Genomic DNA, 72,089 nt, shown 5'->3' with positions numbered 1-72,089 from the left:
CTCTCCATTGCTCTATTCTTGGGACCATCTCTCCATTCCTTTCTTCTTGTTCACATTTCTCCATTGCTTTCTTCTTGGACACATCTCTCTATTGCCCTCTTCTTGTGTACATCTCTCCATTGCTTTATTCTTGGGCACATCTCTCCATTACTCTCTTCTTGGACACATATCTCCATTACCCTCTTCTTGGGCACATTTCTCCATTTTGTATACATCTCTCAATTGCTTTCTTCTTGGGGACATCTCTCCATTGCTCTCTTCTTGGGCACATCTCTCCATTCCTGTCTTCTTGGACACATCTCTCCATTGCTATCTTCATGGTCACATCTCCCTAATGTTTCCTTCTTTGGCATTTCTCCCTATTGTTATCTTCTTGGGCACATTATTGCTCTCTTTTTGGGCACATCTCCCCATTGCTCTCTTCCTGGCCACATCAGTCCATTTCATTTTTCTTGGGCACATCTCTCCATTGCTCTCACTGACAGAGTTGGATAACAGCACCACCAGTTAGCTTAAAGTGGTGGACGGAACTCTGGCCATGCTGCAATGGATTCACACTTTGGTCCGTGGAGAACTAGTCTCCTCCCAAGGTCCGGGGCCCCTTGGCCAGGCTCTTCCCGAAGTCCCATGGGGGAACCACATCAAGTCCCTGGGTCCAGAGCTTGGCAGAGGCGAGAGGCGGCGAGGAGCAATGAAGCAGCAGCAATGGAACCAGCATTTTTGACAATCAGCTGTGTCTAATAAAATATATTCTCAAAACTTGAGAGGTTATTTCCCGAGTGTAGGGGTCCAAAATAAGAAAAGCGAGATAGCAGATAGGCTTAGAATTTAGTGCAGAAAAATAAGACATTAAAATGGAGCTGATCTGCCATTTTGTGTTTTTGTGGATACCGAGATCTGAAAGGAAAAACTCCGTATCCGCGGTTACAAGCGGCGTGGATTCGGCGTCCCCAGAATGCCAGGGAGACATTCCGGGCAGGCTCGCGGTCCCCCGGAGCCCAGAAAAGGTTAATTTCATGCAATTTGATAGTTCAGGCAAGAAGAGACACAAAGTATCAAGCTAGAAAGTTAAAAAGTTGCAATTTCAAGTATCTTTATTAGGGGAATAGTTACAATGTTAGGGCTTGGGGGAAAGTGATAGAAAGGCATAGAGGCTGAGTGCAGTCCCTGTTTGAGCTGTCTGTTGGGGCACATTTCATCAGTTTGCCTCAATGGTGGCCGCTAGGAACTGCGGAACTCTCGGCTGCGGGTCAAACCAACTTGGAGGTGGGGGCCTCCGCTGCCCTCAATAACAACAATAATAAATAATAATTATTATGTAGCTTCTTTGTAATGCAGGAACTTGTTGCCATGTTTCCCATATTATATGTGATTTGAGCTGATTGGTCCAGAGGCACCGGGGGCGGGAGGGCCTCCTCCCTGCTGTTCGCCCATCGCCCAATCATGATGGGGAACAACAGGGAAACCGGGGCGGGGAGTTTGAACTCTGCAACTTTGAATTTGCTATAAACATGACTGTATTGGTGTACTCCCCTCATGCTTAGCTTGGCGAATGATTGCAGCTCTGCATCCGTTTCAGCTGAATCGCATTAAACTCGATGGCTTTTCTTCAACTGATGAGACTTTTCATTGGGAAATCAGAGAAAAATATGGGATGCTTCTCTGTCTCACCAGGGAAAAAGAACTCTTTAATGAGTCTAATTGGTCTCTGCCTCCTGGCAAAGACCTCCAAATTTTTATCTCTACAACCATCATGCAAAATGGTTTCGAGGAAGCTTGGCTCTCCCGCAGGCATTTTTATCAGTCCTTGGTTACATTTTTCTGGGGCAAAGACCAAAGGGGAGTGGGGCAAAAGATATTTCATAGCAAGATACATACATTCAAACATAAGCATTTCATGGCAACAAAACCCCATCTTTGTCCCACATCCCAAGTATATTTAATAAAAGGATTAATTTTCATGAAGAAGCCTGAAGTCCAATGTTTTAAAAGGTCTTTGAGGAAAGTTCATGAGGGAGATAGTATGTACTGAAGTCCAGTGAGACTATGGGAATCTCCTAGTTCCACATAGTCTGGAGTCTATGAGTTGACATATTTCTTCTCAAGTGGCAGTCTGGTTCCACACCTTGTTGTGTAGTCTGGTGCCCTTGCCCTTTGCAGAACTATAAGCCACTATCCCTTATTTTGGGGGGGGGGGTGCTCGACATAATTAGCATGCCAAGGATGCAAGCTGAGGACATGGTCCGGGGACTGAGGCATGCATGAAAGGACAGCGGGCGGCAGGAGAAAGGAGTTCCAATTGCATTACATGCAGCCCCTCAAGCGTTCAAGAACGTACCTGTATACAGAAAAGGAATTTTAGATGGCCAGCTTTGCATTTGAGCTTCCTTTATTGGGAGCAGGCTCCAGGGTTGGCGGCAAGGGGGTGCGATTCCCACCCCCCCTTGTTGTGGCGTGGGGCATGGGCCCTGGATCTGGTTTGCTATCCCCAATAGCAGTTGGGGGGACACCCGGTGGTCCCAGGGGTGCCGAGTTGCGTTCGCCCGGTATTGTGCTGGCGGCACCCTGGTGTGTGTGGGATAGGGCAGTATTGGGCTGCCCGATCATGATCCAGGACCCATGCTTGGCTGCCAACCCTTGTTCCTGTTATCAATAAATGAGTTATGGCCATTGTTCATCCCACACCTTGTGTGAGCGTACTTCTTGGGTTGGCTGTGGGAGGTGTATCGCACTTGCACACGCAAAAGGCATGGCTTGACTTACTGGGCCAAAGAAGTTGTGGTGCAGGGTGTCCCCCACCTCCATTCTTGCCTGGGGGGGGGGCTTCTTCCTCCCAGAAGCGCCCTCTGATGGCGGGAAGGATTCCCGCCGGCGGGTCAAAGGGCCAATGGCCAACTCTTGACTCCCTTGACTTCCTTATGGGACCAACTCTCCTCCGTCTAGGGCTTGATGGGATCCATAGCCTTCTCAGATGCTTGATGGGAGTTGCAATCCTTCACCTGGGGCAGGTAATCGTCTTTCAGGTTCTTCATGGCACTGAGCATTTTCTCTAAGGCCCTGTCCACCCAGCTATATGAAATCCATATTGAAATGGATTCTATGGCAGTGTGGACTCATGCCTGATTTGGAGTCAGGTGTCAGTTGGTCAAGAAAGAGGAAACACTATTGTAACCTCTTGCCTCCCTTGAAGGGGCCTTCGCCAGCTCCCCCCCCCCCCCAATAAACAGTCTTGCAAAGAAGCTGATTTCTTCAACCAAAGTTTGGTGTTTACTTCCTCCAAGAAGAAAAGAATGTAACTTGCCCAAGGCAAATCAATGACTGAGAACCCTGTTTTTTACCATAATCCTTTCTTCAGACTCATCTCCCTATGTTTTCTCCGTGTTATTATGGCAAGGCAGAATCTTTCTTTGGCAAGATGGATTCAGAGACGGTTCTGAAGTCGAAAGTGTGTGACTTGTGTACAGTCTCCTGTATGATTGGGTATGATTTGAGGGCATTTATACTCCTAAAGCCAAACCCTGCCGGCATCCAGAGCCACAATCTCTCCTTGCAGGCATGAGCACCGTTTTAGGTTGATGTTGAATGAGACCTAGTTGTGTGGAGAAATTAAAAACCTTTGGGACTGAGGCCAAAGGGAAACCCTTTCTGCCATCAAACGCTTCCCAAAATCACATTTCTCCTGGTTCATCAGGCATGTTGCCTTCTCTGAGTCATGAGAAAACTTTGGAGGAGGGGAAGGCACCCAAATTGTTCTGTTTCAGGCCCTGCCTGGAAACCTATCTCATATTGAGGGGCTTTTAGGGTAGGAAAGTGGGCAAATTTCCCTTTTTTTTTTGAAGGGCTTGGAAATTATATTTGTTGGAATTTGTTGGAATTGAGGTCTGAAGGAGATTTGTTTGTTCAGAGGGTCTTTGCAAACACATGTGTTGGAAGGAGCCCAAATCTATGTCGGAAAGATGTGCAAAACTAGCATTATCAAGTGGCACATCATACATCTAGGAGGACTTTGTGCTATAGATCTGGCATGACCCATAGACGGCACATCAATGCGCTCTTCTCTCTGGGCAGGTATTCCGTGGCAAAAGCAGCCCAAGACATGGTGCTTATGTGTGATTCTATGTGCCTCCTATGGCGCAAGTGTGCTCATACATGACTCATGTCTGTGTTGCCAGAGCTGGCTGACTTGCACATAAACATTGTGCAACTTTCCCAAACATACAATGCCAAGTAGCATGCCAAGCTGGCACATTGACATCAGAATTAGCACATTGCAGGGAGACAGAAACATATACACACATGGCTCGGGGCCTTTCCAGACAGGCCCTAAACCACAGGATCTGATCCCAGGTTTTCAGTTTATCCCAGATTATCTGGCAGTGAGTACTGATATAATCCAGTTTAAAGTGAAATCTTTAAAGCAGATCAGATTCTGGGATATAGGGCTGTCTTGAAGGGCCCTCAGATCCCAAACAGAAGATGGAAACAAGGGTTTGTCAGGTGCATGATCCTCATAACACTCCATAACAAAGTCTGAAAATATTCTGTTCCTGGTTTGAAAGTGTTATTTCCTGTTTAATTGTGCAATACTTACTTTGAAAGGAATTGTTCTACTCCAGAAACTTCATTTTTGTGGCTGCCACAAACTGGGTTGAATTGGTTGAGAGTGAATGAAATATTCATTGAAAAACTTCTGCAAAGACAAGGTTTTTGCAGTTTCATAAACTTTCCTCCTGTTTTTATGATACAACCAATTAGGAAATGACATTTATGACAAAACAAAAAACGTGCTACATAGTGTAATTAAGTCACAGGTAAAGGTTTCCTCTTGACATTAAGTCTAGTCATATCTGACTCTGGGGGGTGGTGCTCAGTTCTAATCTGAAGAACCAGCGTTGTTCGTAATCACCTCCAAGGTCATGTGGCCAGCATGACTGCATGGAGTGCTGTTACCTTCCCACCAGAGCGGTACCTATCAATCTACTCATATTTGCATGTTTTCAAACTGCTAGGTTGCCAGAAGCTAGGGCTAACAGCCTGTTCCCTGGATTTGAACCGCTGACCTTGCAGTCAGCAAGTTCAGCAACCCACTGGGGGATCCATATGGTTTAATTATAGATTAGAATATTGACATCAAGAACCCCAATGGAGGGTTGGTGTTGTTGTTATTGTTATTGTTACATAGTGTAACTGTTTGGAAAGTTGCACAAGGTTGCTAGAGAGACAGCTCTTCCTCCGGTCAGTGCAGTTTTTATGGTTTCATCTTAGCCATAAGTCAAGGAGCTCCCAGTGGCGCATTGGGTTAAACCTCTGTGCCGGCAGGACCAAAGACTGACAGGTTGCAGGTTCGAATCTGGGGAAGAGGCGGATAAGCTCCCTCTATCAGCTCCAGCTCATTATGTGGGGAAATGAGAGAAGCTTCCCACAAGGATGATAAAAACATCAAATCATCCGGGAATCCCCTGGGCAATGTCCTTGCAGACGGCCAATTCTCTCACACCAGAAGCAACTTGCTTCTCAAGTTGCTCCTGACACGACAAAAAAAACAACAACCCATAAGTCAATAGGCGGCTTTTATATTATTTTGTATTATTGAGTGCTTGTTTTGTGCATGGGAGTGCAGGTTTGAATTCAGGGAGCGGGGTGAGCTCCCGCTGTTAGCCCCAGCTTCTGCCAACCTAGCAGTTCGAAAACATGCAAATGTGAGAAGATCAATAGGTACCACTTCTGCGGGAAGGTAACGGCACTCCATACAGTCATGCTGGCCACATGACCTAGGAGGTGTCTATGGACATTGTCGTCTCTTTGGCTTAAAAATGGAAATGAGCACCACCCCCCATGACTAGACTTAATGTTAGGGGAAACCTTTACCTTTACTAAGCATTCTCTGCCATAACATGCAAGCTGCAACTCCCAAGTTTCAATAGCCTTGAGCCATTACAGTTCAAGTGGGGTCAAACTGCATTCATTCCGCAGTATAGATGCACTTTTCCTGGGTCAGACCAAAGTTCATTGAGTTCTCTGTTTCCAACTGTGGATAGGCAGATATCCCTGCAGTAAACATATCCCTTGTCCAGGATTTGGACTGGGGGCTCCCCATAGCTTAGTGGAGAGGCGTGAGCTGGAAGAGAATCTGATCCGGGTTCTCAGAATACAAGAGGGGGTCGGGTTTGGTTTTGATATCGAGCTCTTTTGGGGGGTCTCCCAGCGGGAGAGATCCCTTAGGACCGCTCAAAAGGGTCCTCGAACCTCGGTGAGGCCAGCGGAAGCCAATCCAGAGAATATAAAAATATTTAAAATTAATCTCACCGGAGGCGGAAGAAGTTCAGTGACCAAGGCGTTTATTTTGCGATTCAGCTGAAAAGGATGCGATTGTAGTGATCATTCACATACAAGCATAATTTTACAGAATTTCCAAACATTTTTATAGTGTGCAGACAAAGGAAAACAGTTTCAAAATTCCCGCCCGCCCTCTGCCGGCCGGCTTCGTGCTGATTGGCTGGCCGCGGAACAGCTGGGAGGAGGCTTGGCGGCACCCCTCGCCTCTGGACCAATCAGCGGGCTCCGCCGCCTCAGGGAGGCCAATCAGTGCCTTCCTAGCGCTTCTGAAGATGGACCAATCGGCAGCTAGGAGGTGGGACGAAGCTTGACAATGGCTGAGGAAATGATGAGCTTAGGGGCATCCGCCAGCTGGAATGTGAGGCTTTTGTCCTCACTGGAGGGGTGAAAGATAAGGGAACAATGCGTTTCCTGGTCTGTGATGGGATTTGGAGGAAATATGAAAAGGCTTTTTTCGATATCGGACCTCAGGGGGGATCAACGATACCTGGGTGATTTAATCAGTCTTTTCTTTCCGAGTTTCTGTTGACCCCTTCCCCTCGTTGGTCTGCTCCGAGGGCCAGGGTTGGGGAAACAACAGTATTGTCCATGCAAGTGTAGCAATCAGGAAGGGTTTCAGGAGAACAAAGGAGTTTCTCCCCAAGACAGTAATCCTCATATCACCTCTTTATGGGGCAAGGGTCAGTGGGAAAGGCGGGAAGGGGGAACACAGTACACTCTATACGATATTTCATTACATACATTTCATAAGGCAATCCCATCCCCACCCCAAGTAAAGTTTATTAAAATATTTGATCTTTATTATTTAAGATCCCTCGATGAAGGTGCGCGGAAACGGAGGCTGCTAGCACTTCAAGGCAAGCCTTGCCGGGAAGTCAGTGTCCAAAGATGTGGCAATGAACAGTCCGAAGCATGAGGCAGAAAGTCAATAGGAGAAGGCAAAAGTCCAAGGATGATTTCCGGGTTGAAATGGTGACAGTGTCCATTGTCCGTCCTTTGGGAACTATGTCTCTCTCTCGCCAGAGACCGGGACCCACACCTGGCTGCCTTCCTGGGGTCTCCTATGGGTGACCACAGTGGGTCCCTGGTTGCTGGATCCAGGCAGGAGCGAGCAGCGCTGAGGAGAAACGGGCTGTCTTGGAAGAACCCGGCCAAATTGACAAACAGCTGATTTCTGTCAAATAAAATACTCGAAACAAAATCAATATATTCCCGGGTGTAGGAGTCCAAAATGAGAAAAGGGAGATAGCAGTTAGTCTTAGAATTAGTAGCAGAAAAATATAAAATTGGAATGGCGGCAATCCGCCATTTTATGAGTTTTTGCGGATAAGGGGGTCCGAAATGGCGGTTTCCGTATCCGCGGTTTGGGCGGACGCAGATTCGGGGTCCGGGGGGCGCCCGAAGGCGCCTCCCACGGGCTCACAGCTCTCCGGAGCCTGGAAAAAGGTTTATTTTGTGTTGCTTATGGTCTGAGTCAAGGAAAGATACAAAAGTATCAAGTGGAGAGATTAAATGTTGCAAGTTTCAAGTACCTTTATTAGGGGAATGTTACAAAGTAAGGAGAGGGGAAAGCAAAAGGAAAGTTGCAGGCATTCCTGGTTTTGAGCTGGCTGCTGGGGCACATTTCATCTGTTGGTCCCCAAACTTGACCCAGGAACTGCAGAACTCTCCGCTGCGGCTCACACCAACGTGAAGGCGGGGCTCCCCGCTGCGCTCGGGCTCAGTTTCTCGATGAGACAGGAAATAAAGATAGCCCCCATAGACAGAATGGAGACTTGCAGAACGGGAGCAGATAGGATGGCAGTTGTGTCCTTCCGATGCTAGCATTGAAGGGATATGAAATGGGACTCAAAACAAGGAATACATCCACACTGTAGAACTACTGCATTATCACCCCACTTGTAGTGCCATGAATATGGAATCATGAGAGTTGCAGTTTTACAAGGCCTTTGGCCGTCTTTGCCAGAGAGTGCTGGTGCCTCCCCAAACTACAACTCCCAGGATCCCATAGCTTTGAGCCATGGCAGTTAAATTGCATTAATTCCATAGTGTAATGCACCCAGATCTAGTAAGGATCTGGACCCGTTCTTTTAACTTCTTTGGTTACTTTTTGAGCAAACACTTCCAATTTCTGTCTTTTAAAGTGAAATTTTGCTATAGAATCTAGTATTGTGAATTAAGTTTGACAGGAAGGCATATTTACAATCATGTTGACATCACCTGATGGTAAGAAGACCTTTTTCAACAGTGGAACTCTCTGCCTCGGAGTCTGGTGAAGGCTTCTTCCTTGGGGGCTTTTAAACCGAGGCTGCATGGCCATCAGTCAGGAGGGCTTTGATCGTGCTTTTCTTGCATGGCAAGAGTTGGATTAGATAGCCCTTGGTGTCCCTTCCAACTCTATAATTGTATGACCTTTCTGCAAGGTTTGGGTGTGGAACAGATTTGAAGCATTGTAGGCACTGCCAGTTGTTTGATTCACACCCAAAACAAAAATCCTTGGCAAGACACAAGACACAAAACTACACACGTAAACAAAACCCTTTGTATCCCTTTTCAAATGGAACAGAAGTAACTGAACACAAACACAGCAAATTATGCCAGTTTTAGAAAAAACATAGATAGATCCAAGTGTGCGTGTGTATATGCACATGCACATGCGCTTGCTAACAACAAGATCTGGAATGAACCATGTTCTGAGATTTTAGGGCTAAAACCTGAGACTTAGGGGGATGACAACAACAAGAAGCTAGAATTAATGCCACTTGGCACCATTTTCGCTGCTGTGGCTAATGCTATGGCATTCTGGGAGTTGTAGTTTGGAGAGGCACCAGCACTCTTTTGTAGGGAAGACTAAAGTGTAGACGTACCTTTAGTCTTAATGTATTGACTCGAGTCTCATGTGCCATTGAATCTCATGCGCACCTCCATTTTCAAAAACTTGAAATCCAAAAAAGTATTGGCTTCTGGATGTAAAAAAGTGTTCTCTTTGTCATTTGGTCAAAAATGGCGAGCATTACACTTGATGCATTTTTAGAATCCCTTCTTAAAAAATAAGTGTTAGGACACCAAGGTTTCCAGGAATAGAAAACCTTGGGGTGCATCTCTACTGCAGAATGAATCCACTTTAACTGCCTTGGTTCAGTGCTATGGAGTAATGGGAGTTGTAATTTGACAGGCCTTGAGTTTTCTCTGCAAAGAGTTCTGATGCTTTAATGTCAGGACTTGGTTTCCTGGCCTTGGATGGTGGCGCAAAAAACCAGATTCCTGACATGGAGAACCGATAAGGATTTGCAGCTGGTGGCCTTGGGAAGGGCAGTTGGTGGTTTGGCGGGGAATATTGAGCGGGATCCTCAGTCGGCGGGAAGAGGGGATTCGAATGTGGAGGAGGGTATATAAGGGTTGACTTGTGTCTGTATGCCAATCCTGGCTTTCATTGTGTATTCGTGTCCAGTAGTAAAAGTTTCCTGATTGATTACGGATTGGCGTCCTGTGTCTTTTCTGGGAGTGGCTGCTGTGAACTTACATTAAGCCAGGATTCCTCGGTGCCATCCCACGGCTGTGGTGAGGTACCCCTATGCAACAAGAGGAAGATCCAACGGAGGGGGGAGAACCAGCCTCCCCTTTTGAGAATGCGGAAGAGGAGCTGGAGAGAGTGAATTCCTTGGCTTCATCGACTGCGTACGCCCAGCCCAACGGAGTCACACAGAGGCGAGTGAAGGGGGCAGGGGCAGCAGCGAGAGAAAGCAGCAGGCTAGACTTCCCCTCCCCGCAGAGGTTGGATTACTTGGAGGAAAAGTTGGCATCCATGGAGACCACCCTCGCGATGATGTCGAAGGTGATGGAGCGGCTGGCCCCCTTGTTAGAGGAACCACAACCCCGAGGGGAGTCGATGTGGAGCGCAGAGGAGAGGAGTGACCGGGGACCCGGGGCACGTCCTAAAACGCAGACGAGTTGGAGGACCACTGCAGAGAGTGATGAGGAGGAGGGACAACCCCGGGGACTGGTGTCCTAGAAGACGTTCCTGGTGCCCCCGGCCGGAGCCAGGCGTGGCACAGGGCGTCAGGACTTGCCCCCGGAGCAGCGAGGGCTCCAGGGAGGGCCACCGCGAGCAGAGAGCCGGGAGAGGCAGCCCCTTCACTACCAACCCAGAAGGGAGGAGCTGAGGATCGAATTCGGAGGAGAAGCCGGGAGCCCAGGTTAAGCGACACCAAGGAACGGCGCCACAGCAGGCGAGAGCAAAGGAGGAGAGTCGGAGGACGGAGAGAGGCACGATCGGGAAAGCCCCAACCGGAGGATCCAAGGAGCAGAGGGGCGGCTGTTTTGTATGCGGTCGCCTTGGCCATCGGGCCGCCGAATGTCGACAAAGGAAAGGGGGAGATTCCCATTTCCCAAAGTTCAAACCGGCCGCAGGGAAGAGAGCGGAGGAGAGCCCCCCTTCTAGGGCCCCAGTGGGAGATCTGGTGAGTCACAGCCCAGGAATGCTGGTGTTCCCGATCAGGCTAGAAGGGGAGGGGAAGTGGGCCAGCTGCAAAGCCCTCATGGATTGCGGCTGCTCAAGAAACATTATGACCCCTGAATTAGCAAACGAACTGAAATGTGAGAAAACCCCCTTGCAAAGCCCCATAGCATTCTCGCAGCTGGATGGTTCAGTGGCGGCTGGAGCCCCGGCGCGATTTGAAGTGGGAGAAGTGAGATGTAAGGTGGGGAGCTGGGAAGGCAGCATAACCTTCGTAGTATCCCCTATGGCTACTTACAATGTAATACTGGGGATGCCATGGTTAAAGGAAGCTAACCCACAGAACAATTGGAGGGAAGGCAGCATAGCCTTCCAGAGCGAAGAAGGGGGGAAATGTTGCAAGGGGGAAGAAAGCACGGCAGGCGGAGTGCAGGAAATTCCCCGAGTACAGAGACTTTGAGGATGTATTTGACGAAAAGGAAGCAGATCAGCTTCCCCCTCCTAGGAGGGTCGAGGTAAAGATTGAACTCAATGAGGATGCTAAGTTGCCCAGGAGTAGATTATACCCCATGTCGATCAAGGAGATGGAGGAACTGAGGAAATATATTGACAAAAACTTGGCCCGAGGGTTTATAAGGCCATCCGAGTCACCTTTGGGGGCCCCAGTGCTGTTTAGGCACAAAAAGGACGGCTCATTGAGGCTGTGTGTGGACTATAGGGGGCTGAACGCAGTGAGCACCACCAACAACTACCCCATGCCACTGACTAAGGACTTCCTATCGAGACTGTCAGAAGCAAGGGTGTTCACGAAAATTGACTTGATCGAGGCTTATCATAAGCTGCACATAAGGCCCGAGGACAGGTGGAAAACGGCGTTCACCTGTGCGCTCGGCCATTTTGAATTTTCCGTCTGTCCGTTTGGGCTCAAAGGCTCTGGATCAGCATTTATGCAAATGATTAATGAGGTGTTACACCCATTATTGTATCGCGGGGTGTTTTGCTATGTGGACGATGTAATTGTGTTTACCCGGGATAGACGATCTCATGTCAAATTGGTGAGAGAGGTGCTCCAGAAATTGAGGGAGGCAAAATTGTTTGCAAAGCTGCCAAAATGTGAGTTCAATAGGGAGCAGATAGAATTCCTGGGATACCGAATCTCCAAGGGCGGGATAACAATGGATCCGGCAAAGGTGGAGGACGTCAGGGGGTGGAGCCCTCCCCAAATGCGCAAACAGTTGCAATCGTTCCTCGGGTTTGCAAATTTCTACCGGGGTTCCGTAGAGGACTTTGCTCAGGTGACTCTGCCCTTAACTGAACTGCTGAAGACGAAGGGAAAGGGGGAAACGGTAAAGGTACGATCCCCGGGAGCAAAGTTAAATTGGTCAACAGAGTGCCAAAGGGCTTTTGAAGAACTGAAACGCAGGTTCACTGAGGAACCAGTCTTGATCCACCCCGATTTGACCAAGCCGTTCGTGATCCATTGTGACGCCTCAGATTGGGCTTACGGGGCGGCCCTGATGCAAAGGGATCCAGAAGGGAGGTTGAACCCATGCGGATTCATCTCAAAAATGTTCAGCGAAACTGAACAGAACTGGCCGGTATGGGAGAAGGAGGCTCTGTCAGTCTTGAGGGCTCTAGAAACATGGAGGCACTTATTAGAGGGAAGCGGCATCCCCTTTGAAGTGTGGACCGACCATAAAAACTTACAATACCTCACTTCACCCAGGCAATTGTCAGCAAAGCAAATAAGATGGGGGCAGTATTTCAGCAGATTTGATTTTAAGCTGCGTTTCCAAAAGGGAAAACAAAATGTGGTCGCAGACACGTTGTCAAGAATGCCGGAGGATGGAGGGAGGGGGCAAGGCCCAAAAGGGAGCATATTCTCAGAACGGCAGTGGGGCATGGCAGTACAAACCCGAGCACAAACGGAGCGCAGTCAAAAGCGGGTGGGGGTTGAGAGCAAGGACGGGGGATGGGAGGAGGAGCTGAGGCAAGCATGCAAGGAGGATGAGTGGCTGGAAAGAAATAAGGAAAAGGTGGAATGGAAAGACGGATTGGGATTTGTAAACAGGAAGTTATACATCCCAGACAACCTAAGGGAAAAATTGATGGTTAGATGCCATGGCAACAAGGGAGCAGGGCACTGGGGAGTAACAAAAACCCTGAAAATGTTGGCACGTCAGTGTTGGTTGCCCGGGATGAGGGGTGACACCAAACTGTATGTATCCCGATGTAATGCGTGTGCGCAAAGTAAGGCAACCACACAAAAGCCAACGGGGTTATTGCAAAAGGTGGCAGAGCCATCAAAACCTTGGAGGGTAATTGCTATGGACTTTGTGGGCGAACTCCCAATTAGCCGAGGTCAACGCTACATATGGACAGTGATGGATTTATTCTCAAAACAGGCACATTTCATAGCGCTGCCTAAATTGCCATCTGCAGAAAAATTGGCTGAGCTGTTTATCAAACATATCTACAGATTACATGGTTGCCCGGACCAGGTGATCAGCGATCGGGGGGTGCAATTTACGGCCCGATTCTGGGAAGGGTTCATGCAGTTGATGGGAGTGGAAAGGACCCTGAGTTCAGCGTTCCATCCCATGACCAATGGGGGGGTTGAGCGCACACAACAGACTTTGGGACTGTTCCTAAGGACATACACAAACCAGTGCCAGACCGATTGGGCCGATTTACTTCCGTTTGCAGAAATCGCATACAATGGGGCCTGTCACGCGTCCACAGGGAAATCCCCCTTTGAGATAGTATACGGCATGGAAGTAACCCCTTTACCAAAGCTGCCGAGTTGGGGGGAAGAGCTATGGGGAAAGGAAGGGTGGCCAGACAAGATGAAAGCGAATTGGGAGGAAGTGGCGAAATCACTCCGAGAGGCCCAACGAAGGTATAAATTGTTTGCGGACCGGAAAAGGAGGGAGGGAGAAAGATTGGAAGAAGGGGAATTAGTGTGGCTGAGCACCAAAAACCTCAAGCTAAATACCCCCTCTCGGAAACTGTCTCCTAAATACATTGGTCCTTTCAGGATTTCCAATAAGATAAATGAGGTAACATATACATTGAAACTGCCGAAGATTTTGGGGAAGGTACACCCAACGTTCCATTGTAGCCTATTGAAAAAATACAAAGGTCCGCTAGACAAAGAAGGGACATGATGGTGATGTATGTTTCCCTTCCAGGAAGAAGAGGAGGAGGAGGGGGACGTTATGTCAGGACTTGGTTTCCTGGCCTTGGATGGTGGTGCAAAAAACCAGATTCCTGACATGGAGAACCGATAAGGATTTGCAGCTGGTGGCCTTGGGAAGGGCAGTTGGTGGTTTGGCGGGGAATATTGAGCGGGATCCTCAGTCGGCGGGAAGAGGGGATTCGAATGTGGGGGAGGGTATATAAGGGTTGACTTGTGTCTGTATGCCAATCCTGGCTTTCATTGTGTATTCGTGTCCAGTAGTAAAAGTTTCCTTATTGATTACGGATTGGCGTCCTGTGTCTTTTCTGGGAGCGGCTGCTGTGAACTTACACTTTAAGTAAGGTAAAGGTTTTCCACTGACATTAAGTCTAGTTGTGTCTGAATCTTGGGGGTGGTGCTCATCTCCATTTCTAAGCTGAATAGCCGGCGTTGTTGATAGACACCTCCAAGGTCATGTGGCTGGCATGAATGCGTGAAGTGCCGTTACTTTCCTGCCAGAGTGGTACCTATTGATCTACTCACATTTGCATATTTTTGAACTGCTAAGTTGGCAGAAGCTGGGCCTAATAGCAGGAGCTCACTCCACTCTCCAGATTCGAATGTGTGACCTTTTGGTCAGCAAGTTTTGCAGCTCAGCAGTTTAACCCACTGCTTTACCAAACTACAAATCTCAGAATCGCATAGCATTGAGACATGGCCATGACTTGAGAGATAATGTCCCTCAAAGAGAAGCTTTAGGTGCAGCTCCTTAAGCAGTTTTTTGGCTCAGTACTAAAATGACCGTATGATGACAATCTAATGCACAGGTCATTTACCCCCAAAAGGTGAACGTTAGATTCGAGTCAAAAGGGTAATTGTGGGGTAGCCTTCCACAGAAACCTGAGCCATTTGGTGTTTTCTCCAACGCAGCTGTTTTCCGCAGCCTGTCCAGGGAATTCCCTCCTCTTCCTTTGGGTTCCTTTTTCTCTGATTCACGGACACGGTTTCCAGATGTTGTCCTCAGCCTTTTGCCAAATCCTTTGCCCTGAAAAAAGGAATAGAATATGTAGCCCTTGTACAGAGGGCATTGCAGTTTCATTTAAATGGCAAGAACGTCAATCTTCACTTTGTACGCCTTTGAGTGCCTCATCACACTAGAAAATGAATCCACTTTAACCCAGTTTCTGCCTCCTGCAGAATTCTGGAGTTTGTAGTTTAGGGGGGAGCCTTTAACAGCCCCACTAAACTACAAAGCTGAGAATTCTGCAGGAGGCAGAAACCGGATTTAAAGTGGATTCATTCCCTAGTGTGTTGAAGTAGTTTTGTAAGTAAGTAGTACCTTTTGTAAGTAAGTAGTAAGTCTTCAGTGGTGCAGTGAGTTAAACTGTTGTGCCAGCAGGACTGAAGATTGACAGATCAGAGGTTTGAATCTGGGGAGAGTGCAGATGAGCTTCCTTTGTCAGCTCCAGCTCCCTATGTGGGAACATGAGAGAAGCCTCCCACAAGAATGGAAAAACATCAAAACATTTGGGCGTCCCCAGATGTCCTTGCAGATGGCCAATTCACTCACACAAGAAGCGACTTACAGTTTCTCAAGTCACTCCTGACATGGAAAAAAACCTATTGAGTTAGACTGGATCCACACTGCCATATCACCCAGTTTCTGAATCCAGATTATTTGCTTTGAACTGGATTATATGAGTCAGCACTGCTGTTATCGAGCTACTTTTTGGAGGGTCTCCTCAGCCGAGGAGATCCTTGAGGACCACGTCAAAAGGGCCCAGAAACCTTGGTGAGGCCAGCGGAAGTCAATTTCAGCAATTTAAGATATTAAAAATAATAACCCTCACCAAAGCGGAAGAAGTTCAACGATCGAGGTGATTTATTAGCGATTCAGCTGCAATCGGATGCAAGTGTAGGGATAATTCCACTACAAGCATACTGCTACAGAATTTTACGGGCTTTTTATAGAGAAAAAACAAAGAAAACCATTTTGAAATTCCCGCCCGCCCCTTGCCGGCCGGCTTTGCGCTGATTGGCTAAGGCTGGAACAGCTGGGAGGAGGCTTGGCGGCCCGCCTCGCTTCTGGGCCAATCAGCGGGCCACGCCGCCTCGGGGAGGCCAATCAGCGCTCTTCTACCGCTTCCAAAGATTGACGAATCAGAAGCCAGGAGGCGGGACGACCGTGGACAAAGGGGGGAAGATGATGGGATTAGGAGCTGTCAGCCAGCTGGAATGCTAGACTTTGTCCTCAGCTGGCAAGGTGTGATCTCCATAAACAAAGGTTTTCCTGTCTTTTGATGGGTTTTGGCGAAGAAGACAAACAGGGTTGGCAACGGACCTCCAGGGGGTCGACATTACCCTTTGTAATTTCAATCTTTCTTTCCGAGGTCTCATAGATACCCTCATCTTGTTTTTGATAAATCCATGTTGACTATTAGCGATGACTGCATTTGTTTCTAAGTGTTTGCAGACCACTTCCTTAACAATCTTTTCCAGAATCTTGCCCGGTATCGACGTGAGGCTGACCGGACGGTAGTTGTTTGGGTCATCCTTTTTTCCTTTCTTGATGATTGGGACCACATTAGCCCCCCTCCAATCTGCTGGAACTTCTCCCGTTCTCCAAGAACTCTCAAAGATGGTTGCCAATGGTTCCGAAATGACTTCCACAAGTTCCTTCAATACTCTGGGGTGTAGTTGATCTGGCCCGGGGGACTTGAACTCATTAAGAGCGGCCAGGTATTGGACGATTGGGGTCGGATGTCCTCCAATCCCTCATACACTCCATCTTGCTGAGGTTGAAGACTCTCTTTTTGTGAGAAGACCGAGGCAAAGAAGGCATGAAGTAGTTCTGCCTTTTCCCTATCCCCTGTCAGCATTGCCCCATCTTCTCCTCGAAGAGGTCCCATCGCCCCCTTGTTTTTCCTTTTTCTACTGACATAAGAATAGAAGCCCTTTTTATTGTTTTTAATGTCCCTGGCAAGTCTGAGCTCGTTTTTTGCTTTAGCCTTCCGGACCTTTTCCCTACAGGTGTTGGCTATTTGTTTGAATTCTTCTTTGGTGATTTCTCCCTTTTTCCACTTCTTGTGCATGTCTCTTTTGTGTCTTAGCACAGTTAGAAGTTCTTTGGACATCCATTCTGGCTTCTTTGCACTTGTCCTATTTTTTCTCTTTGTTGGCTCGGTTTGCATTTGCGCCTTGAGTATTTCACTCTTGAGAAATTCCCATCCATCCGTAACTCCCTTGTCTTTTAGTATCTGTGTCCACGGAATGCTGCTCAGCGTTTCCTTCATTTTTTGGAAATCAGCTCTCCTAAAGTCCAAAATGCGGGTTTGACTTGTCTTAGTTTCGGCCTTCCTTTGTACCTCAAATTGCAGGAGCACATGGTCACTTGCCCCTAAGGATCCTACCACTTCAACCGCATCGATCAGGTCCTCCGCATTTGTTAGGATGAGATCAAGAGTAGCCAATCCCCTTGTTCCCTCTTCTACCTTCTGGACCATGAAATTGTCTGCAAGGCAAGCGAGGAATTTGTTGGACCTTGTACTCTTGGCCGAGTTTGTTTTCCAGCAAATATCGGGATAGTTGAAATCGCCCATGACTACTACATCTCTTCTCTGTGCCTGTTTGGTCAACTGTTGGCAGAAGACTTCATCAAGTTCTTCCTCCTGGCTTGGGGGTCTGTAGTAGACGCCTACAACAACATCTTTTTGAGTCCCAGTTCCCTTGATTCTTATCCAGATGATTTCAAGCTGGTTTCCCAGATTGCTGTCTTGAATCTCTTCTGCAGCATAAGAGTTTTTGACATATAAGGCTACTCTGCCTCGTCTCCCCTTTTCTGTGAAAGAGGTTATACCCCTCGATATCTACATTCCAGCGATAGGAGTTAACCCACCAGGTTTCAGTGATCCCTATGATATCATATTTGTGGTGTTGTGCTAAAAGTTGGAGTTCGTCTTGTTTATTTCCCATGCTCTGTGCATTAGTGTAAAGACATGTGAGCCCCTGAGATCTTCCCTTGAGCTGTTTAATTGGGATTCTTGTGCTTTTGGTACTTGGTCCTTGTGTTTGTGCAACCCTCCGTTTAGCCTTCTGGCGATTCCCAGACATTATGGGTAAAGTAGTGTTCGCAAGGCTGTTGTCCCCCTCCCCCGGTGGACCTAGTTTAAAGTGCGTCTAATGAGGTTTGCGAGTCTGTGAGCAAAAAGGTGTTTTCCTACTTGTGTGAGATGCACCCCATCCCTTGCCAGTAGGCCATCCTCCTGGAAAAGCAGGCCATGGTCGAGGAAGCCAAAGCATTCCTCCTGACACCATTTTCTAAGCCAGTCATTGACCTGTACTATTTTTCTGGATCTTGTGGGTCCGTGTCTTACAACAGAGAGGAGGGACGAAAAGACCACCTGTACATTACATTCTTTTAGCTTTGCTCCTAGAGCTCGAAAATCATTTGTGATCTTTTGAAACGTATGCCTTGCAGTATCATTGGTTCCTACATGAATCAACAAACCGTGCCAACAAAGAGAAAAAATAGGACAAGTGCAAAGAAGCCAGAATGGATGTCCAAAGAACTTCTAACTGTGCTAAGACACAAAAGAGACATGCACAAGAAGTGGAAAAAGGGAGAAATCACCAAAGAAGAATTCAAACAAATAGCCAACACCTGTAGGGAAAAGGTCCGCTAAAGCAAAAAACGAGCTCAGACTTGCCAGGGACATTAAAAACAATTAAAAGGGCTTCTATTCTTATGTCAGTAGAAAAAGGAAAAACAAGGAGGCGATAGGACCTCTTCGAGGAGAAGATGGGGCAATGCTGACAGGGGATAGGGAAAAGGCAGAACTACTTCATGCCTTCTTTGCCTCGGTCTTCTCACAAAAAGAGAGGCTTCAACCTCAGCAAGATGGAGTGGATGAGGGATTGGAGGACATCCAACCCCAAATTGGGAAAGAAGTTGTCCAGGAATACCTGGCCGCTCTTAATGAGTTCAAGTCCCCAGGGCCAGATCAACTACACCCCAGAGTATTGAAGGAACTAGCGGAAGTCATTTCGGAACCATTGGCAACCGTCTTTGAGAGTTCTTGGAGAACGGGAGAAGTTCCAGCAGATTTGGAGGAGGGCCAATGTGGTCCCAATCTTCAAGAAAGGAAAAAAGGATGACCCAAACAACTACCGTCCGGTCAGCCTCACATGGATACCGGACAAGATTCTGGAAAAGATTGTTAAGGAAGCGGTCTGCAAACACTTAGAAACAAATGCAGTCATCGCTAATAGTCAACATGGATTTATCAAAAACAAGTCATGCCAGACTAATCTGATCTCTTTCTTCGATAGAGCTACAAGCTGGGTAGATGCGGGGAATGCCGTGGATGTAGCGTACCTGGATTTCAGTAAGGCCTTCGACAAGGTCCCCCATGACCTACTGGCAAGGAAACTAGTCCAATGTGGGCTAGGCAAAACTACGGTGAGGTGGATCTGTAATTGGTTAAGTGGACGAACACAGAGAGTGCTCACTAATGCTTCCTCTTCTTCTTGGAAGGAAGTGATAAGTGGAGTGCCGCAGGGTTCCGTCCTGGGCCCGGTCCTGTTCAACATCTTTATTAATGACTTAGATGAAGGGCTAGAAGGTATGATCATCAAGTTTGCAGACAACACCAAATTGGGAGGGATAGCCAATAGTCCAGAGGACAGGAGCAGAATTCAAAACGATCTTGACAGATTAGAGAGATGGGCCAAAACTAACAAAATGAAGTTCAACAGTGACAAATGCAAGATACTCCACTTTGGCAGAAAAAATGAAATGCAAAGATACAGAACGGGTGACGCCTGGCTCGAGAGCAGTACGTGTGAAAAAGATCTTGGAGTCCTCGTGGACAACAAGTTAAACATGAGCCAACAATGTGATGTGGCGGCAAAAAAAGCCAATGGGATTTTGGCCTGCATCAATAGGAGCATAGTGTCTAGATCTAAGGAAGTAATGCTATCCCTCTATTCTGCTTTGGTTAGACCACATCTGGAATATTGTGTCCAATTCTGGGTACCACAATTCAAGAGAGATATTGACAAGCTGGAATGTGTCCAGAGGAGGGCGACTAAAATGATCAAGGGTCTGGAGAACAAGCCCTATGAGGAGCGGCTTAGGGAACTGGGCATGTTTAGCCTGAAGAAGAGAAGGCTGAGAGGGGATATGATAGCCATGTATAAATATGTGAGAGGAAGCCACAGGGAGGAGGGAGCAAGCTTGTTTTCTGCTTCCTTGGAGAATAGGACGCGGAACAATGGCTTCAAAGTACAAGAGAGGAGATTCCATCTGAACATTAGGGAGAACTTCCTGACTGTGAGAGCCGTTCAGCAGTGGAACTCTCTGCCCCAGAGTGTGGTGGAGGCTCCTTCTTTGGAAGCTTTTAAGCAGAGGCTGGATGGCCATTTGTCCGAGGTGATTTGAATGCAATATTCCTGCTTCTTGGCAGGGGGTTGGACTGGATGGCCCATGAGGTCTCTTCTAACTCTTTGATTCTATGAACATAGCAGGGGGATGACTAGATGTGGATTATCAACTTGGGTAAGATGGACACCATCAAAACTCGGATGAACCCACATTGCGCATTTAATGAGCTGTAGAGCTAAACAAGTCACCTAGGGACATAAGTTTATCTGCCCCTACGTTGCTGGTGGCTTCTAGACGGAAGTGGAAGTGGCCTCCTAGCAGTCACCAGTTGAGATGCCATTCTGGATCTGGGGATGGAACATCTGCAGTTGTATGAAGATTGACCAATGTTGTCGGGGTTGGTTGGAGAACAGCGATGGTAGGGCAAATCTATGGGCCGTCTGATGCATCTTAAGCATACACTCTAAATTAGCATCGGTGTCAGGGTTAAACAGCCCCACCATGCATGGGGAGGTCTTCTATGGCCGCCCATACTGACTGGGAGAGGCCTGAAGAGCTTAGACACTCACGACAGTGTAGCACTATTGTGGCCACAAACAATATGCCTGATGTGCCTGCAGTATGCTTTGCAAGATCTTTCTGAAAGCCTGCCAACTGTGTTGTTCCTTGTTTGTATGCATTCACAAGCCTAAGTTCCTCTGCTGGGAGGTGGTCAAGTAGGGAGGCAATTTTGTCCCAGATAAAGCAGTGATATGCTCCCATGTAGGCACTGCAGTGTGCCATTCTAGCGAAGAGGCCTGCAACAGTATAAATCTTTTGTCCCATGCTGTCCAACCTCTTTGTCAGCTGGGGTAGTCTGTGAACACTGGTGTGGACGAGGTTGGGAAACACAGAATAAGGCTTGGGGTGCTTGCCAAGCCATTTGGCTGAGGCCAGGTCCAAGCGATAAAGGTTCTCTGCCTTCCTCACATTGAAAGGAACAGAGGAAGCGGCCATACCAGAAGCTTTAATACACTGGAGCAAGTAGGGGAGAAGAGGGAGCAGTGCTGTCACTGGTGTTTGTTGTTGGTCAGGGGAGAAAACAGGAGCTACTGGTGTAGTGGCATGTAGGGTTTGGAGCTTTAACATTCATGCAAGGCGGTTTATAAGGAACAAAAAGGTTCTGAGTTCTTCGGGAAAGGTGGAGTCACCTTTGCCAGCCACATCAAGGAGAGGGGCCTAAAGCAGATCTGAAACTGAGCTGTCATCAGTACCGACAGCGACTGTCTCAGTCATTGGGGGCACTTGGGAGCCCTGTGGGAGGGGAGTCAGTACCTGCCCCGAAGGGGCTGCCTCATGGCTGGGTGTGATTGGAGGCTGTGCAGTGATTGAAGAGGAGGGCTGCGGTTGGGATGCCATTGATGGGGTCCCTGAAAAGTCATGCACAACTTGTGGGAGGTGTGTGTCCCAGCCGTGGTGGTGAGACTGAGGAATAGCCCAGGTGATTGAATGGATGATCAGGGCTATAATACCCTCTAAATGAATGTTCCTCTTCAGAGTAGTAGTAGGGGTGCAGCGATCCCAAGGCATAAAAGACTTCATGCCCCTGTCTATAACTTTCCAAGTGGCTATAGATTTACGATTGACTCCTAGAGGGGGAGCCCCAGGAGCATGAGGATGAGGAGCACCGTTTCAAACTATGTGAGACATGATGCCTCCTATGAGAGCACTGATGGTGTGCCCACCGGGACCAAGAGCAACTGTGGGATGGAGGCCTCGGGCTACTAGATCTGGGCCACATGGTCCGGTGAACAGTGGGAGGGGAAGAGGATCTGGCTCCCTCCAGGGCAAGGAGGCCCGTTTCCAAGGAGGGGATAGGTGCTAATTGTCCCCCAATGAGGAACAGATGGGGCCATAGACTGGAGCTCAGGTGGTGGAGACGCAGCCCCCACCAACTCAGGCCAAGAGGGAGCAACTGCTCCTCAGGGTCTTGCCCCTGGGAAGCTATAGTAGTGGACACAATGGAGGGGGTGAGAGCACCTCAGTCGCTAGGTATAAGTGAAGGCTTCCTTTGTTTTGCAGCCTTTTTGGCACGCATAGAGGCTGGCCTGTTTTTTTTTTTTTTTTTTTGGATTTAGCCACTTATGCAGCAGATCCCTCGCCATGTGCACCCACCTCCATTTGAGAAGGTAAGGTGGGCCCCACAGGCCGGAGGTAGCCATTACGGGACTTGCAGCAGTCAATGGCTCAGAGTCCTCCCTCTTTGCAGCCTTGGGAGGTGAGGGTAGTAGGACCTGCTCATGGAAGGTGAATTATGTTGCTTACCTGTAACTGTAGTTTCCCAAGTAGTCACCTGTGAATTCATACATTTGGTATCTCTGTGCCTGCGCAGTACAGCTTTCGGAACCTTCTAGAATATAAAATGAACATTTTAGTTCCCAGCTAGCCCCGCCTTCCTCCTTGGAGTATATATAGCCCATGGGCGGGCTAGCCGACAGTTCTCTTCTGCTGCAAAGCAGCTGGAAGGTGTGGCATGATACTCGAGGGGAAGACGGGCGGGTATGTACGAATTCACATGTGACTACTCAGAAAACTACAGTTACAAATAAGCAACTTATAATTTCCTGTCGTAGTCACTGTGAATCAAACATTTGGTAGATTAGCGAGCTACTGACCTTGAATGGTGGGAGTCATGCCACTATCGAAAAAAGAACAGCTCTGCCAAACACCGTATCCCTCCTGGAGACTGCATCCAACTTGTAGTGGGATACAAGCGTCGATGGATTCGACCAAACAGCGGCTCAACAAACTGCATCCAGTGAAACTCCTTTCAGGAAGGCAGTTGTCATTGCTACAGCTCTCGTGGAGTGACCTCTAACCTGTAACGGTAAGTCCTTGCTGGCCAGGCGATAACATAGCCGAATAGTAGAGCGTATCCAAGAGGAAAACTGCTGAGAAGACAACAGGAGACCTCTTGAGTCCCTACGATATTTTACAAATAGCTTAGGTGTTTTTCTAATGGAAGTCGTCCTATCAACATAGAAAGCAAGCGCCCTGCATACATCAAGTACATGCAGGGTCCGCTCCAGGGGCGTAGATGAATTTTGAAAGAAGGCAGGTAACACCAACTCCTGAGATATATGGAAACAGGTAGAGACTTTGGGCAGAAAGGCGACATCAGTTCGCAACACTGCTCTATCTTTATGGAACTTGAGGTAAGGAGGATCTACCCGTAGAGCACACAGTTCACTAGCACACCTAACCGATGTTATGGCTACAAGGAAGGCAGTCTTCCATGACAAATAGGAGAGGTCAATTGTAGCCAGGGGTTCACAGGGAGGTTTTGACAGAAAAGACAACATGATGCCCAAGCTCCATGCCAGGGCAACTGGAGCTCTTAGAAATGTTTTAACTAGTGGGTCATTTGACCATTAATATTTTACCTTCTTCATCCTCATATATTTTCTCTGTGTTTAGATCCTTATTTATATAGAACAATACCCCATTGGTTTTCTTAACATTGCACGCCATAAATAACTGTCCCAATTTATCTTGGACTAGTAAGTGTTTACCTTTTGATACAAAATGGGATTCTTGAATGCAAGTTATATCCATCTTATTTTTATGTATGAAGTGAAAAACCCTTTTCCTCTTTATAGTTGTTCAAGCCGTTCACATTCATAAAAATAATTTTTAACCCATGTGATTTCATCTATTAACCCTCTCCTCCTTCTCCCTCCTCAAACCACAAATTCTCCCATTGTTATATACCCCCCAAAACATTACACAGTCTCATAGAAGTCTCAATTCTTCTGCTTCTTCATCATCGTTGTCTGCCCCCTTCTGCTTGTTGGCTCTAGGACGCAGCTAAAGATTGGTGGTACTTCTGCATCCCCTTTCTTTGCGAGCCTATCTCCTCTCGATAGGTGACCTCCTCAAAATCCCTCTTATATTTACATAGAAATTGTTCTGCTTTTGGTACGTCCGAAATTATGTGTCTTTTAGATTTTAGTAGAATGACAAACCCTGGGGGAACTGCCATCTGAAGACAATTTATTTATTATTTATTTGCTTTACTTCTATACCGCCTTTCTCAGCCGAAATGGCGACTCAAGGCAGACAATGCCTTTCTTCTTCAGTTTTGTAACTAAAAAGGCAAATTATTTTCTTTTTCTTAGCAGCCTCATTGGGATCTCATTGAGAAACAGGAGTTTGTGACCTTCCACCATTATTGGAGCTTCGTATTGTTTACTTATAATGAGCTCTTTGAAGGGTTTAGAAATGAGCTGGAGGATATAGTCTGTAGGCACTTTCTTAATTCTTGCGTAGGCTGTGTTGACCCTATAGGCTGCTGACACCATTGCGTACAAATCTGTATCTTTTTCCTCCAGAAGTTTTATGATGGTCTGAATCAGATATGATTTTAAATCTCCTTTCTCAACTCCCTCCGGCAAGCTTCTAATTCTAATTGAACATTCGTTAACCTTTAGTTCCAGTAAATCCATCTGATCTTGTAATGTCTCTTGTTTCTCTCGTGTCTCTCTTATCTGATCACTGTGTGCCTCTGTCTATTTTTTTCAAGGATTTACCTTCTGTCAAGTTTTGTTACTTTATTTTCGATGGCATCTTGTCTTTCTGTAATTTTCTAGACATCTTCCTTTAGTGAATCCATGCTTCCTTGTAAATCCTTGATCATAGATCTAATTTCCAGAAGTATTTGCTCAGGGAAGCCACTAGAAGAAGTATTGGCATTTGGCTGCTTTTTTAGCTTTTCAACTCCACCCACCACTGTGGAATATGATGTCATCAGCCCTTTGGCATTCAGCCCAGACAGGCGAGGTGATTGGTCTTTTTTCTCCATTTGACTTTTTGGTGCTGAGCAGCTGCCTTATCTTTCAAGGACACACTTAGCCACAACAATGAAGAAAAGGCTGTACTGAAGTTGAGGGAGGAGGAAGTGTGAGTTTTATCCTTTAATCATGCGATAAGGCCTTGCAAATGTACTCCCCAATCCATAAGGGAAAAGTCTGTGGTAATTGTCCGAGTAGGCAGGGGCGGGTGGAAGGGGAACCCCGCACATACCCATGGCTCGTCCAATCAGCAATTGAGGGAGTGATGGACAGACGCAGGTAAGGTGAGCTGGACAGAAGGGATGTCTGTGAGAGGGTTGAAAGTTGAGACAAACCACGACTGGAGAGGTCACAGTTGCAGTCTGGCAAAGGTGGTGACAGCAGTGGTGGATGCCATGTGGCCCAACAGAACCTGTATTTGTCTGGCCATCACATGGGGAGATTGCATAGTCAGTTCGACAATTTCCCTCAGGTTGGCAAAACGGTCTGCTGGAAAGAAGGCTCTCTGGGCAACTGAGTCCAGAAGGGTGCCAATGAAGTGGATTCATTGAGCAGGGGACAGAGACGACTTGTCCAGATTGACCACGAGGCCCAGGGACTGGAGGAGAGATAAGACAACAGAAACTTGGGTTTGAAGCTGGTCCTGCAATTGCAAAACGATCAACCAGTCATCGATATAGGGATATACCATTATCCCTTTTGTATGTAAGCAGCCACCACTGACATACATTTGGTGAAGACATGGGGAGCCATGGATAAACCAAAAGGAAGGACACTAAAACAGTAGGCCTGATGACCCACCATGAAGGAAAGAAACCTGCGATGGTGATGGGCAATTGACAAGTGAAAGTAAGTGTCCTTCAGGTCAATGGTGGCAAACCATACACCCTCAGACAATAAAGGCAAAATGGAAGTAAGAGTAACCATAAGAAATTTCTTCTATCGGATATTTTTATTCTACTGCCTAAGATCAAGGATGGGGCGTAGCCTGCCTCCACGTTTTGCAACCAAGAAATACCAAGAAAAGAAACACAATGGGAACATGGAGGGGCTCAGGGGGGATATTGCCCCTTTGTCCATCAGCATTTGAACTTCATCCAACAAAGGCCCTGATGATAGGGTACATCAGATATGGCCTACTCTCGGTTGGTCAGAGAATTCGATTGCATACCCCTGGGCAATGATAGAGTACCCATCTATCCGTGGTAATCCGTCAACCTATCCCTGAACTGCTGAGGAACCGCAGGCAAAAGTGCCTGGATAGGGGGAGACAAATCAACTGCAACAGGCAGAGAGTCTCTTAATTGTTTCAAAGCAAATCTCAGAAGCGAGTGCATCAAAGACACTTCTTGGGCCCAGCCTGAGACTTGGTCTTATTAGTAAAAGGTTGATTGTCGGACCTTGGGAAGTAAGGATTCCTCCTCCTGCCCTGATACCCGGAGGAAGCATTATTTCTGTTCCTAAAAGGGCCCATGTAGGAGTTCCCAAAATTCCTACAAAAGTTATAGGCAGGTGAGTTCCATCTCTCTCGTTGCTGGGAATAAGGCTGCCACACGTAGCCAAATTTATTAGCAGCCTATCTAACATCCTGCTTCTGTTTTAACCTCCAGGGGCGTAGATGAATTTTGAAAGAAGGCAGGTAACACCAACTCCTGAGACATATGGAAACAGGTAGAGACTTTGGGCAGAAAGGCGACATCAGTTCACAACACTGCTCTATCTTTATGGAACTTGAGGGAAGGAGGATCTACCCGTAGAGCACACAGTTCACTAGCATGCCTAACCGATGTTATGGCTACAAGGAAGGCAGTCTTCCATGACAAATAGGAGAGGTCAATCGTAGCCAGGGGTTCAAAGGGAGGTTTTGACAGAAAAGACAACATGATGCCCAAGCCGTTTACAGGTTGAAGACACCCTCTTCATGAAAGGGGAGATCTTCTGCAAGGGCCTTCCCCTCCTCAGAGAGATTGGAGGCACGCAGCCACATGTGCCTCCTAATCGAGGTGGTAGTAGAAAATAAACTGCCTGAGGCCTCCGCCAAATGCTTTGTCAAGTCTTTTTGCATCTTAGATAGCGCAAGCGCCTCGGCCTGCGGGGCCCTGGGGAAACGTTGCTGGTCTATCGGTAACAAATGAATATAGGGTAGTATATTTCCCCACAGGAAACTTTGATAGCCACTCATACAGGTGGCATAGTGTGCCATGCGGGTAAAAAGCTCTGCTGAAAAATGCGCCTTTTGTCCTCATTGGCCTTTTGAGCTGCCACGTCACACTGTGGGCCCATTTTTAGATTGTGGACTCCTAGATCCCCTTCACATGAGTCTTACAATTACAGTGCTTTCCCTTCCCCATAGTATACAAACTGGGAAGGGACAAAAAGTGGCTACGCCAATCCATAGAACATATTTAGAAAGCCCTTATTCACCCTGCATTTAGAAAGGCCATAGTATGATTTGCTTTATTCAGCCAAGGACTCTTTTTCCCCAATATATAGTGTTACCTATTTCCCCATTCACCTTTTAAAACCTCATAGAGAAAATAAGAAACCTCAACCCTTTTATTCCATGCCTCTCCAGGACTTAGGAAAAGATCCACTGGAAGAAAGAACCAAAGGATGGCCCAAGTTTATCAAACTACCCCTCCTTGGCTTTGAAAGGAAAACATATGCTCTAAAAAGAGACTGTTTTATTGAGAAGCGGATGCAATCTCAACAACAAGGGTTGGGCACTCTTTCCCCACCCCCTTCAAGTGATATTTTCCCCCTGTCGAGAAGGAAAAGTTTTCATTTAAGAAAATGTCATATTGGGCTGGAGCTGCTCCACTGTCCCACCACCCATTCCCCCTGTTGCCACCAAGAAGTGTGCAATAATCCTCATTCTGTTCCAGGTCTCCCAGGACTTCTCAGATCTGAACCAAATGAAAACATCCTGTCGGTTGAAAATCAGGAAAAATCAACACGAAAGTGCCACTTCATTGGAGAAGCTATGTTTAGTTGATGGGAAGGTATTGGTTCGGACGCGGAAATCAATGTTCAACTACTGCTTTCGTTCATTGTTCACATTTCCCTCAGCACAACTCCAGCTATCCCTCAGCCTCTCTTCTCCCAGAAAAGCATGGAACAAGCAATGAGAACGACTTCCAGGTCAGTTACAAAGACGAGAACTTGGATTCGGGGTTCAAAGAAGTATTTTCGAGGGAGATGAGTCAGGCTTCCCCATCAATGACTCTGTCCTCCGAGGCTCTTCTAAACACAGAATGCCCCAACAATTGAGGTGGAGATAAAGATGGCGTCAGCAGTGTCATGTCTGCCACAGAAACCTCTCCACTTGACGGAACCTCAAAGGCCACCTCTGCCAAGGTGTCACCACCGATGAGGAAGCGGGTCATCACGCTGGTGGCAACAGCCATGTCGGGTAAGCCATCACCAGCCGCCACATCCGGGTCAATGCCTGGGTCTAGGAAGGACCCGCTTAAGTTGGAGAGGAAGGAGGCTTCGGTGATGACGGCTGCCGTTTCCGCCATCCAGTTTATGTTGCTGCTTAAAGAAGACACCGCTGCCGCTGCATGGCCCTCCCCGGAGGCTTCCCCAACAGCGCTGGCAGGATCTAAATGGGGCTGGGCCCCAGCCAAGTCATTGGAGGCGTCTGTTGTGTTGTTATTGAGGTTGTCCTGAAGGGAGGTCTGAGCCCCCACTTGCTGGTTCTGGAGCAGCATCTCCTGGATCCGGATTTGCTGGAGAATGGCTGGCAGCTCGTAATGGTGGAAAAAGTAGATCATAGAATGCTGCCAGGGAATACAAAGAGCAGAGAGAGAGAGAGAGAGAGAGAGAGAGAGAGATGGGATTAGGGCCACAATTGCTGGGGAGTGAGCTCCTGCCAATAACATGGAAGAGTGGTGAAAAATAAAAGCTTCATTTTGGGCTATAGCTGCCAAAATGGTTCAAACAATAGTCCCAAATTGGGACCATGAACCAAGGGCTGTCTGACTACCAGTTTGCTCTCGTCCCAACAGATAGCCATCCAGCCTAAAAATCTGCTGAGAAGAAGACTCCATCACACTTCTTCCACTGCCACAGTTCTGAAGTTTTCCCTGCCATTTGAATCTGTTGCCTCCTCTTAGTCCACTTGGCAGTAAATAAGCCTGACTTCAATGTGGTCTCCTCCACACTGGGTCTCCACTTGGGTCCCCAGTGTTGCCCGGGTAATTTGAAAAAGCCATTTTTTTATTTGTACAAAATGCATAAGGTAGTGGGTGAGCTACAACTCACACTGTGTCAGGTTAACCTCCTGAAATTCCATCAGTACTTAAAAGTTTGTTACATTGGGTAAGTTTGCTCTAGATGCATCATTGGTGGGGTTCAGTGTGCTCTACTGAACTACTACTCCCACTATGGTGAGTCAGTCCCCTCAAACCTCTCCAGTAGGTTGCGTGAGTCATGAGGGTTCTGTGAGCCAAGTTTGGTCCAGGTCAATCAACAGTAGAGGTCACCAATTCTCTGGTTGTGGGTGAACTACAACTCCCAGAAAAGGCCAGTTCCTCCCAAACCCCTCCAGTAATCAAATTGGGTATGCATGCCAAGTTTGGTAGATTCCTCCTTGTCTGGGTCTATAGTGCTCTCTGGATGCAGGTGAACTACAACTCCCCCAAATCAAGATGAATTTTCCCCAAAGATCTCCGGAATTTTTTGCTGATCATGGGGGTTCTGTGTGCCAATTCCGGTCCAATTCCGTTTTTGGTGGCGATATGAGTGCTCATTGATTGCAGGTGAACTATAAATCCCAGCAACTACAACTCCCAAATGTCAAGGTCTATTTTTCCCAAACTCAACCAATGTTCAGATTTGGACAGATTGAGTATTTGTGCCAAATTTGGTACAGATTGTTTTGGAGTCCATGCAGATGAACTACAACTCCCAAACTCAAGGTCAATGCCCACCAGCCCCTTTCAGTGTTTTCTGTTGGTCATGGGAGTTGTGTGTGTCAAGTTTGGCCCAATTTCATTATTTGTGGAGTTGATAATTATTATTCTTTATTCTTTATTTATTTACAGCATTTCTATCCCACCCTTCTCAACCCCCCCCCCCGGGGGGGGGGGGCGGGACAGGGACTCAAGGCTGCTAACATAGGCAATAATTCAATGCCACAATACTTACTTTACTTACTTAGGCGATCCCTCGTTGGACGAGTAGGATAGTCGTCCATGAGCAGTATTCTTGTGGATCCGTAGGTGGTTGTGGAGCCCTATTCTTGACCTGCATCTTCTTCCACAGTGAGGGCATTGGTTTCCAGGTGGAAGGCGGTCTCGGTCGGGGTTGGCTTGACGTGCCTTCCTCCTGGCACGTTTCTCTCTTTCACCCTCCATTCGTGCCTCTTCAAATTCTGCAGCACTGCTGGTCACAGCTGACTTTTGGAGCGCTCAAGGGCCAGGGCTTTCCAGTTCTCAGTGTCTATGCCAGAGATTTTAAGGTTGGCTTTGAGCCCATCTTTAAATCTCTTTTCCTGTCCACCAACATTCCGTTTTCCGTTCTTGGTTCAGAGTAGAGCAACTGCTTTGGGAGACGGTGGTCGGGAATCCGGACAATGTGGCCGGTCCAGCAGAGTTGATGGCGGAGGACCATCGCTTCGATACTGGTGGTCTTTGATTCTTCGATACAATACATAAACATTAAAAACATTTATCTAAATATTAAAATACACCATTTAAAATAGCACAATTTATAACCGTCCTAGCCATCCGCATCACATCCAATTGGCCCTATCATCTTTTCCATTGTCGCTTCATTGCCCTGTCCCGAAAGCTTGGTCCCACAGCCAAGTTTTTACCATCCTTCTAAAGGACAGGAGGGAGGGGGCCAACCTGATCTCACAAGGAAGGGAGTTCCATAGCCGGGGAGCAATCACCGAGAAGGACCTGTCTCTCGTCCCCACCAATCGCACCTGTGACAATGGCGGGATGGAAAGCAGGGCCTTCCCGGAGGATCTTAATCTCCGCGATGATACATAGAGGGAGATGCGTTTGGACAGGTAATGGACAGGGGCCATTTAGGGCTTTATAGGCCAAAGCCAGCACTTTGAATTGTGCCCGGTAGCAAACTGGCAGCCAGTGGAGCTGGCATAACATGGGAGTTGTATGCTCCCTGTATGCCGCCCCAGTTATTAACCTGGCTGCCTCTCATAGAATCATAGAATCAAAGAGTTGGAAGAGACCTCATGGGCCATCCAGTCCAACCCCCTGCCAAGAAGCAGGAATATTGCATTCAAATCACCCCTGACAAATGGCCATCCAGCCTCTGCTTACGTTAGACTATTTGAAGCTTCCAAGCAGTCTTCAAAGGCAACGCCATGTAGAGTGCGTTGCAGTAGTCTATTCTAGATGTAACAAGAGCGTGGACCACTGTGGCCAAGTCTGACTTCCCAAGGTACAGGCGCAGCTGGCACACAAGTTTTAATTGTGCAAACGCTCCCCTGGCCACCGCTGCAATCTGGGATTCCAGGCTCAGTGATGAATCCAGAATTCCCAAGCTGTGAACCTGTACCTTCAAGGGGAGTGTGACCCCGACCAGCACAGGTTACGACCCTATGCCCTGTCCATCCTTGCGACTGACCAGGAGTACCTCTGTCTTGTCTGGATTGAACTTCAATTTGCTCGCCCTTATCCAGACCGTCACAGCAGACAGGCACCGGTTCAGGACTTGGACAGCCTCCTTAGCATCTGGTGGAAATGAGTGATAGAGTTGGACATCATCTGCGTACAGATGGCATCGAACTCCAAAACTCCGTATGATCTCACCCAGCGGCTTCATGTAGATGTTAAACAACATGGGGGATAATACTGAGCCCTGCGGGACCCCACAGGACAATGGCTGTGGAGCGGAGCAGGAGTCCCCCAGCAACACTTTCTGGGTACAACCCTCCAGGAAGGACTGGAGCCACTGCAGAACAGTCCCTCTAAGACCCATCCCTGCAAGGCACCCCAGAAGGATACCGTATCGAAGGATACCGGTATCGAAGTCCTCTGAGAGGTCCAGGAGAACCAACAGGGACACACTCCCCCTGTAGAGCTCTCTGCAAGGCAACCATGGCTGTCTCAGTTCAATGTCCCGGTCTGAAACCGGACTGTGACAGACCCAGATAATCAGTTTCGTCCAAGAATCCCTGGAGCTGCGAGGCAACCACACATTCCAAGACTTTGCCCAAAAAGGGGAGATTGAAAACTGGCTGAAAGTTGTTCAAATCAGTGGGATCCAGTGATGGCTTTTTCAACAGCGGTTTTATCACAGCTTGTTTTAAGCTGGCTGGAATTTTGCCTTCCTGAAGGGAGGCATTCACCACCACCTTGACCCACTCTGCCAACCCCCCTCTGGCTTCCTTTATCAGCCAGGATGGGCAGGGGTCCAGGATGCATGTGATCGCCTTAGCCTCTCCAAGAATCTTGTCAACGTCCTCGAGTTGCACAAATTGAAATGAATCCATTAAAACTGGACAAGCAGGTGCTCTTGCTACATCTTCAGAGACTGCAGTAACTGTGGCATCCAGGTTGGAGCGAATCAGAGCGATTTTATCTGCGAAGAACCGAGCAAATGCCTCACAGCGAGCTGTTGAAGGGCCAGGGATCCCATCATGGGTGGCGAGGTTCAACAAACTTCTGACCCTTCAAAACATCTCAACTGGATGATTCCTCGTGGACACAATGTTGGGCGCAATGTGAGATTTATTTGCAGCCTTCACTGCCACGGAGTATGCCCTTGCATAGGCGCACGCCTGTGTTCAGTCTGACTCGCTGCAAGATGATCGCCACATGCCCTCTAGACTCCTCTTTGCTCACTTCATCGCTGCCAGCTCCTCGTTGAACCAGGGGGCTGGTTTACCTCTGCTACTCGAGAGGGGTTGCTCCGGAGCGATTGTATCTATTACCCTGGTCATCTCCCTGTTATACAAAGCGACCAGAGCATCAACAGAATCACCTACCTCAGTGGCGGGAAGTTCCCAGAGCCATCAGGAATCCTTCTGGATCCATAAGCCTCCTGGGGCGGACCATCTTAATGGGCCCTCCACCTTTGCGGAGGTTAGGGAGTGCAGTAAGTCTAAACTTGACCAGGTGGTGGTCGGTCCATGGCAGTGGGACTAAAGAGAGTTCCTCCACTCCACCACCTTCTTCCCATCCCTGACAGAACACCAAGTCCAATGTATATCCAGCTCTGTGAGTAGGGCCAGAAACCACTTGGGACAGCCCCATGGTAGCCATGGTTACCATGAAGTCCTGAGCCGCATGAACATTGAAGTCCCCCAGCACTATAAGCCTTTGGGATTCCAATGCCAGGCCCGAGATCACCCCGGCTAGCTCAGGTAGGGAAGTTGTAGTGTTGCAAGGTGGTCAGTACACTACAAGTATCCCTCTACCCCGGTCTCCTATTCTCAGGTGGACGCATTCAAATAGGGGTGTCTGTGGGATGGAGCATCTGGTCAAGGAGATGGAATCCCTATAGACCACTGCAACCTCGCCTCCCCGCCCTCCAGATCTGGGCTGGTGCTGCACAGAGTAGCCTGGCGGACAAAGCTGGGTGAGATTAACACCCCCAGCCTCATCCAACCAGGTCTCTGTTATGCACACCAAGTCTGCACCCTCATCCAGAATCAAGTCCTGGATGATTAGTTTTTTCATTTACAGACCTGGCATTCAACAGCACCATCCTTAACCAGAGGGACCGCCATCTTGATTACCCAAGTTCACCATGTCAGGAGACCGTTTTGGAAGTCGTTTTGGCACTACCAATTCTCTCACACATTCCCTAGGCCGAATTAACACATTTGGTCTCCCTTTCCCGCATTTCCCTCTTCCCATTATTGTTTCTATAGGGGCCCCCCGACCACTGGAACTCCACTCACTCCCTACCTGAGCTCTCTTCCTGTCCTTAGGCTGTGGTCCAGCATTGCTGTTGGACTGAGGGATGGGGGAACAAAGGCTGTTGGGCTGGGGAATAGGGGGCTTTTGGACTGAGGGTAAAGGGTAGGAGGCCATTAGTCTGCGGGATTACAAGAGAGGGTGAGGGGCTGTTGGTCTGTAGGGTAGGGTGAAGAGAGCTATTGGCCTGGGGGATAGGAGGGGGAGGGCTGTTGGATTCAGGGAGAGGGGGAGGGAGCTATTTGGCTGGGGGTGTGAGAAGTAGGGGGCTATAGGGTAAGTGGGTAAGGGGGATAAGGCGTAGGGAGCTATTCAACTGGAGGGAGGGGGACCAGGGGATATTTTTGGGGGGGAAAGGGGAAAAGGGGCCATTAGGCTGGGGGGTAGGGGGCTAAAAGGCTGGGGGGGGGGGGCAGAGGGCAGAAGGCTTTTTGTATACAGGTTGGGGGATTGGGGGCTATTGGGCCGAGGGATAAAAAATAGGGGGATCTTACACTGAGGTTCTTGCTGAGGTAGTCAATATTGTATTGCTTGGCTCCCGACAAGTCCTTCTGATGATTCTCTTAAGTGTAATGGGAGAGAATCATGAATGTCATGGGAGAAGAGCTCTAATGATTGTTCCCTTAAGTTCAGAAGCTATGGAGCTGTTTGCTCATATCTACCTATTGGGACCATTGAGTATGGTTGGAGGAAGCTGGGCTCTGCTGTCAGTTGTGAGGCATTTTCCCTAGAGCTTGAGTGCCTGGGGGAATATTCCTTGTTACCTAGCCTCTGGAGAGTAGTAGGTACCATTTTCTGGACTGAATCCTTATTTTGATTCTGAGGGGCAACTTCTAAGATACGCTCTGGCCTATTTAAAGTTTGATTATTCTGGGGAATTGCCAGAGACCTATTTATTAGGGCACCCCATTTTTTTGGAGGATCATCAAGAGGGCGCTGTGATTCACTGTGTCGAATGCCTTTGCAAGGTCAATGAATACCATGTACAGAGGTTGATTTTGTTCCCTGCATTTTTCTTGGAGCTGCCGTGCAGTGAAGATCATGTCCACTGTTCCTCTGGAGAGGCGGAAGCCATTCTGGGATTCTGGGAGGGGTAGAAGGCGGTTTGCAAAAATTCTTGCGAGGATTTTCCCAGCTGAGGTTAAAAGGGAGATACCTCGATAGTTTCCGCAGTCTGTTCTTTCCACTTTTTTGAAGAGGGTGATGATGGTGGCATCCTTGAAATCTGCTGGAATTTTCTCGGTCACCCACACTCTTTTCTATGAGCTGGTGGAGTTGTGTTAGCTCAGGTCCTCCCTCTTTAAAGATTTCAGCAGGGATCCCATCAGGCTGCAGGCTTTTTTATTTTTTTGTTGCCTGATGGCATTATTGACTTCTTCCAAAGTAGGCAGTGCTGCAAGCTCTGGCACAATATCATTAAACAACAGTATAAAACCATGAATATATAAAATTTAAAAATAATAACATAAATTAAATAGTCGCATCACATCACATAGCTGTTTACATCACAAAGCCATTTCCAATTATCTTAACAGTCATATGGTCCAATTCAAAGTTCCTAGTGCTGCTGTGCTCACTCACCGAAATCCTGGTTCCAAAACCACAATTTTAGTTTTTTCCTAAAGGAAAGGAGGGAGGACGCTGATCTAATCTCGCTAGGGCGGGAATTCCACAAGCAGGGCCTTACCATCAAGAAGGCCTTGTCCCTCATCCCCACCAGACGCGCTTGCAAGGCCGGTGGGACCGAGAGCAGGGCCTCCCCAGTAGATCTTAAATTACAAGGTGGAACGTAGAGGGAGAAACGTTCAGATAGAATGCTATTTGATTGTAGGTAAACTATAAATCCCAATAACTACAGCTCCCAAATGACAAACTCAATCCCCTCCTAACCCCACCAGTATACAAATTTGGGTATTTGTGCCAAATTGGGTTTAGTGAATAAAAATACATTCTATCAGGTAGTTACATTACAATTCATAGCAGTAGCAAAATTATAGTTATGAAGTAGCAACAAAAATAATGTTATGGTTGGGGGTCACCACAACATGAGGATCTGTGTTAAGGGGTCACAATATTAGGAAGGTTGAGAACCACTATCACAGAGGATGAAGCGACAGTATCCACCTGTGACTGGAATTGAGCACAACCTCCAGGATGCCGACATTGGGAAAAAAATGCCTCTATCTGTTGTCTGTCCTGTGTATTTAACAGCATTGAATGCTTGTCATATATCTGTTCTGTGATCTGCCCTGCATCCTCTTTGGGGTGAGAAGGATGGGATATAAATGCTAACAATAATAATGGAAGGTATCATCATCAAGTCTGCAGATGGGACCAAGCTGGGAGGGAGAGCCAAAACTCCTGAAGTCAGGAGCAGAATTTAAAACGATCTTCACAGATTAGAGAGATGGGCCAAAACTAACACAATGAAGTTCAACACAGACAAATGTAAGATACTCCACTTAGGCAGAAAACAATGATACGCAAAGATACAGAATGGGTGACACCTGGCTTGATAGTATGTGTGAAAAAGATCTTAGAGTCCTCATGAGGAGAAATTTAAACATGAGTCAACAACGTGATGCGGCAGCTCAAAAAGCAAATGGGATTTTGGACTGCATCAAGAAGAGTCTACTGCCTAGGTCCAGAGATGTCGTGCTACTCCTCTCTCTTCTGCCTTGGTCAGGCCACTTTACCTGGAAGCACACTGTGTCCAATTCTTGGCACCACAATTCAAGAGAGATGTTGACAAGCTGGAATATATCCAGAGGAGGGTGACTAAAATGATCAAGGGTCTGGAGAACAAGCCTTATGAGGAGGGGCTTAAAAAAGCTGGGCATGTTTAGCCTGCAGGCTGAGAAGAGACATGGTGAGGTCCAGGGAAGTCATAGGAGGGAGGGAGCAGGCTTTCTTTTTGCTGCCCTGGAGATAGGATGCAATGGAACAATGGCTTCAGACTACAGGCACACCTTGAAAGTAGAAAGAGGTGGCTTACCTGTATGAAAAGCCAGGAGGTGACCAATGCAAGGCTGCTGTACTGCCCATTGAAGCGATAATGATAAGCGTAGAAGGCAAAATGGTAGAGGTAGAAAAACCTGGCGGGGAGAAGAAGTGGAGTGCTTGTGGAAAATACAGGCATTTGTACCCAAAGTGGAACATTTTCCCTCCTGATTCAAAGAGTAGTCTCTCTTTCTCTCTCTCTATTAAAAACTAATCAGTCCCCTATATCCATACCTCAGCCAGTGTCTCTTGCTGGTGTTGGTGTGGCAGCAAATGGCGTCGTATTGGTCGGCCAGCCACACAATGAGGATGATATAGAAGGCTGTGGTAGTGTTGTTGAAGAACTCTGACATGATGGCTTCCATGCCTGGTAGAAGAGGAGAAAGAGAGGAAAGCAACATCAATTTCTCCGGCTTCTCCAAGCCAAGAAAGCATTCCTGATGATGCTGACATGGTTTTACTTTGGGCCACAGGAAGCTAGAATAGCACCATGATTCCATTTAACTGGGGAATCCTGGGATTTGCAGAATTCCAAATATGTTTCTCTTCTCTGCTATCAAGCTGCTGTCCCTCTCCCAAAACTCCTTTCACCAATTTCCTTTCTTTATTACACCATTTCCATTGCAGCGGCCAAACTCTCACAGTCTATTTTTATCTAGAAATTTTAAACCCACATCCTGTGTTTATGTCATTTTAAACTTTGTTTTGTGTATATTAATGTACGTATTTCATATACCGTATATACTTGAGTATAAGCTGACCTGAATATAAGCCAAGGCACACTAATTTTGCCACAAAAAAACTGGGAAAAAATATTGACTCAAGTATAAACTGAGTGGGCGGGGGGGGGGGGGGGATGCAGCAGCTACTGGGAAATTTCAAAATAAAAAGAGGTAACAATACAATTATATTCATTGAGATATCAGTGGGTTAAATGTTTTTGAATATTTATATAAAACTGTAACTTAATATAAGAATATCCAACTCTAACTGAACCAATTCTAACCTTCTTCAATATAAATGTGCTTACATATCCTTCCAATAATAATAGAGTAAAATAATAAATGTAATTACAATAAATACAGTAAAATAATAAATGTAATGATATTAATAATAGTAACAACAACAGTAAAATGATAAATAACATTGACTCAAGTATATGCTGGGGAAAACATATACTTGAGAGTAAAACAATGAAAACACATTATGTTTTACACAGAAATTTGATGATGAAATGTAACTATGCTGTGCTCCACCTTGTGAAAAGGCAGGGAAGAAGAAGAAGAAGAAGAAGAGGAGGAGGAGGAGGAGGAGGAGGAGGAAGAAGAAGAGGAAGAAGCTACTGGTTAGTTGTTGATCTACGCTGGGAGCTAGACAGGTTCTGCTGGACTTCTCAACAGCATTTGTTGACCATGGTATCCTTCTGGGATGCCTCGTGGGAATGGGCTTTGGAGGTACTGTTCTGCAGTGGCTCCGATCCTTCCTAGAGGATTGTTCCCAGATGGTGTTACTGGGGGACACCTACTCAACCTCACAACCATTGTCTTGTGGGTTCCTCAGGGCTCTATACTGCCCCCCATGTTGTTTAACAACTACATGAAGCTGCTGGAGATCACCCGGAGTTTTGGGGTGCAGTGCCATCTGCACGCAGATGATGCCTGACTCTGTCACCCCTTCCCACCAGCTACTAAGGGAGCTGTTCAGGTCCGAACTGGTGCTTGGCTGCAGTGACAATCTGGATGAGGGCTAACAAAATGAAAATTAATCCAGACAAGACAGAGGGATTCCTAGCAAGTCATAAGGCCAAACAGGGCATAGGGTTACCCGTCCGCCTGTGCTGGACGGGGATATACTCCCCCTGAAGGCGCAGGTTGGCTGCTTGGGTGTGATCATGGACTCATTGCTGAGCCTGGAACCTCATGTTTCAGCAGTGACCAGGGGAGCATTTGCACAGTTAAAACTTGTTCACCAGCTGCACTAGTACCTTGGGAAGCCTGACTTGGCTACGGTGGTCCATGCTCTGGTTACATCCGATATAGACTACTGTAACGCTGTCTACATAGGGTTGTCTTTGAAGACTGTCCGGAAGTTTCAATTGGTCCAATGGACAGCAGCCTATAAAGCCCTAAATAGTTCTGGCCCAACTTACCTGTCCGAAAGCATCTCTCCTTATTCCAGGACTTTAAGATTGTCTGAGGAGGCCCTGTTCTCAATCCCGCTTTTGTCACAAGTACAGCTAGCGGGGATGAGAGACAGGGCCTTCTCAGTGGTGGCCCCTCGGATATGGAATGCCCCCCCTAGGCCCCCTCCCTTTTAACAGTCCAGAAAAAAGTCATGGCTTTTTGAGCAAACATTTGCAAACACAGTGTAACAGACACAGGAAAATGAACAAGTGGACGATGTGATCAGATGTTTTCAACCAGGAGACCTTAATGACACGTTTTTATTGACTTTGTTATGGTTTTATGTTATTTTAATGTTTTTAATTTCATTTTGTGATTTTAGTACTGACTGTAAATCGCCCTTAGTCGCCTCCGGGCTGAGAGGGAAGTACAAAAATATAGTAAATATATTGTTGTTTTTATTATACACTAGCTTGGAGACCCGGCGCTGCCCAGGTTATTTGAGAAGGTGGGTAATGGCAGTTCTGTATGTCAAGTTTGGTCTTTACTGGTTATTGGATGATGGTTGCATTGTTTTCAGGAAGTGAGTGAAGGTACTTGAAGTCCCATCATCCATGAGCCACCCTCCTCCAAATGGCAGCAGGACATAGAGTGGGTCATGAGGGCTCTGTGTGCCAAGTTTGGTCTTTATCGGTCATTGGATGAGGTCTGCAGTGGTTTCAGTAAGTGAGTGAAGGTACTACAAGTCTCAGCATACATGGTCCATTAAACTGTAGCAGGATATAGAGTGGGTCATGAGGGCTCTGTGTGCCAAATTTGGCCTTGATCGGTCCTCAGATGAGGGTTGCAGCAGTCTTGGGAAAGGAGTGGAGGTATTGATGTTCCATCATCCATAGTCTGTTCTCCCCCAAACCTCACCAGAATATTGTGTTGGCCATGGGGGCTCCCTGTGCCAAGTTTGGTCTTTATTGGTATTTGGATGAGTGTCACTGTGGCTTCAGGAAGTGAGTGAAGGTACTGCAAGTTCCACCATCCATCTCCAAGTTCTTCCAAACCACAAAAGGATGTAGAGTGGGTCATGTGGGCTCTCTGTGTGAATTGTGATCCTGATCCATCATTGCTGGTAGTTGTAATGGTCTCAGGAAGGGAGTGAAGGTATTGCAAGTCCCATCGTCCATGATGCATTTTCCTCCAACCTGCAGCAGTATGTAGAGCGCATAATGCAGGTTCACTGCGCCAAGTTTGGTCTTTATCGGTAAATGGATGAGGATTGTAGTGGCCTCAGAAATTGTGTGAAGGTACTGCAAGTCCCATAATCCATGGTCCATCCCCAGCCAAACCACACCAGGACATAAAGTGGGCTATGAGAGGTCTCTATGCCAAGTTTGGTCTAAATCAGTCATTGGATGAAGATCACAGCGGTCTCAGAAAGTGAGTGATGGGACTGCAAGTCCCATCATTCATGGCCCATCCTCCTCCAAACTGCAGTAGGTTGTAGAGTGAGTGAAGATACTGCAAATCCCTCAGGCCCTTTCCTTTCTCTTCTCATCCACTTGAAAATGTTAGAATGTTCTTTTTATTTTGTTCTTTTTTTTTGTCGTGTCAGGAGTGACTTGAGAAATTACAAGTTGTTTCTGGTGTGAGAGAATTGGCCTTTTGCAAGTACGTTACCAAGGGAACGCCAGGATATTTTGATCAAAACCATCCTTGTGGGAGGCTTCTCTCATGTCACTGCATGAGGAGCTGGAGCTGACAGAGGGAGCTCATCCGTGCAATCACTGGATTCGAACTGTGGGTCTTCAGTCCCGCCAGCACAGGGGTTTAACCCTCTGCACCACCAGGGGCTCCTGTTGAGGCTGGTCAATCAGAAACCATATGCAAATTTCCTTTCCCCTCTCAGTCACTTGAGAATATTGCAATGTTTTGGTTGGCCAATCAGAGGCCATGAGCAAATTGTACCACAATGGCAGCCAATTAGAAAGCTGCCACATAAACTTACGCCTTTCCGCCCTCCACACTTCCATCCTCCACATACATACATACATAGTACCACAGTGGCAGCCAATCAGAAAACTGGCACATGCACCGCCATACGTCCGCCGCACTTCTGCCACATACAAATGTTTTCTTTTATTATATACTAGCTTGGGGACCTGGCGCTGCCAGTGAGTAATGGTGGTTCTGTATGCCAAGTTTGGTCCTTATTAGTCATTGGATGACGATTGTATTGTTTTTAGGAAGTGAGTGAAGGTACTAGAAGTCCCATCATCCATGGTCCAGCCTCCTCCAAACAGCAGCAGAATATAGAGTGGGTCATAGTGGCTCTGTGTGACAAGTTTGGTCTTTATCAGTCATTGGTTGAGGGCTGCAGTGGTTTCAGTAAGTGAGTGAAGGTACTGCAAGTCCCACCATCCAAAGTCGATCCTACTTCAAACTGAAACAGGAATTAGATAGGGTCATGGGGCTCTGTGTGCCAAGTCTCATCATTGGTTGTCATTCAGTAAGTGAGTGAAGGTACTGCAAGTCCCATAATTCATGGTCAACCCTCCTCCCAAACTGCAGTAGGATGTAGAGTGGGTCATGGGGGCTCTGTGTGCCAAGTTTGGTCTTTATTTGTAATTGGATGAATGCTGCTATGGTCTCAGGAAGTGAGTGAAGGTACTAAAAGTCCCATCATCCATGATCCATCCTCCAAACAGCAGCAAGATATAGAGTGGGCCATGGGACTCTGTGTGCCAAGTTTGGTCTTGATCAGTCATTGGTTCAGGGTTGCAGTGGTTTCAGTAAGTGAGTGTAGGTACTGCAAGTCCCATCATCCATGGTCAACCCTCCTCCCAAACTGCAGTAGGATGTAGAGTGGGTCATGGGGGATCTGTGTGCCAACTTTGGTCATTATTAGCAATTGGATGAATGCTGCTGTGGTCTCAGGAAGTGAGTGAAGGTACTGCAAGTCCCATCATCCATGATCCATCCCCCTCCACAAACAACACCAGGATGAAGAGTGGGTCTTGCGGGCTCTGTGTGCCAAGTTTGGTCTTGGTTAGTCTTTGGATGAGGTTCACAGAGGTCTCAGAAAGTGAGTGATGGTACTGCAAGTCCCATCATCCATGGTCCGTACTCCTTCAAACTGCAGCAGGATGTAGAGTGGGTCAAGGGGGCTCTGTGCACCAAGTTTGGTTTGTATTGGTAATTTTCTGAAACAGCCTCAGGCCTTTTTCTCTCCTTTCTTGTCACCTCAGAATCTTGGAACTTTCAGGCTGGCCAATCAGAGACCATATGCAATTTCCTGCTCTCATGTCCCTGCTTATGTCATTAACCCTCTTCGCCACCAGGGGGTCCTGTCGAGTTTGGCCAATCAGAGACCATATGCAAATAGCACTACAGTGGCAGCAAATCAGAAAACAGGCACATACACTTCTGCCACACTTTCATCCGCAGCATACAAACACTCTCTTTTATTATATACTACTTGGGGACCCAGTGCTACCCGGCTTATTTGAGAAAGGAATTATGTCTCAAGCTTGGTCTTTATCAGTTATTTATATGGCTCGCACTAGTCTCAGGAAGTAAGTGAAGGTACTGCGAGCCCAATCATCTGTGGTCCATCCTCCTCCAAACTGCACCAGAATGGAGAGTGGTTCATGTGGGCTCGGTGTGCCAAATTTGTTCTTGATCAATCATTGGATAAGGGTCACAGTGGTCTCAGAAAGCGAGTTTAGGTACTGCAAGTCCCATCACCCATAATCTGTTCTCCCCCAAACCTCACAAAATGTTCAGTTGACCATGGGGGCTCTCTGTGCCAAGTTTGGTCTTTATTGGTATTTGGTAGAGTGTCGCTGTGGTTTCAGGAAGTGAGTGAAGGTACTGCAAGTCCCATCATCCATAGTCTGTCCTCCTCCAAACAGCACCAGGATGTAGAGTGGATCATGGGGGCTCTGAGTGCCAAGTTTGGTCTTGATCGAAAATTAGAAGAGGGTTGCAGCAGTCTTGGGAAGGCAGTGGAGGTACTTGAAGTCCCATCATATATGGTCTATCCCCCTCGAAAGTGCACCAGGATGTAGAGTGGGTCATGGGGACTCTGTGTGCCAAGTTTGGTCTTGACCAGTCATTGACGAGGGTCTCAGTGGTTTCAGAAAGTGAGTGAAGTGACTGCAAGTGCCATCATCCATTGCCAAAGTCTTCCAAACCACACCAGGATGTAGAGTGGGTCATGTGGGCTCTCTGTGTGAATTGCGGTCCTGATCCATCATTGTTGGCAGTTATAATGGTCTTAGGTAGAGAGTGCAGGTACTGCAAGTACCATCGTCCAACCCAAACCACACCGGGACGTAAAGTGGGTCATGACAGGTCTATGTGCCAAGTTTGGTCCTGATCAGTCATTGAATTAGGTTAACAGGGGTCTCAGAATGTGAGTGATAGTACTGCAAGTCCCAACATCCATGGTTCATCCTCCTCCAAACTGCAGTAGGATGTAGTGTGGGTCATGTGGGCTCTGTTTGCCAGGTTTGGTCTGTATTGGTAATTTTCTGACCCAGCCCCTGGCCTTCTCCTTTCCTCTCTTTTGTCATCTCGGAATCTTGGAATTGAGGCTGGCCTTTTAGAGACCATATGCAAATTTCCTTCTCTCATGTCTCTGTCATGAACCCTTTTCTCCACCAGGGGCTCCTGTAAAGCTGGCAAATCAGAGATCATATGTAAATAGCACCACAGCAGCAGCCAATCAAAATCTTGGCACTCTCAGGCTGGCCAATCAGAATGCTGGCACATACACCGCCACACTTTTGTCCTTCACATACAAACTTTGACTTTTATTATATACTAGCTTGTGGACCAGGCGCTGCCCGGGTTATTAGAGAAAGTGGGTAATGTATGCCAAGTTTGATCTAGATTGGACATTAGATGAGGGCTGCAGCAATCTTGGGAAGGGAGTGGAGGTACTTGAAGTCCCATCATCCATGGTCTGTCCTCCTCCAAACTGCAACAAGATGTAGTGGGTCATGGGGTCTCTGTGTGCCAACTTTGGTCTTGATCAGTCATTGGATTAGGGTCGTAGTGGTTTCAGTAAGTGAGTAAAAGTACTGCAAGTCCCTTAATCCATGGTCAACCCTCCTCCAAAACTGCAGCAAGATGTAGAGTGGTTCATGGGGGCTCTGTGCGCCAAGTTTGGTCTAGATTGGTCATTAGATGAGGGTTGCAGCAATCCTGGGAAGGGAGTGGAGGTACTTGAAGTCCCATCATCCATGGTCTGTCCTCCTCCAAACTACACCAAGATGCAGAGTGGGTCATGGGGACTCTGTGTGCCAAGTTTGGTCTTGATTAGTCATTGGCGAGGGTCTCAGTGGTCTCAGAAAGTGAGTGAAGTTACTACAAGTCCCATCATCCATCTCCAAATTTTTCCAAATGACACCAGGATGTAAAGTGGTTCATGAGAGGTCTATGTAGCAAGTTTGGTCTTGTTTGGTCATTGGATGAGGTTCGCAGAGGTCTCAGAATGTGAGTGAAGGTACAGGAAGTCCCATCATCTATGGTCAACCCTCCTCCAAAACTGCAGCAGAGTGGGTCATGGGGGCTCTGTGTGCCAAGTTTGGTTTTGATTGGACATTACATGAGGGTTGCAGCAGTCTTGGGAAGGGAGTGGAGGTACTTGAAGTCCCATCATCCATGGTCTGTGCTCCTCGAAAGTGCACCAGGATGTAGGTCATGGGGACTCTGTGTGCCAAGTAGGTCATGGGGACTCTATGTGCCAAGTTTGGTCTTGATCAGTCATTGGCGAGGGTCTCAGCGGTCTCAGGGAATGAGTGAAGTGACTGCAAGTCCCATCATCCATGGTTCATCCTCCTCCAAACTGCATTAGGATGTCGAGTGGGTCTTGCAGGCTCTGTGTGCCAAGTTTAGTTTGTATTGGTAATTTTCTGACTCAGCCCCTGGCCTTTTCCTTTCCTCTCTTTGTCATCTTGGAATCTTGAAATTGTGGCTGGCCAATCAGAGACCATATGCAAATAGCACCACAGCGGCAACCAATCAGAAAGCTGACACATACCCGGTCACACTGCGACACTTCTGCCGCATACAAACTTTGACGTTTATTATATACATAGATATATATAGATAGATAGATATAGACTATATAGATAGAGAAAGAGAGAGATAGATATAGTTTGGGGACCCGGCGCTGCCCGGGTTATTTGAGAAAGGTATTCAATAAACATGTAATCAGGGGAAGCTTAATAGATGTTTGGAAAAGATACAAATTAGGGATGGAACCCAAAACACCCCTGTGGCTGAGGCCAATAGAAGCCATTGGGAGTCCCATCTGCAAGGATGATGTCAGAACATATGGGGAACTACTTATCAGGGCCAAAGGCCAATGGGCACTGAGGGGAAAAGACGAATTGCATATTAAAGACTGGTTCCGATATCATCAATTATACGAAAGATTAAAAAAAGACGAGAAGAGGGGATTTGCTTCAAAAAAAAATCAGATCTGGAAACTATATTAGATAAAGGGGGGAAAAGGCTTAATAGCCAGACTATACAAATATATTTTACACTATAATTTGGAAGATAATCGTGTTAAAACCCCCATGATCTCATGGGCAAAAGATTTAGGGAGAACCATAGATTTTGACATCTGGGAAAACCTGTGGAACAATGGATTTAAATTTACAGTGGCAGCTTCAATTAGAGATAATGTATATAAAATGTTCTACAGATGCTACATAACTCCAGACCTCCTAGCCAAAATGGACAATTCACAAACAGGTTCCTGTTGGAGGTGCAAAAGAAAGAAAGGGACTTTCTTTCATGTATGGTGGTCGTGTGAACTGGTGCAGATCTATTGGAAAAGAATAATAAAGGAAACAAATAAAATGATTTACAACAAAGTAAAAAAGAACCCAGGAATGTGCCTATTAGGGATATTCAGAGACAGTTTAGAACAACCAGAGAAATTTGTTTGTACAGCTTTGCGGCTGCACGCATTACAATTGCTAAAGATTGGAAAGAGGAGAAAACATTAAGCATCAAAGATTGGAAGGATAAACTGTGGGATTATGCACAGATGGCTAAGATTTCTAGCAATTTGAAATATGAAAATAATGAAATATTTGAAAGAAACTGGAAGCTGGCCTTAGCATACTTGACGGGATAGCTAAGGAAATAAAAACAAGAGGAATTTATTGTATTAGTATAGAGGGTTAAATAAGTGTGCAAAAATCCTGCGTGGATTAGTGACGGAAGTCAAGGTGGTGGGTAGCACTGGGGGTGGGTGGAGGGGTAACTGCTTGTAGTGCTGTTTGTGTATGTGTGTTTGTTTGTGTAGGTGTATATTTTTGCAACATATATGGTTGGTGTATTATTTTTTTCGAAATAAAATTTAAAAAAGAGAGAAAGGAATTGCGTATCAAGGTTGGTCTTTATCAGTTACTAGCTTGGGGACCTGGCGCTGCCCAGGTTATTAGAGAAATTGGGTAATGGCGGTTCTCTATGCCAAGTTTGGTCTTTATTGGTCATTGGATGATGGTTGTGTTGTTTTCAGGAAGTGAGTGATGGTACTTGAAGTCATCCAAAGTCCATCCTGCTTCAAACTGCAGCAGGATGCAGAGTGGGTCATGGGGGCTCTGTGTGCTAAGTTTGGTCTTGATCACTCATTGGATTAGGGTCTCAGTGGTTTCAGTGAGTAAAGATACTGCAAGTCCCATCATCCATGGTCAACCCTCCTCCAAACTGCAGCAGGATGTAGAGTGGGTCATGGGTTCACTGTGAGCCAATTTGGTCTTGATTGGTCATTTGATGAGTGTTGCAGAACTCTTGGGAACTGAGTGGAGGTACTTGAAGTCCCATCATACATAGTCTGTTCCCCCCCAAACCTCACCAGAATGTTGAGTTGGCCATGGGGGCTCTCTGTGCCTAGTTTGGTCTTTCTTGGTATTTGGATAAGTGTTGCTGTGGTTTCAGGAAGTGAGTGAAGGTACTGGAAGTCCCATCATCCATCATCCTCCAAACAGCATTGGGATGTAGAGTGGGTCATAGGGGCTCTATGTGCCAAGTTTGGTCTTGATCGGACATTAAATGAGGGTTGCAGCAGTCTTGGGAAAGGAGTGGAGGTACTTGAAGTCCCATCATCCATGGTCTGTCCTCCTGGAAAGTGCACCAGGATGTAGAGTGGGTCATGTGGACTCTGTGTGCCAAGTTTGGTCTTGATCAGTCATTGGCGATGGTCTCAGTGGTCTCAGGAAGTGAGTGAAGACTGCAAGTCCCATAATCCATTTCCAAATTTTTACAAACCGCACCAGGATGTAGAGTGGGTCATGTGGGCTCTCTGTGCGAATTGTGATCCTGATCCATCACTGTTGGCAGTTGTAATGGTCTTAGGAAGGGAGTGCAGGTATTGTCCCATCGTCCATGGTGCATCCTCCCCCAAACAGCACCAGGATGTAAAGTGCGTCAGTCTCAGTCTGCCAAGTTTGGTCTTTATCGGTAATTGGATGTGGGTTGCAGTGGTCTCCAGAATTGAGCAAAGGTACTGCAAGTCCCATAATCCATTGTCCATCCCTGGCGAAACCACACCAGGACGTAAAGTGGGTCTATGTGCCAAGTTTGGTCCTGATCAGTCATTGATTGAGGTTAACAGCAATCTCAGAATGTGAGTGATGGTACTGCAAGTCCCATCAACCATAGTTCATCCTCCTCCAAACTGCAGTAGGATGTAGAGTGGGTCTTGTGGGCTCTGTGTGCCAACTATGGTCTGTATTGGTAATTTTCTGACACAGCTAAGACCTTTTTCTCTGCTCTCTTATCACCTCAGAATCTTGGAACTTTCAGGCTGGCCAATCAGAGACCATATGCAAATTTCTTTCCCTCCTGTCCCTGTTTCTCTCATGAGCCCTCTTCACCACCAGTGGGTCCTGTTGAGGTTGGCCAATCAGAGATCATATTCAAATAGCACCACAGTGGCAGCCAATCAGAAAGCTGGCACGTACACTTCTGCCCTTCCGCCCTCCGCACTTCCGTCCTCCGCATACAAACAAACACGCTCTTTTATTATATACTAGCTTGGGGACCCGGCGCTGCCCGGGTTATTAGAGAAAGGAATTGTATATCAAGGTTGGTCTTTATCAGTTATTTATATGGCTCGCAGTGGTCTCAGGAAGTTAGTGAAGGTACTGTGAGTCCCATCATCTGTGGTCCATCATCCTCCAAACTGCACCAGAATGGAGAGAGGGTCATAGGGGCTCTGTGTGCTAAGTTTGGTCTTGATCAGTCATTGGATGAGGGTCACAGCAGTCTCAGAAAGTGAGTTAAGGTACTGCAAGTCCCAGCATCCATAGCAGGGGTCCCCAAACTGTTTGAACAGAGGGCCGGGTCACAGTCCCACACTTCTATATAAATAAAAATGTAATGTTTGTTTGTGGGATTAACAGAACAAAACCACTGGACGACTGACACCAATTTTAGACACAAGACACCTAACAACCCAATGTATGTCCTTCACTAAAAAAAATGAGTTTGTGATTTGGGAGTTGTAATTTATTGGGATTTATAGTTCACCTACAATCAAAGAGTATTCCGAACCCCACCAACGATGGAATTGAACCAAATTTGGCACACATTTCTCCCATGACCAACTGAAAATAGTGGAAGGGTTCGGTGGGCAGTGTCCTTTGGTTTTGGAGTTGTAGTTCACCTACATTGAGATCACTGTGGACACAAACAATGATGGATCGGGATCAAACTTGGCACAAATACTCAATATGTCCAAATGTGAACACTGGTGGAGTTTGGGGGAAAATAGAATCTTGACATTTGGGAGTTGTAGTTGCTGGGATTTATAGTTCACCTACAACAAAGAGCATTCTGAACCCCATCAATGGTGGAATTGAACAAAACTTGGAACACAGTTCTCCCATGACCAACGGAAAATACTGGAAGGGTTTGGTGGGCAGTGTCCTTTGGTTTTGGAGTTGTAATTTACCTGCCTTCTTGGAGACCAGAGCAGCCGGAGCAGAGGGTTCCAGCGATGGTCGGAGCGGCGCCGAGTGGGAGTGGCCAGAGAACGACAGCGTTCCTTGGCCACGCCCACCCGGCGCTGCTGGCCACGCCCACGCTGGGATGTAGAGTGGGTCATGGAGGCTCTGTGTGCCAAGTTTGGTCTTGATTGGACATTAGATGACAGTTGCAGCCGTCTTGGGAAGGGAGTGGAGGTAGTTGAAGTCCCATCATCCATGGTCTGTCCTCCTCGAAAGTGCACCAGGATGTAGAGCGAGTCATGGGGACTCTGTGTGCCAAGTTTGGTCTTGATCAGTCATTGGCGATGGTCTCAGTGGTCTCAGGAAGTGAGTGAAGTGACTGCAAGTCCCATCATCCATTGTCAAATTCTTTCAAACCGCACCAGGATGTAGAGTGGATCATGTGGGCTCTCTGTGTAAATTGCGGTCCTGATCCATCATTGTTGGCTGTTGTAATGGTCTTAGGAAGGGAGTGCAAGTATTGCAAGTCCCATCTTCCATAGTGCATCCTCCTTCAAACTGCACCAGGATGTAGAGTGCATTATGGAGACATGGAGTTTGGTCTGTATTGGTAATTGTCTGATACAGCCCCTGGCCTTTTCATTTCCTCTCTTTGTCATCTTGGAATTGAGGCTGGCCAATCAGAGACCATATGCAAATTTTCTTCTCTCATGTCTCTGTTTCTGTCATGAACCCTTTTCTCCACCAGGGGCTCCTGTTGAAGCTGGCCAATCAGAGACCATATGCAAATAGCACCACAGCGGCAGCCAATCATAAAGCTGGCACATACACCGCCACACTTCCGCCACATACAAACTTTGACTTTTATTATATGTATAGATAGATAGATAGATAGATAGATAGACAAATAGAGATATAGATAGATATATAGATATAAATAGAAAGATATAGATATAGATAGATTAGATATAGATATAGATTTTAATATGCCAATGCCTTTCTTCCTTTGTTTTACTTTTCACACTTGTAAGTAAGGGATTCTGTAAGGGATTCTGGTGACTAATAATAATAATAATAATAATAATGCTTTTTTTATATGCCAAAGGGTTTTTTTTCCCTTTGTTTTGTTCTTTGCACATGCTCAGTAAGGTTTCTGTAGGTAGCTATTTACCTCACCTGTTAAAAGTCGACACATACAGTTACAACAGTTACAATCTCATAAAGCACAATCTGGTCTTCTTCCAGTTGACATATTCCTGAAACCCTATTTGTTCAGTCTTCCTTTCCCATCCTGTAATGTGGATGCTGCTAAAAACTGCTAAAAGAGTCAAGGGGTGGGCTTTGAAAAGGCTTTGCAAAGGAAAGCATCATGCCCAGGGGTTTTGCTAACTGAATGGCAACTGTCTAAAGATTCGCAAGCTCTCCCTATCAAAAAAGATTAAAGATGGCAGGTATCTTCTTCCTGTCAACCAGAGCAGAGAAGGGTTCAAAGGTAGCCATCTTACCTACGAGGGCCAAGATGACAGTCAGCAAAGGGGCTGCTGGGAATGCAATGGTCATGTTCATCTCCAGCATCTGCAGCAGATCCACTGTGGAAGAAGAGGGAGGGTCAGAAACATCCAGCTGTGGACTACGAGCCAAAGTGGAAGCCCATGAGCTGGTGTAAGAACTCCAAAACCCATCTGTTGACTAGCAGATGGGCACAAACAGCAAAAGACTTACCGATGAAAACGAAGATCTGGTGATGCGAGTATCGCAACAGCATGGAGACTGAAAGGGTCTGGAAAGAGAAGGGCAGCAAAACTTAAGGGACAGCAAAATGGCCAAAACAGAAGCTGGAATTATATTATTATTATTATTATTATTATTATTATTATTATTTGAAACAAAACAAGATGAGTCTACAGCAAACAAGATCACTCTGCTTCACAAGTGACTACGACTGTATGATGTATCAGCAAATAATGTGTGGCCTTTTGCAACTGGCAGATGGTAATCTTCTCAGCACCAATTGTGTTTAAGTGCAGGCCAAGGTCTTCAGGCACTGCACCCTGTTTGCCGATCACCATTGGGACCACCTTTACTGGCTTGTGCCAAAATTGCAGTTCAATCTTTAAAATCCTCATATTATGTCAGCTTTTCCAGTTGGTTCTCTTCAATCCTGCTGTCGCCTGGGATTGCAACATCGACAATCCATACTTTGTTTTTTAACATGATCATGAGGTCAGGAGTATTGTGCTTCAAAACTCGTCTGAATTCGGAAGTCCCAGAGAGTAGTTTGACATGTTCATTTTCTGTAACTTTTTCAGGCTTGTGATCCCACCAGTTCTTTGTCGAAGACAGATGGTATTTGTGGTACAAATTCCAATGAATCATCTGAGCAACGGTGTTATACCTCTGCTTGTAGTCTGTCTGAGCAATCTTCTTACAGAAACTGAGGATGTGATCTATTGTTTCATCTGCTTCCTTGCAGAGTCTACATTTGGGATCTGTCGTCGACTTTTCAATTCTGGCTTTGATGGCATTTGTTCTAATAGTTTGTTCTTGGGCTTCCAGAATCAGGTGCTCCGTCTCCTTTTTCAAAGTTTGAGTCACATCCATGTTTTTTCTTTGTCAATTTGGCTCTCAGTTTCTCCCAGGAACTGTCCATGGAGAGCCTTCTTTTGCGAGTTTTCTCTTCTGCTCTGCATTATATTTTTACAGTATTCACTCTTTGTTTTTTGCACATTACTATTGTAGTTGTTGTTGTTTTCTATTTAAACTCTGTTATCTCCAAAAGATTTTTGTCTGTGTCACTTTTAATCAACTCTCAAAAGCCGTCTTGGGAACCAACGCCTGCAAAAGTCATCAAGACAACTCTCAACAATGAAACGAAATACTCACAAAAATCACCATGATGACGAAAGCAGCCAAGTAGGAGGTCCTGGCCATCCACATGCTGATGAACCGGTAGTGCTCCCCAGATACCACATTGCGAAGGAACCCTGGATACCAGTGAGAAAGAAGAAGTCGTTCAAAAAAGTCGCTCTGCAATTTGTCTCATGATTTGGCTGGAAAGCCATTCATTGTGCATCTATGGATTCAACTGTCCATGCTTCAAAAATATCCCCCTAAAACACCCAAAAGTAAACCTCAAGTTTGCCTCTTTGTTCAACCGATGCCATTTCCCTACCCTATTATACATAATAGAACTTCAGCATTCATGGATTTGGGTATCCAAACGGATTCCTAAAACCAATCCCTGTGGGATATTAAAGGCCTTGCTTTATCATCACATACACAACCAAGTTCTGGATAGACCTATCCTGCACAAAATTATGGAAAAAACAGAGACATTTATGATCCCACAGCAAGCTGGTTTCAGGAAAGGGAAAAGCTGAACATCACAAGTGCTGAGCCTGACTCAACACATAGGTGGTTTTGAAAGGCAGCAGATTACAGGAGCTGTCTTCATAGACCTGTCAACAACCTGTGATACTGCAAATCATTGCCTTCTCCTGAGAAAAATGTGTAATATCACAAAAGACTATCACCTCACCCACTTCACGGAAAATCTGCTACAAAACGGGAGCTTTTTTTTTTAGTTCTAAGGTCAGAGAAGCAGACGACGAAGACAGGCCTGCCTCAGGGGAGTGTGCTTGTTCCATCCATGCTCTCACTGCTTATTACAGGGAAAACCAGCTGATTCCTCATCCATCTAAAATGCAGACTGTGCTTTTCACTTTAAGAACAGACAAGCATCTTGAGCTCTGAAGATTAACTGGGAAGGAATCCCATGGGAACATAGCAGCACACCTAAATACCTGTGAGTCACTCTGGACCGTGCTTTGACTTACAAGAAACACTGCTTGACTAGCAAGCAAAAAGTGGGTGCTAGAAATAACAGTTGACTAGCACAACTTGGGGATCACAGCCCAAAACAGTGAAGACATCTACCCTTTGCTTCTCTGCTGCTGAATACTCATGCTCAGTGTGGAATACATCTCACCATATTAAAAAAAGTGGGTGTAGCTCTTAATGAGACATGCCACATTAAAACAGGACATCTATACCCAACACCACTGGAAAAATTTTACTGTTTAGTATTGCACTACCTGAGATCCATCGGGAAGTAGCAGCCTGTAATGAAAGGAACAAGGCATGGACATCTGAGGTTCATTCTCTGTTCGGCGATCAGCCAGCATGCCAATGCCTTAAATCAAGAAATAGCTTCCAAAGATCTACAGAGATACTTGCGGGAACACCACAGCAAGCGAGAGTCCAAAAGTGGCAGGTTACAACCCAGAACCTCAAGCAGTGGCTGAGACCGGATGAGAGACTCCCTCCTGGACACACAGAAGAGTGAATGAGCTCGAGGGTGCTGAACAGTTTGCGCTCTGGCATCGTGAGATGCAGAGTCGACCTTAAGAGATGGGGCTACAAAGTAGACTCTACCACATGCAAGTGCAGAGACGAATCAACCACAGACTACATACTGCCATGCAGTCTGAGTCCTGCCATATGTACAATGGAGGACCTTCTCACAGCCATATCAGAGGCACCCCAAGTGGCCAGCTTCTGGTCAAATGACATTTAGTATAATGCCACATTTTTAACTTTAGTTGTGGTTTTAAATACATTATAACTGTATCCCCAATTAACTTCTGACATAATAAATAATGCATATCAATCTGCTCAATTGCTGTATTAAGCTCCCCAAAGAATAAAAACTTTATTTATCACCCACCTCTCCTTTCAGCTCATATAGTTAAATACATCTATAAATCACACATTCCAACATAGTTATAAATGCAATAATAGAAGCATATATGAAAGCAAAGGAACCTCTAACCATTTTACATATTAAAACGTAGTTAAAACTGCAATCATAAAAGAAATAGAGTTCTAATATTTCAACCCCTCACCATTTTTTTTCAGTTTCTAGTCTAGCCTCTCAGAAAACAAGATGACATCCTTTCAGATATTTACCTCTCATATTGTCTCTCACATTTTCTCTGAATGGAAACTCCCAGCATCCCCCCCCCCCACCCCTCAAATGACTGCAGATCGTTGCAGGGAAAAACCTTTAAAAAGGTAGAGAGTAGCCCCTCTTTCCAGTTACCTTTATTCTCTTCATTTTCAGCCAAGGCCTTGACGCTGGACATGAGGATGTCATCATAGCCCAGGAATTCATCCAGCAAAAGCCGGCTAAACTGGTCGCCAAAGCACTGGTCTCGGATAGGATCTGGATACAGAGAAAAAAAAATCATCATCATCATCATCATCTTAATCTATACAAATAATAAAAGTGAAAATATGTATGTGTGTATGTGGCTGGGGTGTCCACTTACACAGACAAGCTTCTGCCTCCACAAACAGCTACAGCTCCCACTACACAGGAGACACCAAAGGCCCTCCCTCCAATGACACTGTGGGTTATAGTGAGCACCATGAACATGTCGAAGAGCCCTGCCCACAAACACCATCCTGCCCACCACCCAAGTGAAGGCTTTCATATGGGGACAATTCCATCCCAGATTTTCTTTTTTCCTCCACCGCAAACAACTCCATGTTTCCTTCTTCTCAATTAGTGTGAAGACTGCCTCTACCTTAACCCTTTACTATGGCGCACAGCAAACAAAGGGGTATTGATCAGAAACTGAAGTTGTAGTTCACTATGCATTAAGACAAGGCAACTGTGACCCCTTTTCACAATGAACCTGGGCCACATATGGTACATAGAACTCCCAAGACCAACAACAAATACTAAAGAGGTTTAGGAGGAATTAACCTTGATTTATAGGCTTTGTAGGTACTGGGATTTATAGTTCAACTGCAATCAAAGAGGACTCTGAACCCCATCAAAAAGGGAATTGGACCAAAGTTGGCACAGAGAACAACCAAGAACAACAAAAAATACGGGGGGGGGGGGGAATTCACCTTGATTTATAGGAACTATAGTTCACCTACATCCAGAGAGCTCTGTGAACACAAACAACAATGGATCTGCACCAAATTTGGCACGCATACCCAATATGCCAAAATTTGGGGTGGAATTGGCCTTGATATTTGTTAGTTGTAGGTACTTGGATTTATAGTTCATCTTCAACCAAAGAGCACTCTGAACATCACCAAGGATGGACCTGGACCTAACCTGGCATACAGAATCTTCATGACCAACTGAATGCACTGCAGGTATTTGATGGGACTGACCCACTATAGTAGGAGTTGCCATTCATCCTGCAGCTGGAGAGCATACTGAACTTCACCAATGCTGCATCTAGAGCAAAGTATTGATGGAATTTCAGGAGGTTAACCTATCATGATGTGAGTTGTAGTTCATCCACAACCTTAAGCATTTCATAAAATAAAAAATGACTTTTTCTAATAATCTAGGCAATGCCGGGTACCCAAGCTAATATTAAATAATAACCATTAAAAGCCAGCTGAGGTAGTGTCATATTAATTCAATTTCCATTCATCATCATCATCATCATCATCATCATCATCATCTGCTCTTTTTATGACCAGGAAATAATAAAGTGTTTTATTTATTTAATAATAATAATAATAATAATAATAAATGCTTTTTATAGCCAGAAAATAATAATAATAAATGTACTCTTTCTATGGCCAGGAAAATGGACATATAAAAAGTTAGTGTAGAATTTTTTGGTAAGATTTGTTTAGAATCTGCCCAAGAAACCTTTTACTGTTTGCCCATGGCCTTCCTCTGAGAAAGCAAGACTTGCTCAAAGTCACTCAGGGAGTTTCAACAGCAAAGTGGAGATTTGAGCTCTGCTCCCCAGAGACCAAAATCCAAATATTACAATCTCAATGGGGAATAGAGTTCTTCAAACACAAAGTATGTCTTCCTGGCTCAAGGAGCTGTTCAAAGCAGCTAAATCTCTCAATCGTCTAAGAAGGTCAAAAAAGACACTCACCTAACGTCACCAACATGACAGGAATGCTGAGGCGCTGGCGGGTGCTTTGGGATAAGCGCAAGAAGCCATATTCAAAGGAATACTCCACAATGTATTCCTCTTGGGGCCAGACTGGGAAACGGAAAGGAAGCAAAGCAGCGTTAAAAGGAAGGCTGCACCAAAGACCAACTTTCATTTGCATCCATCATTTGCTATGCGCTTGGCAATGAGATTGCAAACCAGGAGCTTTTCCTTGGTTACACTATATACTAAATAGGCAGTATAATGAGCAATATGTTAAAATAGGTAGTATAATATACAACCTACTAATTCATTTGTATCCCGCCTTTCTCCTGCTATAGGGATTAAAGGCGGCAAGGCAATCAAAGCAAAGAAAATGTGTTCAAATACGAATAGAAAGATAAAAAGATAATTGGTTCCTTTGTGTCACACAACAGAGAAAGACGATAATACATTTATATATTGTCATAGTTTTAACTTGGAAGCTGCCTTGAGTCCCCTCTTTTGGAGAAAAAGATAAAGAGACAACAACGACAACAATAACTCTGTATCCGAAAATTTCCATCAGTGCCTTGAGGGCAAGTGCAGTGTGCAGTGTGCGGCAATCTTAATTCTGATAAAGTGCTTCTGGGACTTGGTATTGGAGATTTCCTAATCAGGAAAGGCACATTGGAACAGCCAGGTCTTCAAATTCTTTCTGAAGACTGCCAATGTAGGGGCCTGTCTAAGATCTTTGGGGAGAGAGTTCCAGAGACGGGGGGCCACCACGGAAAAGGCCCTGTCTCGTGTCCCCACCAAACATGCTTGCGACGCAGGCGGGATCACGAGCAGGGCCTCACCAGATGAGCGTAGTGAACGCGTGAGTTCGTAGACGGAGATGCGGTCACGCAGGTAGGATGGTCCCAAACCGTTTAGGGCTTTGAAGGTAAGCACTTACACCTTAAATTGGGCTCAGAAGATAAACGACAGGCAGTGGAGCTCCTTGAACAGGAGGGTTGACCTCTCTCTGTAAGGGGCCCCAGTTAACATCCTGGCCGCTGCTCGTTGGACAAGTTGGAATTTCCGAGCCGTTTTCAAGGGCAGCCCCACATAGAGCGCATTACAGTAATCCAACCTAGAGGTGACCAAGGCATGGACCACCACAGCCAGATCAGCCTTCGCAAGGTACGGTTGCAGTTGGCGCACGAGTCTTAATTGTGCGAAAGCCCTCCCAGACACCGCCGACGCCTGAGCCTCAAGTGTAAGCAATGAATCCAAGAGGACTCCCAAACTGTGTACCTGTGGCTTCAGGGGGAGTGTAACAAGGCATTAAATGTTTGCCCATTTTTGTTTATATGTTGTAATACGCTCTGAGTCCCCTCAGGGAGAAGGGCAGAATATTAATAAAGTGTTGTTGTTGTTGTTCCCTTCTGATAGCCTTTGGATTGCATGCTGAGAGATTATAGTTTTGCAACGTCTTTTGCCTTCTCTGACCAAGAGGTCTGGTGCCTTGGCAAACTGCAACTCCAAGGACTTCATTATTTTCGTTGCTACTTTATAATTGTAATTTTGCTATTGTCATGAATCGTAATGTACATTTCATTCACTTGGCCAAATTTGGCATAAATACCCAATACACTCAGATTTTTAATACTGGTGGAATTTGGGAGTTGGAGGGGGTTGATTTTGTCATTTGGGAGTTTTAGTTCCTGGGATTTATAGTTCACTTACCCCACCAACGATGGAATTCAACCAAACTTGGCAGAACTCCCACGATCAACAGAAAATACTGGAAGGGTTTAGTGAGAATTGACATTTGAGTTCTGGATTTGTAGTTCACTTACATCCAGAGAGCACCATGGACTCAAACAATGATAGATCTGGACCAAACTTGGTACGAATACTCAATATGCTGAAATGTGAACACTGGTGGAGGTTGGGAAAAACAGACCTTGGCATTGGAGAGTTGTAGTTTCTGGGATTTATAGTTCACCTACAATCGAGGAGCTTTCTGAACCCCACCAACGATAGAATTGGGCCAATCTTCCCACACAGACAGACTTACTTACTTAGGCGATCCCTCATATTCCAAGGATGATGGTCCTCCAAGTGTAGTGTCCTAGCAGTGGATCCGTAAGTGACTGTGGAGCCCTATTCTTGATCTGCGTCTTCTCCCATAGTGAGGGCATCAGTTTCCAAGTGGAAGGCGGTCCCGGTCAGGGTTGGCTTGACGCACCTTCCTCTTGGTATGTTTCTCTCTTTCACCCTCCATGCGTGACTTCAAATTCCACAGTACTGCTGGTTACAGCTGACCTCCAACTGGAGCGCTCAAGGGCCAGGACTTCCCAGTTCTCGGTGTCTATGCCAGAGTTTTTAAAGTTGGCTTTGAGCCCATCTTTAAATCTCTTTTCCTTCCCTCCAACATTCCGCTTCCCCTGCCTGTTTGAAGGCATGTTTTATGACCCCATTTTTTATGAGCCTCTCCTTCACCAATAATCTGCTCCTATCTCACCCGGAGTTTTTAACATTTTATCTTGTACATGTGGTCCCCTCACTGTCACTGTGATTGTGAATGATTTTTCATTGTATTTTTACATTTTTTACTGTATTCTTATGTTTTATTAATCTTATTGTGTTGTTTGTTTTTTACTTTGGTTTTCTTTTATTGCAATGCACTTTTGGGTTTGGCCTCATGTAAGCCACCCCAAGTTGGGGAGATGGTGGCAGGGTATAAATAAAGATGATGATTATGATCTTCAGCATTCCCTGCCAAAACGGTTCCTAAGACCATCCAAAATAATGTTTTCTGATGGACTTTGGCAACTTCTCTGAAATCTCCCTCACGACTCCCCCCCCCCCCCCAAGGGTCCCGACTGCCAGATTGAGAAGCGCTGAGGTAGAGTCTTGTTCATAAGCATGGTTGAGATTTCACTGGGAGATTACGAAGAGATGGAGAGAAGTGGAACAAGATGGAAAAGGAGATGATAGGAAGATAAGGGAAAGATGTGAATGACCTGGAAAGTGGGTGGGGGAGAGAAAGGAGAGCCATATAGGTGCCTTTTAGGCTTGGGCGGTTTTGTTCGTTATTTTTGTTATTCGTTTTGGATTTGTATTTAAATTAGCTTACGATCCAATATTGAGCCATGCAGGAATAGTGTGAGGAGTAATTAAGAATCGAAACAATTTTTCCAAGTTTTGTAATTATTTTGTAATTATTTTTGTATGTCTGGTGCAAGTTTTACAATCTCTCTGTTTCTCTTCCATTCCCGGTAGCAAGCTAGCAAGCGGCGCATTTACCCCACTTCCGGTCTCTCCCCTCCTGCCAGCCACCTTTGCTCTGCTGCTTCCCTCCTCTTTCCTCAGGCTCGTCTGAACTACTCAACTAATCCTCTTCCTCGCCCAGCAGCTTAAAACTATTATTACTATATATTATTATAATATTATAATATTATATTATTTTATATTATAATATATTATTATATTACTATATTATTATAATTATATTATATTATAATTGTATATTATATTATAATATAATATTATATATAATATTATAATAACAATGTAATATAATATAATATAATATAACGTAACGTAATATAATATATTATATATATTATATATATTATATTATATTCATCAAAAACAATCCGAATTAAGAATGGTCAGCACTTACAGGAATAATATAAAACGCTTTAAAACGCTTTAAAACGGCTTGTCTTAAGCCAGCTAATTGTCTTCCTGGCCAGCAGCTTAAAACTATTATTACTATATATCAGGGGTCCTCAAACTTTTTAAACGGGGGGGGGGGGGGGGCAGATTACTGTCACAGCATGGGTAAGAGTCTTAATATAACAGCAGGAGATCCATGAATATGTTTACTGATCATCAGGGGTCCTCAAACTATCAGCTGAACTATCAGGAATGTGGACTCAGATAACCCAGGACCTTTTCACACAGCCATATAACTCAGAATATCAAAGCAGAAAATCCCACAATATGTGCTTTGAACCGGATTATATGGCAGTGTGGACTCAGATAACCCAGGACCTTTCCAGACAGCCATAAAACTCAGAATCCTGCATTATTATGATTAAGAATGGATGGACATCTGTCAGGGGTGCTTTAATATACAATTATATTATTATAATATAATAATATGCAATTATAACATATAATATAATAATAATATAATATAGAATAATAATATAATATAATATAGTAATATAATATATAACATAATATAATAATATAATATAATATACAATAATGTTGTTGTTGTTCATTCGTTCAGTCGTCTCCGACTCTTCGTGACCTCATGGACCAGCCTACGCCAGAGCTCTCTGTCGGCCGTTACCACCCCCAGCTCCCTCAAGGTCAGTCCAGTCACTTCAAGGATGCCATCCATCCATCTTGCCCTTGGTCGGCCCCTCTTCCTTTTGCCTTCCACTTTCCCCAGCATAATTGTCTTCTCTAGGCTTTCCTGTCTCCTCATGATGTGGCCAAAGGACTTCAACTTTGTCTCTAGTATCTTTCCCTCCAGTGAGCAGTCGGGCTTTATTTCCTGGAGGATGGACTGGTTGGATCTTCTCGCAGTCCAAGGCACTCTCAGCACTTTCCTCCAACACCACAGCTCAAAAGCATCGATCTTCCTTCGCTCAGCCTTCCCTAAGGTCCAGCTCTCACATCCGTAGGTTACTACAGGGAATACCATGGCTTTGACTAGGCGGATCTTTGTTGCCAGTCTGATGTCTCTACTCTTCACTATTTTATCGAGACTGGACATTGCTCTCCTCCCAAGAAGTAAGCGTCTTCTGATTTCCTGGCCACAGTCTGCGTCTGCAGTAATCTTTGCACCTAGAAATACAAAGTCTGTCACGGCCTCCACGGTTTCTCCCTCTATTTTCCAGTTGTCAATCATTCTTGTTGCCATAATCTTGGTTTTTTTGACGTTTAGCTGCAACCCAGCTTTTGCGCTTTCTTCTTTCACCTTGATTAGAAGGCTCCTCAGCTCCTCCTCGCTTTCGGCCATCAGAGTGGTGTCATCTGCATATCTGAGGTTGTTAATGTTTCTTCCAGCAATTTTCACCCCAGCTTTGCATTCATCCAGCCCCGCACATCGCATGATGTGTTCTGCATACAAGTTAAAAAGGTTGGGTGAGAGGATGCAGCCTTGCCGTACGCCTTTCCCAATCTTGAACCAGTCTGTTGTTCCGTGGTCAGTTCTTACTGTTGCTACTTGGTCCTTGTACAGATTCCTCAGGAGAGAGACAAGGTGGCTTGGTATGCCCATCCCACCAAGAACTTGCCACAATTATAACATATAATTATAACATATAACATATAATATAATAATATACAATTATAACATATAATATAATAATAATAATATATTATTGTAATATACAATAATATATTATTATTATTATATTATATGTTATAATTGTATATTATTATATTATATTAATATAACTGTATATTAAAGCACCCCTGACAGATGTCCATTCATTCTTAATAATTATTATATTATATTATATAATATTATATCATATAAGAATAGTTTTAAGCTGCTGACCAAGGAAGACTGGGTTTAGCTGGGTGAAGACAAGCCGTTTCAAAGCGGTTTAAAGACTGGATTCTTACATCGGATTGTTTTTGCATGGACATTTCATTCTGACTTAAATCTTCTGCTTTTGGGCTTGGGACAGTTTTTTGAGAACACCTTTCCTTGCTTCCACCCAATGTTTCTTGTGTTTTCTAACCCTGTGATTCTGAAGCAGTTTGCTTGAAACCGTTCTCTTATCCCAGATTATATATCAGGATAATCTGGATTATTTGCTAAATTACGTTTTTGGCACAGTAATTTGCTACAGACTTTAGTTCTTGATACTAGAAGTAGATACACTGAATTAAGTGCTTCTAGCTATTTCTGTTGATATAATAATAATATTATAATATAATATATAATATATAATATAATATTATAATATAATATAATGCAATAATAATATAGTAATATAATAATAATATAATATAATATATAATCTATATATATAAATTTGTTAGGGGCATCCAACGAGGAAACAAAACTCAAAAACCCCCCAACGAAACTTAACCAAAATTCCCATGCCCATAACACAACCCACAAGGTACAAACATATCTACTCAAAATGAAAAACAACACAACAACACACTCACAAAACGGCAAAACAACACAACTCAAAAATCCCCCAACGAAACTTAACCAAAATCCCCGTGCCCATAACACAACCCACAAGGTACAAGCATATCTACTCAAAATGAAAAACAACACAACAACACACTCACAAAATGGCAAAACAACAAAACTCAAAAATCCCCCAACGAAACTTAACTAAAATCCCCGTGCCCATAACACAACCCACAAGGTACAAACATATCTACTGAAAATGAAAAACAACACAACAACACACTCACAAAACGGCAAAAGAACAAAACTCAAAAAAACCCCAACGAAACTTAACCAAAATTCCCATGCCCATAACACAACCCACAAGGTACAAACATATCTACTTAAAATGAAAAACAACACAACACACTCACAAAACGGCAAAACAACTGAGCATGCGCATTGGCGCCCAGCCGCAAGTTCCATCGCGCGCGCACATGGCCTTCCGGCCAACGTTCCCTCTGCGGAAACCATGCCCACTCCAAGCCCCGCCGCGCCGCTTCCCGCACACACCCCCTGCCGCAAACACACACACAACCCCACGCTCCATCACTCCCCCCGCCGCCGCACACACACACGCAACCCCACGCTCCATCACTCCCCCCACCGCCGCACACACACGCAACCCCACTCCCCCCGCCGCCGCACACACACGCGCAACCCCACTCCCCCCGCCGCCACACACACACACGCAACCCCAGGCTCCATCACTCCCCCCGCCGCCGCACACACACACGCAACCCCACGCTCCATCACTCCCCCACCCCAATCTTACCTCCTTTTACTTCAGGCCACTTCCAAACCCCACCCCGCCCCTTCCCGCCCTGTCAAAATCTAGGAAAGACAGGAAGGAAGGAAAGAAGGAAGAAAGAGAAAGGGAGGTAAAGAAAAAGGGGGAAGGAAGGAAAGTTAGAGGAAGAAGAAAAGGAAAGAAAAGGAAAGATGGAAGGAAAGGAAAGAGAGACAGCAGAAGAGAAAGAAAAAGGGGGAAGGAAGGAAAGAGAGAGAAAGAAGAGAAGGAAAGATGGGAAGGAAGGAAGGAAGGAAGGAAGGAAGGAAGGAAGGAAGGAGGGAGGGAGGGAGGGAGGGAGGGAGGGAAAGAAGGAGAGAAAGAGGGAAGATTGGCCACAGCAACACGTGGCAGGTAAAGGTTGTTATTTCTATGATTATGATGATGCTATTATTCTTCCTCTGAGACCCTTTTAGGGGGAATGGGAGAGGTGTCAGGTCCCAGAGGCAATGCATTGCATTATTGTTATTGTTATGATGGTGGTGAAATAAAAGGAAATAAAAAGTGAAAGAAGGAAGCAAACAGGGAGGGAAGAAAGGCAAAGGAAGAAAGGGGGAGGGAATGAAGGAAAGAGAGAAGGATGAAACCAAGTAGTGAAAGAAAGAGGTAGAGAAGGAAAAAAGGAGAGAAAGGGGGAGGAAAAGAGGGAAGGAATAGGTAGGGACCTCTCTTTCATAATAGTCCAGATATCTACCTCAACTTTGATAAGTTTTACTATAGGCCACAGCAACGCATGGCAGGGCACAGCTAGTAATATAATATAATATACAATAATGTAATATAATAATATAATAATATAATAATATTATAATAATATAATATAATATAATATAATATAATATAATATAATATAGTTGTTTGTTTTATCACACCAACAGTCAACAACAGAGGGAGAGGGAAGCTTCAGAAGTTCCCCCTGTCCCGTTTGGAGGTTTTTTTAGCGTATTGCGCAATTGCCTCCGCCATTAATGAATCGATTCATTATTATTTTGTAAATTTCGAAATTTTGAAAATGGAAATTTTGTAAGTTCTATCAAAATCGAAACGCTAGCGCTCCCTGGAAACGAAACGAGTTTAGAACCCAATTTTTTCTTGATCACCCAAGCCTAGTGCCTTTACATGCTTTGGTTAGTATCTCAATCTTGGACTCAATCTCGCTGAGGGGCTCCATACCTTTAGAGACGGTCTCATCACCGAAAGAAAACTTCTGGCTTTCATTGGGGGCCGGCACTTTGGAGCCACTCAGCTGCGAGGGTTTGAAATAGACCTTGGGCTCAATGTTCAGCTCAAACTGGAAACAGGAAAGGAGAACATATTATAGAAATCCCAAAGTCAAATGAGACCCATCCAGCCCAACCCTCTCTTGACACAACCCAAGCCTTCCCCAGCCAGAAGGTTTCTTCCAAGCAGAGCTTTTTTGGGGTCCTATAAGCAAAGAAAGCTGTTATTAGGATAGTTTCAACGCTCCAGTGCTTTAATCCCCTAGATGGAAGGGATAGAACAGGAAGGCATATGGAGGGAATTAAGTGAAATTAAGAAGCTAATCAAGCGAGTTAAATCTGGAGGGAATTTCTCACACTAATCTTGACTACTCCTGTTTGCTTATGCAAAATGAAAACATGGGGAGGGAATGATTTTTAAATGGTGAATTCCTGCGCAAACATAGAAAGTTTTTAGTCCAAGGTGAGCCCAGCAAATTTGCATGAGCCAGCTCTTTCCTTTGAAGTATCACCTGGGATTTGTTGCTGGTTTCTCATCCAAGGACTAATTATAGGTGGCCCTGCTTCTCCTACAAGAAGAGATAGGATAGAGCGCCTTTAGGGTAGGGGACACAACACACAGTAATAATAGCAAGTCAAGTGATAACACCACATGAAAAGGTTTACCAGAAGGAACAGGAAGAAAGGGCATTCCAATACCTTGATGGAGCTGTTCTGGAACATCTCCACGGTAATCTCTTCTTTCTCCTCCTCCTCCTCCTCCTCTTCCTCCGTTGCTGTCACTGGCTCCATCATCATCCCAGGAAACCGGTCTTCCTCACAAAATTGGAGGAAGATGGGAGCACGGCTGGAGTTGCGCTGGATTTCAACCCTCAGGATGCCATCTCGGGGCCACTTGTCCCGAACATGCTCCAAGCAGTTGATGGGGGAGCGGGAGAAGGCAATGTGAATGTAAGCCAGGATGAAGAGCACAAACAGAGCCTGCAGGACATAGAGCAAGGAGGCTTTTAAAACAGAGGCTGAATGCCCATCAGTTTGGGGTGCTTTGATTGTGCTTTTCCTGCATGGCAGGGAGTTGGACTAAATGGCCCATGTGGTCTCTTCCAATTCAATTATTTTGGGCAGCTTGGAGGACTTTCACAAAACAACCAGCCCAGTCGCACAGAATGACAGAGTTGGAAGAGACCCCAAAGGACCATTCGGTCCAACCGCCAATGGGCCCATCCAGGCATAGATATTATTTAATGTGTTGCCATCGGCTTTCATGTCAGGAATCACTCAAAAAACAGAATTCCAGACATGAAACCATCAAGGTCAGCTACCACCTCAACAAAGGATCTCCCCCAGGCAGGAAGCAAATAGTCTTTGATGATGAAAGGCCATGCAATGCTAGTCAATGTAGCCAACTGCAACATTCACACTTGCTTCTTAGACATTCCACAGATATATAAACCCCACTAGTCTAGTTTCTAACAGATCTCACAACCTCTGAGGATGCCGGTCATAAATATGGGTGAAACACCAAGAGATAATGCTTCTAGAGCATGGCCAGGCCGTCAAAAAACTCACAGCAACCCCACTGTAATATTTTGTTATACCGCTCCCTTTCTGCCTTACCTTTAGGAGCACAAAGAACTCAAATATGCGTCGGAAGGATGGTGGGAAAAGGCGGGCATAGGTCACAGCCATCTTGAAGAAAAGCACATGGAAAAGGCGGTCCCGGACATTGATGAGTGGGTTCTGGTTGAAATTGCGGACTCCTCGGTTGTTCCCCGGGGGTCCCCCAACATTATTGTTGGTTGGATGATGGGGATTGTTGGCCTGGTTGTCTGACATCCTCAGTGGCTTCCTGCAGCCTTCCAAGTCTTTCCAAGCTTTAAATGTCCAGTTTTGGCCTGTACAAATGGCAGTACCCGAGCACAGAGCAAGCAGAAAGGACCTCAATAAAGAAACTTTAAAAAACAAGAGTACAGAGAATCTCTGTACTCTCACTACCTCTGAGGATGCTTGCCATAGATGCAGGCGAAACGTCAGGAGAAATGCCTCTAGAACATGGCCCTATAGCCTGAAAAAACCCACAAGAACCTAGTACAGAGAATTGTTTCTCAACTAAGAGTACTGGAAATTGCTCTCAGGAAACACCTCAAAAATAAAAATACTAGCTAGGAATGAATGTCCTAGAAACTAATAGACAAAACAATATTTCAATAAAAGAGAAGGGGGTGTTGCCTTGATAACATTAGGATGGAAGGCCAAAAAAAATGCAGTATTTTAAGCCGTTGAGATCATAAATATGGGTTAAACTAAACTTTTTGGTCCTGGGACATTCTAAAACACAAAACTGAAAACTCACTAGAAGAAAAGAAAGAGTGTGGGAATATTCGGGCCTGTTTTTTAGCTGGAATTACTCCCAGGATGTCAAACTGAATGAAAGGGAATCCAATATGAGCAGAAACAGGGAAAATGTTTTTGAGGGGGAAATTAGATAGATATTCAAAGACATTAAAATGGGGTGCGAATTGATAGCAAAATAAGGAATCAGCTTTGAAAAAGAATAAATAAAAGTGAAGGAATAGCTCAAAGAACCCGAAGAAGGGGAACAGATTTCAAAAAGGATAATGAGAGTAAAGTAATAGCTATTTCAAAATATCCAGAGAAGAATGTAGATTGAGAAAGGAATAAATAAAATGAGAAAAAAGAAATCGCTACCTCAGCATATCTATTTAAATATAGATTTAAATAGAATAAATACAGTGAAAAGGAAGGAATCGCTATCATAGAATATGCAAAAATAACATAGATTGAGAAATGAATATATAAAATGAGAGAAAAGGAATAGTTATTTTAAATCAAGTGAGAAGAAAAGAATACCAACCTTAGAGGAGAATATAGATTGAGAAAGGATTAAATAAAGTGGGAAGAAAAGAATGGCAACTTCAGAATTATCTGAAGAAAATATAGACAGAAAAAGGAATAAATAAAGTGAGAGGAAAGGAACAGCTACCTCAGAATACCGATTTAAATATTGATTTAAATAGCATAAATAAGATGGAAAGAAAAGAATGGCAACCTCAGAATTATCTGAATATAGATTTAGAGCCTGGAGAGACTATAGATTGAGAAAGGAATAAACTAAAAAGAAAAGAACAGCAATTTCAGAATAAGTGGAGAACATAGACTGAGAAAGGAATACTATATTAGAATATAGAAAGGCAACCTCAGAATTATCTGAAGAGAAGAATATAGATTGAAAAAGGAATTAGGTGAGAAGGAACAGCTGTCTCAGAATATCCAGAGGAGAATATGGATTTGGAAAGGAATAAATGAAGTGGGAAGAAAGAATTGCAACCTCAGAATTTTCTGAAGAAGAGAATATAGACTTGAGAAAGCAATAAAGTGAGAAGAAAGCGGTGTGAACTGCTAGAGGGGGGGGGGGGGGGGAACGTGCAAAGAAAGGCTTTAAAGGCCTCAGTGGAAGCAAGGACCTCGAAGTCTTCTCTTAAATGGCCTCGGTTTGTAAAGGATATTCGAGAGAGAAAAAACCACGAAAACGGAAATGAAAGAAGCGAAGGCGTAGCATGTCAAAGGAAGGCCTAGAGCTTGCCCTAAAGTAGTCAATGGGTAAAGAGGCCCCAAAAACGCGATCTAGCATGCCTAATAGGCCTGGAGCCTGCACTAAAGTAGTCAATAGAAAGACACCCAGAATCAAGTTTTGAAAAAGAGCCGAAGGAAAATGACGTGGTTCGAAAAAGGCCCTCGAGGCCTCCTCTCCTCCGCCTCCCCACCTCCGAGGGATCTGTCTGCGTTTTGGAGGCGCCCACCCCGAGCCGCCCCGTCTTCTGCCCAGCGGCCTCTCACTCCCGCTTCGCGCCCGGCAAAGCAGCCAAGATTTTGTTTGACTCCGGCCTCCTCCTAAGAGCCGCGGCGGTGACGTCAGCGGCGGACGGGCGGAGCCTACGGGGAAATAGAGAGCGGGGATTCGCGAACGGGTTTCTGGGAGAAGAAGGGAACTCCGGCGAGGCCTCGGGCCAAAGCAGATGCGGTCGAAGTTGGCATCAGAGTATTACTTCCGGTCCTCAATCGACAATTTGAAAATATATATTTAAAATATAATAATAATATTTATAATAATCTTTGATGATATTATTTAATAATATGACAATATTTATAAATATAATACAATAATGTGAATATATATTTAAAATATTTATTTATTTGTTGGGTTGTAGGTTTTTTCGGGCTATATGGCCATGTTCTGGAGGCAATTTTTCTCCTGACGTTTCGCCTGCATCTATGGCAAGCATCCTCAGAGGTAGTGAGGTCTGTTGGAAGTAGGAAAATGGGTTTATATATCTGTGGAATGACCAGGGTGGGACAAAGGACTCGGTGTAAATGTTTCAACTGACCACCTTGATTAGCTTTTAATGGCTTGGAAGTGCTTGGGGGAATCTTTTGTTGAGAGGTGATTTGATGTGCCTGATTGTTTACTCTCTATTGTTTTGCTGTAGTGTTTGGGCACTGCGTTTGGTGGTCCCTATGTAGACTTGTCCACAGCTGCATGGAATACCGTAGACTCCTGCAGAGGTGAGAGGATCCCTCTTGTCCTTTGCTGAATGTAGCATTTGTCCCACCCTGGTCATTCCACAGATATATAAACCCGTTTTCCTAGTTCCAACAGACCTCACTACCTCTGAGGATGCTTGCCACAGATGCAGGCGAAACATCAGGAGAAAATGCCTCTAGAACATGGCCATATAGCCCGGAAAAACCTACAACAACCCAGTGATTCTGGCCATGAAAGCCTTCAACAATATATTTATTTATTTCCAGCATTTCTACTCCATCCTTCTCAACCCCCAAACAGGGACTCAGGACTGCTTGCATTTTGCACAATTTTATGCTATTAAATATAACAAAACAATATAGCAACAATTAAAACAATGAATAGAAGATTAATTAAAACAATAAAAACAGTATTAATTGCTGTATCACCATTCTAGTCATTACATATCCAAAGAACTATTTATGCCTGCTGTCCAAAAGCCTGGTCCCAGAACCACAATTTCAATTTCTTCCTAAAAGATAGGAGGGATGAAACTGATCTTACCTTGTTGGGAAGCAAGTTCCACAGGTGGGGGGCTACAGCTGAGAAGGCCCTGTCTCTCGTCCCCGCCAGACGTATTTGCGACACTGGCGGGAGCAAGAACAGGATCTCCTCGGATGATCTTAAACTACAAGGCAGGACATAGTGGGATATGCGTTCATACAAGTAAGCTGGGCCAGAACCATACAGAGATTTATAGGTCTAAACTAGCACTTTTAATTGAGTTCAGAAGTGGATTGGCAGCCAGGGGGTGGCGTGCTTCCTGCATGTCGCTCCAGTTAGTAATCTTGCTAAGCCTGTTGGACAGGTTGAAGTTTCTGAACAGTCTTTAAAGGCAGCCCCACGTAGAGTGTGTTACAGTAATCTATTTGGGATGTAACAAGAGCGTGGACCACTGTTGGACGTTCCAAGCTATGGGTGCAGCTGATGCACAAGCTTTAACTGTGCAATAACCTGGCCACCATCGAAACCTGGATTTCTAGGCTCAACAATGTTATATTTAGAATTATATTATTTACTAGCTGTCCCCTGCCACGCGTTGCTGTGGCCCATATGGGGGTACTGTATGGGAAGTTTGGCCCAATTCTGTCGGTGATGGGGTTCAGAATGCTCTGTGATGGTAGGTGAACTCTAAATCCCAGCAACTACAACTCCCAAATGACAAAATCAGACTTTTTGACTGAAGGACATACATTGCGTTGTTGGGCGTCTTGTGTCCAAATTTGGTGTCAATTTGTCCAGTGATTTTTTGAGTTCTGTTAATCCCACAAACGAAAATTACATTTTAATTTATATAGACAGCAATATTTATTCTATATCTATCTATAACTATATCTTCTATATCTATCTATATCTATATCAATATTATACACTATATATATATATATATATCTAGACACTATGCTCCTATTGATGCAGGCCAAAATCCCATCGGCAAAAAAAGCCGATGGAATTTTGGCCTGCATCAATAGGAGCATAGTGTCTAGATCTAGGGAAGTCATGCTACCCCTCTATTCCGCTTTTGTTAGACCACACCTGGAATATTGTGTCCAATTCTGGGTACCACAATTCAAGAGAGATATTGACAAGCTGGAATGTGTCCAGAGGAGGGCGACTAAAATGATCAAGGGTCTGGAGAACAAGCCCTATGAGGAGCGGCTTAGGGAATTGGGCATGTTTAGCCTGAAGAAGAGAAGGCTGAGAGGAGATATGATAGCCATGTATAAATATGTGAGAAGAAGCCACAGGGAGGAGGGAGCAAGGTTGTTTTCTGCTTCCTTGGAGACTAGGATGCAGAACAATGGCTTCAAACTACAAGAGAGGAGATTCCATCTGAACATTAGGAAGAACTTTCTGACTGTGAGAGCAGTTCAGCAGTGGAACTCTCTGCCCCGGAGTGTGGTGGAGGCTCCTTCTTTGGAAGCTTTTAAGCAGAGGCTGGATGGCCATCTGTCAGGGGTGTTTTGAATGCAATATTCCTGCTTCTTGGCAGGGGGTTGGACTGGATGGCCCATGAGGTCTCCTCCAACGCTTTAATTCTATGATTCTATTCTATGATATATATCTATTAGGCCTGTGCGGTTTCGTTCGTTAATTTCGTAATTCGTAAAACATTCGTTAATTTTTGCATTTACGGTACGATAACAAAACATATTTTCAAACCCGGAAGGGTTTTTAAATATCGAAACGGCAACTCCCACAGTATTTACGAGCTTTCGCCCGTTTTGTAAATGGGGCGGGCGGGGCGAAGGGGCGGCGCGAGCGCACACCCAGTGAGCCAAGCACCGCCCCTGCCTGTTGGGCGCCCGGCCCGCGCGCGCTCACCCTTACAACCGGCCTCCGCGCGCCATCCAATCGGCTCCGGCTCCTGCGCCCTCCTCCTCCTCCTCCTCCTCCTCGCACTTCCTGCAACACAGCTGGGAGGAGGAGGAGGAGGAGGAGGAGGGCGCAGGAGCCGGAGCCGATTGGATGGCGCGCGCGCGCTCACCCTTACAACCGGCCTCCACGCGCCATCCAATCGCCTCCGGCTCCTGCGCCCTCCTCCTCCTCCTCCTCGCACTTCCTGCAACAGAGCTGGGAGGAGGAGGAGGGGGAGGGCGCAGGAGCCGGAGCCGGAGCGCAGGAGCCGGGGAGGGGATTCCTGCAGCGCCGGCTCTGCCTCCGTGGCCCGCCTGAGATGAGACCAATACCATCTGATTGCCACAAATTGAAGGCTGCATCCATCCAGGCTCTTTTGCTGTGAGTTTTCAGGGCTGTATGAGTATATGACCATGTTCCAGAAGCATTCTCTCCTGACATTTTGCCCACATCTATGGCAGGCATCCTCAGAGGTCTGTTGGAAACTAGGCAAATGGAGTTTATCTATGGAATGTCCAGGGTGGGAGAAATGAAAGCCATTCAATGCTAATCAAGGTGACCATTACTGCAACATTCACACTTACAAAATGTTTTGTAAATATTTACGAAATTTCGTAAATAACAAAACATTTTTTTGGAAAGTTTTGTAAATATTTTAAATATCGAAACAAAAAAACACCCCAATTACAAATCGATTTTAGAAACAATTTTTTTCTTGATCAAACAGGCCTAATATCTATATCTATTTATATCTATATCTATATCTACCTATCTATATCTATCTATATCTATATCTATCTATCTATCTATATATATAATAAAAGTCAAAACTTGTA

At 45.5% G+C, this 72,089-nt stretch overlaps 1 protein-coding gene across 3 annotated transcripts; it reads right to left on the bottom strand.

Annotated features, from left to right (window-relative positions):
* Nucleotides 1–27,850: 27,850 nt before the first annotated feature.
* Nucleotides 27,851–68,255, bottom strand: LOC137095155 (membralin-like). 3 transcript variants are annotated; one of them, XR_010908799.1, is made up of 12 exons: nt 65,910–68,255; nt 64,992–65,273; nt 64,246–64,363; nt 56,096–56,206; nt 54,274–54,396; nt 52,056–52,156; nt 50,895–50,952; nt 50,678–50,761; nt 37,316–37,448; nt 37,077–37,176; nt 30,333–30,823; nt 28,885–28,963 (listed from the first exon to the last, which is right to left on the bottom strand). XR_010908799.1 is itself a non-coding variant. In XM_067461475.1 (11 exons), exons 1-11 carry the CDS (start codon nt 66,126–66,128, stop codon nt 28,385–28,387), a joined length of 1,908 nt encoding a protein of 635 aa, XP_067317576.1. In that variant the 5' UTR covers nt 66,129–67,029; the 3' UTR covers nt 27,851–28,384. The 3 variants fall into 3 exon arrangements, 2 of the variants coding, with proteins under 2 accessions (XP_067317576.1, XP_067317577.1); XM_067461475.1 differs by lacking the exon at nt 30,333–30,823 and having other exon boundaries at nt 27,851–28,963; nt 65,910–67,029; XM_067461476.1 differs by lacking the exons at nt 28,885–28,963; nt 30,333–30,823 and adding an exon at nt 34,476–35,483 and having other exon boundaries at nt 65,910–67,034.
* Between the last annotated feature and the right edge of the window lie 3,834 nt (nt 68,256–72,089).

Source organism: Anolis sagrei, chromosome Y (assembly GCF_037176765.1).
Source record: "Anolis sagrei isolate rAnoSag1 chromosome Y, rAnoSag1.mat, whole genome shotgun sequence".
Taxonomy (NCBI): domain Eukaryota; kingdom Metazoa; phylum Chordata; class Lepidosauria; order Squamata; family Dactyloidae; genus Anolis; species Anolis sagrei.
This window is presented reverse-complemented; position numbering and strand designations above follow the sequence as displayed.

Coding starts and splice junctions, on each gene's coding strand:
- LOC137095155 (XM_067461475.1), bottom strand. CDS start 66,128: ATGTCAGACAACCAGGCCAACAATCCCCATCATCCAACCAACAATAAT. Junction 65,274..65,909: donor AGTTCTTTGTGCTCCTAAAG/GTAAGGCAGAAA, acceptor TATGTCCTGCAG/GCTCTGTTTGTGCTCTTCAT. Junction 28,964..37,076: donor CCTCCTGGCTTTTCATACAG/GTAAGCCACCTC, acceptor ATTCCCTGGCAG/CATTCTATGATCTACTTTTT.